Source organism: Panthera onca, chromosome A1 (assembly GCF_046562875.1).
Source record: "Panthera onca isolate mPanOnc1 chromosome A1, mPanOnc1 haplotype 2, whole genome shotgun sequence".
Classification (NCBI taxonomy): Eukaryota; Metazoa; Chordata; class Mammalia; order Carnivora; family Felidae; genus Panthera; species Panthera onca.
The window spans coordinates 239,670,973-239,740,526 of record NC_138339.1 but is presented as its reverse complement, the minus strand read 5'-3'; the positions used below and the strand labels follow the sequence as shown (position 1 = coordinate 239,740,526).

Genomic DNA, 69,554 nt, shown 5'->3' with positions numbered 1-69,554 from the left:
AGGGTAGGTTAAGGGACTTCTATGACAACATCAAGGATACTAACATTTGCATTACAGGGGTCCAAGAAAGAGAAGAGAGAGAAAGAGACAGAAAACTTATTTGAAGAAATAATAGCTGAAAACTTCCCTAACTTGGAGAAGGAAACAGACATCCAGATTCAGAAGCCATCAAGAACCCCAAACAAAATGAACACCAAAAGATCCATGCCAAGATACATAATAATTAAAGTCACAAAAATTAAAGAGAGAATCCTAAGAGCAGCAAGAGAAAAGCAACTAGTTACATAGAAGGATCACCCATAAAACTGTCAGCTGATTTTTCAGCAGAAAATTTGCAGGCCAGAAGGGAGTGACATGATATATTCAAAATGCCAAACAGAAAAAAAATCCCTACAGTCAAAAATATTTTACCCAGCAAGATCATCATTCAGAATTGAAGAAATAAAGGGTTTCCCAGACAAATACAAGTTAAAGGAGTTCATCACTGCTAAACTGGTCTTAGAAGAAATATTAAACGATTGTTTTAAGTCAAAAAGAAAAGGCCATACCACCAGAAGAAAATTATGAAAGAAAAAATTTCACTGGTAAAAGCAAACACATAGTGAATGTAGTAATCTTTTATAAAGCTAGTATGAAGGCTAAGAGACAAATGTAGTAAAAACAACTATATCTGCAATAATTAGTTAAGGGATGCACAAAACTGTAAGATGTGAAACTTGATGTCAAATACAGAAAATGTGTTGTGAGGGAAGTAAAATTGTGCTTTTAGAATGTGTTTGACCTTAAATGACCATTAACAAAACAGATTGCTATAAACAAAGGATGTTGGGGCGCCTGGTGGCTCAGTCAGTTAAGCATCTTGACTCTTGTTTTTGGCTCAAGTCATGACCTTATGGTTTGTGTGTTCGAGCCCCACATCAGGCTCTGTGCTGTCAGTGCAGGGCCTGCTTGAGCGTCTCTCTCCTCTGCCCTCTCCCCCTGTTCACACATTCTCACTCTATCTCTCAAAAATAAATAAACATTAAAAAAAAATTTTTATGTTTATTAATTTTTGACAGAGAGAGAGAGAGAGAGAGAGACAGAACATGAGCAGGGGAGGGGCAGAGACAGAGGGAGACACAGAATCCGAAGCAGGCTCCAGGCTCTGAGCTGTCAGCACAAAGCCCAACGCGGGGCTCAAACTCACAGACCGCGAGATCATGACCTGAGCCGAAATCAGACGCTCAACCGACTGAGCCACCCAGGTGCCCCAACAAACATTTTTTTAAAGGGTGCTATTTGCAAACATCATGGTAACCACAAATCAAAAACCTATAATAGAAACACAAAAAATAAAGAGAATCCAAGTATAATAATAAAAAAGTCATCACATCACTAAGACAGCAAGAAAAGAAAAGAATAGAGAAGAACTACAAAAACAACCAGAAAACAAAAAAACAACTATCAGTAATTACTTTCAATATAAATGTACTAAATCCTCCAATGAAAACACATAGGGTGATTACATGAATAAAAAAAAAAAAAAAAAAGGAAAAAAGAAAAAAAACCACTCGTGTATGCTACCTAAAAGAGATTTACTTCAGGCACACACATAAGAGACTGAAAGTAAAGACATAGAAAAAGATATTCCAGGCAAGCAGAAATGAAAAAATAAAGCTGGGAACCCCTACTTACACAAAATAGACTTTAAAAAAATAATATGACAATGGGGTTCCTGGGTGGCTCAGTCTGTATGGCGGTTGACTTCAGCTCAGGTCATGATCTCACGTTTTGTGAGTTCAAGCCCAGTGTTGGGCTCTGTGCTGACTACCTGGAACCTGAGGCCTGCTTCGAATTCTGTGTCTCCCCTTCTCTCTGCCCCTCCCATGCTCATGCTCTGTCTCTCTCTGTTTCTCAATAATAAATGTTAAAAAAAAATTTTTAATAAAAAAATACTATAACAAGAGACAAAGAAGGGCAATGCATAATGATAAAGCAATTAAGCCACTAAGAGAATATAACAATTGTAAATATCTATAAACCCAACATAAATGCAGGGGCGCCTGGGTGGCTCAGTCAGCTGAGCGTCCGACTTCGGCTCAGGTCATGATCTCACAGTCCGTGAGTTCGAGCCCCGCATTGGGCTCTGTGCTGACAGCTCAGAGCCTGGAGCCTGCTTTGGATTCTGTGTCTCCCTCTCTCTGACCCTCCCCCATTCATGCTCTTTCTCTGTCTCAAAAATAAATAAATATTAAAAAAAAAAAACAAACCAACATAAATGCACCTAAATATATAAAACAAACATTAACAGACATAAAAGTAGAAATCAACAGTAATAATAGTAGGGAACTTTAACAGGCCACCTACATCAATGGATCAGCCAGACAGAAAAATCAGTATGGAAACAATGTCTTTGAACATTAGGCCATATGGACTTAATATATATAGAACATTCCACCCCAAACCAGCAATATACACATTCTTTTGAAGTAGACAAGCAACATTCCACAGGATAGACCTACATGTTAGCCACAAAACCAATCTCAATAAATTTACGGAGACTGAAGGGCACTTAGGTGGGTCAGTTGGTTGGACTTAGTTGGGCGAACTCTTGATTTCAGCTCAGGTCATGATCCCAGGTTTGTGGTATCAAGCCCCACATGAGGCTCCACACTGAGTATGGGAGCCTGCTTGAGATTCTCTCTCTCTCTCCCTCTCCCCTGCTTGTGCTCCCTCTGTCTCAAAAAAATTTTTTGTAAGAAGATTGAAATCATATCAAGCATCTTCACTGACTAAAGTAATAAGAAGGTAGGAAAAAAAATGGAAAAAAACCACAAACATTTAGAGGCTAAAGAACATGCTACTAAACAACCAATGGGGCAACAAATAAATCAAAGAGGAAATCAAAAAATATATGGAGGCATACAAAAATTGAAACACATTCCAAAATCTTTGGGATACAGCAAACAAACAAAAATCTCTGGGATGCAGCAAAAGCAGTTCTAAGAGGAAAGTTTATTGCAATACAGGTCTACCTCAGGAAACAAGAGAAACTCAAATAAACAATGTACCCTTACACCTATAGTAACTACAAAAAGAACAACAAAGCCCAAAGTAGGAGGAAGTATATAATGAAGATCACAGCAGAAATAAGTGATACAGAGACTGAAAATAAAAAAAGAAAAGATCAAGGAAATTAAGAACTGATTCTTTAAAAAAAAAAAAAAAAAAACTGATTCTTTGAAGAGATAAACGAAATTGATAAACTTTTAGCCAAACTCATCAAGAGAAAAAGATAAAGGGCCCAAATAAATATAATGAAAATATAATGAAATATAAATATAACGAAAGAGGAGCAGTTACAACCAAGACCATGAAAATACAAAAGATTGTAAGAGGGGCGCCTGGGTGGCTCAGTCGGTTAAGTGTCCGACTTCAGCTCAGGTCACGATCTCATGGTTCATGGGTTCCAGCCCCGTGTCGGGCTCTGTGCTGACAGCTCAGAGTCTGGAACCTGCTTCGGATTCTGTGTCTCCCTCTCTCTCTGCCCCTCCCCTGCTTAGGCTCTGTCTCTCTCTCTCTCAAAAATAAATATCAATAAACAAAATTAAAAAAAAAAAAAAAAGATTGTAAGAGGCCACTACAAAAAATTATATGCCAACAAATTGGGCAGTATAGAAAAAATGGACAAACTTCCACAAACATACATTCTTCTAAGACAGAATCAGGAAGAAATACAAAATTTGAACAGACTGATTACTAGTAGTGAAATTGAATCAGTAATCAAAAAACTCCATAAACAAAAGCCCAGGACCAAATGGCTTCATAGGTTAATTCTACCAATTTTTTTTTTTTTGAGAGAGAGTGTGCAAACAGGGGAGGGACAGAGAGAGCAAGGGGGACAGAGGTTCCAACGTGGGCTCCACTGTAACAGCAGCAAGTCCGACTTGGGGCTCAAATCCACAAATCATGAGATCACCACCCAAGTGAAAGTCGGACGCTCAACCAACTGAGCACCCAAGTGCCCCAATATTTATTATTTTTTAATTTTTTCAAAGTTTTTATCTATTTATTTTGAGAGAGCAGGGGAGTGGCAGAGAGAGAAGGAGAGAGAGAATCCCGAGCAGTGGCAGTGCAGAGCCTGACATGGGGCTCAAGCCCACTAACTACACGATCATGAGCTATGCTGAAACCAAGAGTCAGATGCTTAACCGACTGAGCGTCCCCTAACAAACATTTAAAAAATAGTTGATATCTATCCTTCTCAAACTATTCCAAAAAACTGAAGAGGAAGGAATGCCTCCAAATTCATTCTACAAGTCTAGCCTTACCCTAATACCAAAAGAAGACAAAGACACTACAAAAAAGAAAATTACAGGCCAATATACCTGATGAATACAAATGCAAAAATCCTCAACTAAATATCGGCAAACCAAATTCAACAATACATGAAAAGAAACCATTCAACATATCAAGTGGAATTTATTCAAGGGATGAAAGGATGTTTCAATATCAGAAAATCAATCAATATGGGGTGCCTGGCTGGCACACTTATAAGAGCATGTGACTCTTGATCTTGGGGTTGTGGGTTCAAGCCCCATGTTGGATGTAGAGGTTCCTTAAAAAATAAAATCTTTAGGGACACCTGGATGGCTCAGTTGGTTATGCGTCTGTCTCTTGATTTGGGCTTAGGTCATGATCTCACAGTTTGTGAGTTCGAGCCTTGCACTGGGCTCTTTGCTGACAGTGCAGAGCCTGCTTAGGAATCTCGCTCTCCCTCTCTCTCTGCTCTCACCTCCTAGTGCTTGCTCTCTCTCTTTCTCAAAATAAATAAACTTAAAAACAAATTTTTAAAAGGCAATCCCAGCATCAAAAATTATAAAATACATAGGAGTAAACTTAATGAGACAAAAGATTTGTACATTGAAAACTACAAAACACTGTTGCTTTGAAACAACTACACTGGTTGGTTTGGTTACAAGATAAATTAGGAAAAAATATGTCCCACTTCATATTCAGAAGGTAAACGGAAATAGGGATGTATTGTGTTGTTATATACATATAATTAAAAATCCATTTCCAAATTAAATTTAAGGCCTATAGAGAATGGAAGGTGATGAAACACAGTATATGAATCAGGTACGTGTGAAACATGGCTATGGCATCTGTAGAACACAAAAATTCAGCAGTGGCAGGTAGGATTTTGTTGTCACCAGCAGCAGCAAAAACAGAAGCACACATATGCTGAATTCAGTTGGAAGGAATCCATTTCCCAGGCGCAGTGTTTCTCAAAGTGTGATCTGGCAACAGCCTGCACCAACCAGAATCCCCTAAAATACGGTAAAAGTGAAGGTTCCAGAGCCACATGTCAGACATTTGCAGTTTAAATAAGCTCCCAAGGTCTTAGGTTCTCTAAAATTTAAGAACACTTCTCCAAATCTCTGAAAACAATTGTTTTTTTCTGAGAAAGCCATGGGAAATATTTGTCTGTATCAGCAAACTAAGGATGGTAACTTATTTAATGTTCTGAGATTATATCGTCTAAAAACATTATGTTTTTCACTTTAATATTTTAGGCTTTGATGAAAAAATATCAAAGATATAAACTCACTTATTGTTTAGTAAAGAAAAGGTGTTTTCTTGGAATGAAACAGTTCTTCCTACCAAAAAAAAAACAAAAACAAAAACCAAAAACCAAAAAAAAAAAGACCAGGATATAACAAATGTATCCCTTGTCCTAGTATTCCTTTCCTAAATCAACTCAATTTCACTAAAGGCCTGGTTTTTGTTTTGTTTTGTTTTCTGACAAACAAAATGTAGAATGAAGGTAGGAATAATGAACACCTGTACAAACTGTTGCTTCCTAACTTCTGTGTTTTCCATGTCTTGGCTCTCTGAATATGCACTAAGTTAGGGTCTCACAGGTCCTCCCACTCTGCACTAAGTCAGCTGATCACCCCTTCTAAGGCACCTTGGCCATTCTTTGCATCAGATGACATAGTATTTGTCTTTAAACTTTTCATATACCTCCCTAGGCTAATTCCTTTTACAGTAATGACTGCTTTTTTTAAAGTTTATTATTTTTTATTTTATGAATTAAAAAATATTTTTTAACATTTATTCATTTTTGAGAGACAGAGACAGAGCAGAGGGTGAGGGTGAGGGGCAGAGAGAGAGAGGGAGACACAGAATCTGAAGCAGGCTCCAGGCTCTTCAGCACAGAGCCCAATGCGGGGCTAGAACCCACGAACCATGAGATCGTGACCTGAAGTTGGACACTCAACCGAGTCACCCAGGTACACCATACCTTCTTATGTTTTAAATGTCCATGGGATCTCAAGGATTCTTTTTTTTTTTTTTTTTTTTTTAAGTAATCTCCAGACCCAACATGGGGCTCAAACTCATGACCCCAAGATCAAGGATTCCACACTCCACTGAGCCAGCTAGTTGTCTTTCCACTGATTCTTGATATTGGTTATTTTTACTTTTTAAAAATTATTTATTTTGAAAAAGAAAGAGTGTTTGCACACACATGAGCAGAGGATGGGCAGAGAGAGAGAGGGAATCCCAGGAATGCTCCATGTTGTCAGCTCAGAGCTCGTCTCGATCTCACAAAACATGAGATCATGACCTCAGCCAAAACCAAGTCGGATGCCTAATCAAGTGAACCACCCAGGTGCCCCTATTAATTTGGTTTTTATTAATTTGTAGGCACATGAATTATTAAAGTCTTTTTTTTAAGTAAGCTTAAAATGTGGGGCTTGAACTCATGACCCTGAGATCAAGAGTCACATGCTCTAGCAACTGAGCCAGTGAGGTGTCCCATGAAAGTCTTTTAGTATCTACATGTGTGAGATGAGTCTGATTTCCCAGGTTTTAGGTCTCCCTTGCTTTATTTATCTGTAGAAGCAAACCGGATTATCTGCTCTTCATTCTAGATGTGACTTCCAGAACGCTCTAGATTTAAAATCACTGTTGCTTTAAAAAAAAAAAAAATCATTTACAAGCTTTTGAAAACCTTTTATTGTCCTCAATATTACACCACTATTTTCCTAACCTAATTTTCTAAACACAAAGACTTGGGTACTTGGCTTAGATTCTTCTTTCAGCCATAGTTATATTCTCAAATTCTTAATCTCATCCTAGCACGGGCATACTTTATAATTCAAAATTATAGAACACTATTCCATTTCTACAATTTTGTACTTCATGTTGTTTTTGTCTACAACTTTTCCCTATTATCTGCCACTCATGATTGCAGCTACCAATACATGATGTGCCAAGGAGTTGCAGTTTTAAAATAAAAGCAATGGGGAACTTCAAAGCTTTGAAACAGAAGAGTGACATGACCTGAAATTATAAAGCATTACTCTTTATTGACGTCTTTACTTCAATCACTTATCCACTTTTCCATCCTATGTAGCAAATTTTACCTTGTATATATAAAATAGCTATTAGCGGCTCTTACTGGCTTTCAGCACTGAGATGGGGCAGGGGTGGGTCTAGGAATCACAGGAAGAAAATGGCAAAATGTAAGAATCTTAAAGACAAAATCTGAAAAAATTTACAAAAATATTTTCACTTGCCTTCTGTGAAATGAGAAAACCAATAGATTGCCATTTCTTTTCTTTTCTTTTTTAAGTTTACTTATTTTGAGAGAGACAGAGACAGCACAAGTAGGGAAGGGCAGATAGAGAGGGGGAGGAGGAAATCCTAAGCAAACTCATGAACTGGGAGTTCATAACCTGAGCTGAAACCAAGAGTCAGACGCTTCACCAACTGAGCCACCCAAGTGCCCCTGCCACTTCTTATGGACTGTTATTCTGACTTGTCTTTACTAATTTTTGATATTAAATTAGTGGCAGGAGATAATATTTCCTAATGCCTGTTCTCAATGAAATTAAAAAGATGAAAACAAATGCTGGGTATAGTCCAGATCACTGCTGACAAATTCTACTGTAGGGAAAGTAGGAGATGGTAACAAGACTTGAACTGTTCTCTTCCTTCCTTTTATAGTGAGAACATACTCATCTTATAAAAAAACAAAACAAAACAAAACAAAACTTGGGGCACATGGATGGCTCAGTTGGTTAAGCATCTGGCTTCGGCTCAGGTCATGATCTCATGGTTCTTGAGATCAAGCCCTGTGTCCAGCTCTGCACTGATGGTGCGTAACCTGTTTGGGATTCTCTCTCTCCCCCTGTCTCTCCCTCCCCACCCCCTCTCTCTCAAAATAAATAAATAAACTTAAAAAAACAAAAACTTGATAAGGCAGAAAAAAATCATTCCCCTGCCTGGAGATGTTTGTTTTTATTATGTTCTGAATTTAGTTGATTTTTTCCCTCAACATTTTATGAATATTATGAAAATTTTACACAGCAAAAAGTTGAATGAGAAATTTACAGTAAATATGGAAAAACCCAGCCCCTAATTTTTTTTTTTTTTTTTTTTTTTTTTTTTTAAGATTTTGGAAGAGAGAGAGAGAGAGAGAGCTGAAGGGGCAGAGAGGGAGAGAGCAGGAATCCCAAGCAGACTCCACACCATCAGTGTGAGTCCCATACAGGGCTCAAACTCACGAACCATGAGATCATGACCTGAACCGAAATCAAGAGTTGGACGCTTAACTGACTGAGCCATGCAGGCACCCAAGCATCTACGTCTTTTGAATTTTTTTAATGTTTATTATTATTTTTTTGAGAGAGAGAGAACACATATGCACACATGTGAGCAGAGGAAGGGCAGGGAGAGAGGGAGAAAGACAATCCCAAGCAGGTTCTGTGCTATTGGCACAGCCTGATGCAGGGCTCCAACTCATGATCACAAAATTATGACTTGAGCCAAAATCAAGAGTCAGACACTCACCAATTAAGCCATCCAGGCTCCCCTGAATTTTTCACATTTAATTCATTACTACATCAAGAGCTTATGGTGCCTCATAGTATGGTGAAAAAATAAATAAGAATAAATAAACAAACAAATAAATAAATAAAATAAGAATTTAAAGGACAGGATTTAATTTTGTTTTCTCAATGGATAAATTTGATGTTTTTGCAAATTATCCTAAGTAGCCACTGGTTGATTTAATTAGTTTGCTCAGATACCACTGATACCAAGCGTCTATCGAATATAACCATATAATGTCATTCAATTAGCGGTAAGTTTTAGTGAAATAATGGGCACATTAAACATTTGGAAAGGAACTTCAAATCCTGTGTTATATTCTCTAGAGTATTCTCTTAGGCCTTTAAGAGTAAATTGGATTTTTGGTAACGTCCCAAAGCCTCATTCAGATCCAACTCTGAAAGACTGAAATGGTCAAGCTGTCAAAAAACAAAATGGTTATAATACATTAATGATAATGATTTTTGTGGGTCCTCTAATAATAGTTTTAAGCACTGGCATCAGTGACAGTCTCCAAGTACTCCTAGTGTCACCCACCAAAAAGAATACACCTAGTTCTGCTCTAGTCATTGTTCATTTGTCATTCTGTTTCAAAGCTTTGAGACAAAGCCCAGTATATGTAAGAATTTAATATATGATAAAGTCGGTATCCGAAATCAGATATAAAGGGAGAATTACTAAATATATAGTAATGGGAGCACTGATCATTTGAAAAAGTGGACAGCCTTAATTTTCATTAGTGTGTTTCTCAAATTTCAAGCATGTAGTCTGAAGAAAAAAAAAAATTGCCACAAAACCTAAAGGTTAACTTAATATATTTTTAATATTTCTTATATTTGTACTAACATAAAAATAGGTATACACTCTTTATTCTTATACTTCTCACACAAGAATAAAATCTAAAATATTTATAAATTAAATTAAAGTAAATAAAATGCAAAGTAATCACCTTAATATGAAGTAACAAATAATGCCATTTTGCCCAAATAATAAAACAATGTTTTGCCCAAAAGAAAGAAATCGCAGGTATTTGGTTTAATAGCAAAAAGCTGCAGTTTCGGATTCCATTCTACTCTCAAACTGTTTCTAAATGTTTTTACTTTAATAATAATGAGAATGTTCACATAGTATCTTGTTCAAACTACTACTGTTAAATCTAAGCCTTTCTCTCCTTTTTTCAAAGTAATCAGAACAGAAAATTAACCAAACCTGTCAAATGTTAGCCCTCAAATGCCAATTTTAAAAAGTGTGAATTGATAGAATGAAAAAGTAACAATTGCCTTTATTGAAACCCGCATTACTATTGAATCCAATTAGCTTTAGAATTTGAAACAGAAACATTCTTTACTATTTGCTATTATACTTATTGCTAATGAACTGTTGAAAGTTATAGGAGCTTCACAACAACAAATGGTACTGTTAGGGTTACAGATCTTTTCTGAATAAATGTATGACCTTGTTATGTCAAAACCACATCAGGTATATTATGTGTACAACAAGAGCACACCATCATTTTTCTCATTCTTATGTAATCCATGTACTGCAGCTTCCACAGTTTTATTTTTTTTCAAATCAGATTTTAATTTTGAATACTTAACACTATTATTAATGTGCATTTCACTTTCCTCGTGTTTGCTAAGAATATGTGACAAATGCTGCCAATCTTTGCACCCATTCTCATTCTTCAATTGATTTTTTCCTTCCCCAAAGAGTTTGCAATACAAACAAAACACAGAATCTTTTGAGGTTGAATAAAGTAACCAGGATCTAGCGGTTTTGTCACCATTTGGAAGAATTCGTGTATAATAAGTTTCTGAAAACTTCCTCCCTGTATTGTCTTTTGGAAAGTTAAAATTTCTTACTTGAGGTGGATCGTTTTCAACAAGAATGTCCCGTTGTTTAATATTTAAAACACGGGGCCATGTACCTGGGTCTGCAGAAAGTACAACCGATATAATGGAGTCTTCTGATTTTTTCTCTTCCAGTTGCTCTTGAAATTTATCAGCTATGGTTATAGAAGGTAAATTCACATCCTGTTTGATCAGTGATGTATCATCTGTCCTACATTCTGCCAATACCTGTAGCTCTGAAGTCTTTTCCTTTTTTTCTGGTATTCCCTCTTTTTTTTCTAAAAGAGTATTCAATGATCCATATAATTTCCTTTCATTTTCTTCTCTAATAGCATTCCTTTTTCTGTTTTCTGATGCTGATAAATTTTTTGATTTTGTTTCCATCATCTGGGAGAAACAGATTACAATTTTATGTTAGAATTGTTAAGATTAATGCATATGCCAATGCTCAATAAGCACATGAAAAGTTGCTCATTTGTCATCAAAGAAATATAAATCAAAACCACCACATCCCACTTCACATCCACTAGGGTGACTATAATAAAAGATATGTGATATAATGGCAAGTGTTGGCAAAGATGTGGAAAAATTGAAACCTTCCTAAGGTGATAGTGCAAATGTAAAATGGTACAGGTACCTTGGAAAACAGCCTGGCAATTTTTGAAAAGTTGAAGAGTTACCATATGACCCACCAACGCCAGAGTGAAAATGCAGGTCTACACTATTTGTACAAAGTGTTCACAGCAATGTTATTATTCATAACAGACAAAACGTAGAAATAATTCAAATGTCCATTACTGATGGATAAACAAGAAATGTGGGAAAGGGTTTCTGGGTGGCTCAAGAGTTAAGCATCCGACTTTGGCTCAGGTCATGATCTTGAGGTTTGAGTTTGAGCCCTGCGTTGGGCTATGTACTGACAGCTAAGAGCCTGGAGCCTGCTTCGGATTCTGTGTCTCCCCGCTTCTGTCCCTCCCATGCTCATGCTCATGCTCATGCTCTGTCTCTCAATAATAAACGTTAAAAAAAAATTTTTTTTATATGTGGGTATTATCCATACAATTAAATAGTATTTGGCAATAAAAACAAGTGAAGTTATACGCTACAACCTGGATGAAACTTGGACACAGTACGATACGTGAAAGCCAGCCACAAAGTATCATATTGTATGATTCCATTTAATAAAGACATAGAACTGATTTTAGAGTCCATAAAATAAAATTTTAAAAAATCAAAAATAACAAAGATGTATATAATGTGAATGCATCCTATTGGCTATACTATTTTTTGAACACTATACTATTAATTGAACACTGAGTTCAAGTTTAAAAAACTTATAAGAATTTTGTTTTGATTTAATCCTGAAAGCAATATTGGCGGCACTGAAGTAAAAAAAGCAGGAGCAACATAACCAAGTTTGTACTTAGACTGCTCTGATGGTATTATCATTTCTAACTGTAAGGAAGATGAAATGGTACAGAGACAGCCAGGAAACTGTGGTAGTCATTCTGGAAAAGATGATGGTGGCTTCGTGTAAGATTATAGGAATAGAGATAGGATAGAGTTGAGAGATATTTAGGAAGTAGAATCTGGATTATTGGTAACTGAGTGACTCTGGAGGTTAAGGAAGGAGGAGTAAAGAATAGCCCTAAGTTTCTGCCTAGGCACTGACTGAATGGTGAGATAAGGATATGGGAAACAGAATGAAAGCAGGTTTGGAGTTTCAGCTTTAGACATGGAATATGAGGTATCTGTGGAACATTAAAATGGAGATTACAGATGGATAGAATAGTCTGAAATTGAAAGAAATATCTACACACAAAACAACCTTCAAATAAAAAAAGAGGAAAAAATATCATCTACAGATATATTTTAGAAATCATCAAAATATATTAATTAAAACTATGGGATCAAAGGGGCATCTGAGTGGCTAAGTTGGTTAAGTGTCTCACACTTGGTAAGATCAAGCCCCACTTCTCTCAAAAAAAACATAAAAACAAGAAAGATCTTACATTTCCCATAAAAATGATTTGGTACCAATTGATGGAGGATCTTGACTTCACCTCGTTCCATGGACACAACAAGAGAACAACTACATCTACACAACGAACTCTGAAAATGACCTAAAGACCGCAGCTAATCACAGAGATAAGTCCACACTGACGAGATGTGCTTGGGAACCAAATAAATACCTGGTGTAACTAACCACAAACAAGAGGGACAACACAAGCATGGAGAAAAGAGAGGCTCAGACCCCACACTGTGCACTCTTGACACCGAGGATCTGAGTCACTATAACGTGTGGCCTTGAAAACCAGCAGGGCTTAACTCCAAAACCTTTAGAAATCAATGGAGCTTAGCTGAACCACTGTAAGACTAGGCTCCTTTACTTGCACCCCATTTTCTCTCCCTCCTGTCAGCTGGGAAAGGCTCCTCCCAGAGGAGGGGGCTGTGGTGGTCCTTGTGATAGGGCTTGCCAACCCCCTCTCCACTCACTGCACCCTCTTGGGGTGACTGGGTGAGGGTGTGCTTCCATGTCCTGACCCCCTGTATTCCTGCCATGTTGTGTCTGGCTCATCCCTGCCTGAATAAAGTAATGCCTCTGCCTAAAAAAAAAAAGAAAGAAAAAAGAAAGAAAAATTCAGTAGGGCTTAAGCCTTGGGAGCTTCAAAAACCAGTGGGTTTAATGCTGGGATAGCAAGAAGATGATAGGAAATGAAGTCCACCCCCTTAAAGGAGTCTATATACTAAAAAACTTGACCTGAGACACACCAGAGAAGCAGCGGTTTGAAAAGCATCTGAGGAATACATGAAGATTTACTGACTCCTCTTGGAAAGTGTGCCAGAATAATCTGCAGATTACTCTCGGAAAAGTGCTGATGGGTAGCATTCCCCACCGCCCCCAGCCTAGATAACTGGTTGCTTGCAAAAGTTAACGCTAACACTCTCCCTCTAACTTGCTAGCACCGTCTGCCCTGCCCCAGCCAGGACTGGCACCACTCTAAAGTGATTCCTGCCCTAGGGAAGCGGGAGAAATAACACGCCTACAGTTTCTGCAACTGGGATCCTTACCTGGCTGCACAGGGAGCAAGCCCTGCCCTGCAGTTGTGACAGAAAGGCTAACTGCAAATTGCTAGGCTGAATGCCACCCCACCCACAAATGAGCCCATAACAACTATGACAGGCTTCTCAATGGCATCAGAAGCAAACCCTCCCCATTGGGCCCATAGGAAACAAAGTAGGTCATTACAGATGGTTGGGCCAAAGGCAATCGCAGCTCTGTCACAACAGGAGGGCACACACAGCCCACACAAGGGACACCTGGAGCACCTGGTTCTGGTGGCCAGAAAAGACTGTGCTACAGGGCACCACAGGACCTCTTCTATATAAGGCCACTACTTTCAAGACGAGATGTAGCTGACCTTTGTAATACATAGAAACAAACACAGAAAATTAGACAAAATAAGGAGATAGAAGAACATGGCCCAAGTGAAAGAATAGGACAAAATCACAATTAAAAAGCTAAATAAAATGTAGATAACCAATACGCCTGATGAAGAATTCATGAATGGTCATAAAGATACTCACTAGACTTGAGATAAGAGTGGATGAACTCAGTAAGCACTTCAACAAAGAGAGAATATAAAAAAGAATGGACTCAGAGCTGAAGAATTTAGTAATTGCAATAGAGGGAATCAATAGGAGATGAGAGGAAGTAGAGCAGATCAGTGATCTGGAAGACAAAGTAATGGAAATCATTCAAGCTAAACAGCAAAAAGAGAAAGGAAAAATAAAAAATGAAAAAAAAATTTAAGGGAATTCTGCAACATTATTAAGGGTAATGACATTTGCAATATAGGGATGCCAGAAAGGGGAGTGGGTGAGCGAAAACTTATTTCAAGAAATAATAGCTGAAAACATCCCTAATCTGGGGGAAGGAAGCACCGAGAGCCCTCAGGTCTAGGAAGCACCAAGAGCCCCTTACAAGATGAATTCAAAAAGGGGCAGATATTGGGGCGCCTGGGTGGCTTGGTCGGTTAAGCGTCTGACTTCGGCTCAGGTCATGATCTCACGGTCCGTGAGTTCGAGCCCCGCGTCGGGCTCTGTGCTGACAGCTCAGAGCCTGCAGCCTGTTTCAGATTCTGTGTCTCCCTCTCTCTCTGCCCCTCCCCTGTTCATGCTCTGTCTCTCTCTGTCTCAAAAATAAATAAACGTTAAAAAAAAAAAAAATTCAAAAAGGGCCACACCAAGACACATCATAATCGAAATGGCAAAAAGTAATGATAAATACGGAACTTTTAAAACAACAAAACAGTTACATACAAGGGAAACCCCATAATGCTACCAGCTGATTTTTCAGCAGAAACATTGCAGACCAAAAGAGTGACAAGATATATTCAAAGTGCTGAAAGAAGAAATCTATAACCAAGAAGACTTTATGCAGCAAGACTATCATTCAGAATATAAGAAACAGTTCCAGACAAACAAAAGTTAGAGTTCATCACCACTAAACCAGCCTTGTAAGAAATGTTAAAGGGAATTCTTTAACTGGAAAAAAAAGGCCATAAATGGAAGAAAATTATGAAAAGAAAAATTTCACATGTAAAAGCAAACATACAGTAAAGGCAGTAGGATTAATCACTATGAAGCCAGTATGGAGGTTAAAACACAAAAGTAGGAAATCTATTAGATCTACAAAAATTTATCTAGGAATACACAAAATAAAAGGATATAAAATATGACACAGACATAAAACGTGAAGAAGGTAGTAAAAATGTAGTGCATTCGGAATGTGTTTGAAATAAAGCAACCATCAACTTAACAGACTGCTATACACATAAGATGTCATATATGAACCCAATGGCAACCACAACTCAAAACCATCCATACACAATAAAAAAGAAAGGAATCCAAGCATAACATGAAAGAAATCCATCAAACCACAAGGAAAGAGAGCAAGAGAGGATGTAACAATTGTAAATATCTATGCACCAAACATAGGAGCACCTAAATATTTAAAGCAAATGTTAACAGACATAAAGGAGAAATTGCCAGTAACACAGTAATAGAGGGGACATTAACACCCCACTTGCATCAATGGATATATCATCCAGACTGCAAATCAACATGAAACTGTGGCTTTGAATGACACATTAGACCAGATGGATCAAACAGGTATATATAGAACATTTTATCCCAAACCAGCAGAATACACATTCAAGTGCACATGGAACATTCTCCAGGACAGATCATATGTTAGGCCACAAAATAAGTCTCAGTAAATTTAAGAAGAATCAAATCGTATGAAGCATCTTTCCTGACAACAACAGTATGAAACTACAAGTCAATTATAAGAAAAAAATGGGAAAAAACAGAAACACATGAAGGCTAAACAACATGCTACTAAACAATCAATGGATCAATGAAGAAATCAGAGGAAATTAAAAAAAATACATGGAGACAAAATGCCAGTAGTCCAATATCTTTGAGATACAGCAAAAACAGTTCTAAGAGGGAAGTTTACAGCAATACAGGTCTATTTCAAGAAACAAGCCAAATCTAAAACAATTTAACCATATACATAAAAGAGCTAGAGAAAGAACAGTGAGCTGAAAGCTAATAAAATAATAAAGATGAGAGTACAAATAAATTTAAATAAGGATTGGAAAAACGATAGGAAAAAAAAAAAAAAACAATGGGTGGCTCAGTCAGTTGAGCATCTGACTCTTGATTTTGGCTCAGATCATGATGCCAGGGTCATGGAATAAAGCCCTGTGCTGGGCTCCACTCTGAGCATGGAGCCTGCTTGAGATTCATTCTCTCCCTCTCTCTCTCTCTCTCACCCCCCTGGCCCCTCTACCCCCTTGTACGTGCTCTCTCCAAAAAAACAAAACAAACAAACAAAAAAAGAATAATGAAACCAGGAGCTGGTTCTATGAAAGATAAACAGAATTGATAAAGCATTAGCTACTCATTAAAAAAAAAATACTCAAAATCAGAAATGGGAAGAAATAATGACACTACAGTAATACAAAAGATTATAAGGAGATACAATAATAAAAAATTAAATGCTGACAAACGGACAACATAAAAGATACAGGTAAATTCCAGAAACATATATAATCTTCCAAAACTGAATCAGGAAGAAATAGAAAATTTGAACAGACTGATAATAACCAGTACTGAAATTGAATAAACAATCAAAAAACTCTCAACAAAAGTCTCGGACTTACTTCACAGGTGAATTCCACCAAGCATTTATGTTAATACCTATTCTTTTCAAGCTATTCTAAACCACAGAAGAGGAAGGAAGACTAGCTTGGAACAATCAATTGATTTCAATACTCATTTGAGATGCGACAGCTCAGTGACTGACAAAAACGGAACTAAATGAGATTCTAAGATAAATCTGGTTAATGTAAGCTAACAGGGAAAAGCTATTGTATACTTAATCATTTAAAATGCATTGAAAATAATTACCTGTTTATATTCATTAACACAACTTTGGCAGCAAAATCTTGTCTGCTGACCTTCAATCATCAGGACATGGTTTCCAGCACTTTTACTAGGCAAGTACTCTCCACACTGTTCACAGCAATTCATTATTAGCCCATTGGCTAACCTGTACTTATTAAAGCACTGGTTACTGCACAGTTTATGTACTACATTATTAACGCTGACTTCATGACGAATCTAAAAGAAAAGCCAGAAGTTATTAAATAAATGAGCCAGATTAGCACAGTAAGCAAGGAGATAACTAGTTTCTTCAAAAGAAACAATCTCTAATAATTTCTCAGTGGAAGAAATATTCAGGGAAAAGAGTAAAAATTACATTTTGTTATTCTTTCATTTTTATCTTTGATCTTACACTAAAGTAAGATTCATGGAACAAAAAGCTATAAGGTCAGTAATAACTTCCCCAGAGACACTTAAAAACTAGAGGAAACAAACTGTTTAGAAGATTTTGATACGACCTAATTAAAAGAAATGGATTGGTAATTTTTGTTATTATAAACTTCACTGCCCTAGAAAATTCATGGAAGGTGCTAAAAGAATCAGTATTACTATATTCAGGATGGTGTCTGTATATGCATAAATAAGATGGTTCTCGCTTTGCTCAGCTCCGCGGTAACTGAGATAAAATCATGCCCTCAATTTGCATGGCTCCAAGGAACACCAAATTCAGTTGCCAAGGCGTTTGTTACGTAAAGACTGCCTGTATGCATGTTTCTTCTTTAGGCAACTGGAAAGATGACAATACCACTTAAGAAACGAGAAGTTTTCAACACACTTACACTCCACTCGGTCTACATATTCTTGTACCAGGACTGGTTGCTTCCTTCATGTCCTGAAACTACACTTTATTATTTAGAGTGGCTAGTAAGAACAAAATTCACCATTACTTTGTTTAGGAGTATATCCACTTCCATGGAAATAGCTGTGTACTTTCCATAGCATGCAAATGGGATATTCGTTCACAAAACAGTTCTAACATATCCTCATCCTTTCCTTTAACTTCATCGTGTAGATCCAGGACGTGCGTATTATGTAGATGGCAGAACATATAATAACACTTAAAATTATCCTTGTTAACCTACATAGTAGCTTAAATATGATATAAAAATCCAGACCTCTGTTAGTTTACTACAGATTATACATCTTGATTTATTAACTCTTTTTCTAAGATTCTGGTTGTCTTCACAGGGAGGCAAAGATGTACGACAAAATTCTTGGGAGGATTCTTTTGACTCAACTTGAACAGTAGTAGCTTTTTTTGTAGGTGCATCTCTGAAACACAAGGGACAGATGAAACTTAAGAATATTACATTTTAATAAAAGTCAAATATATGAACAAGAAATGACATTTTTCATTTTCTCATGATTTAATCCTAGGAATCAACTCTAATTTTTGGATCTAGCAAAACCCACCTTTGGTTTCACTGTCAAGAGTTCCTAAATAGTACAGCAAGAGATGATTTGGAGGTAAAAACATTTTGTAGCACAAGAACCTTCTCACAGGTTATTATGATTTTTGAAGGACTCAAAAAAGGTGGTAGCAACTTGGTAGAACGAAGGTAAAAGATGGGAAGGAGCAAGGCAAAGTCAGTGGCAGAGAGAGGGTCAATTTTTACATTTTCCTTTCCTGCCAAGAGTAAGGACAGCACAGATGAACTCACAGCTCTGACACACTCTAGGATAACTCAAGCTCAATAAACTTGAAGATATCTCTGCAACAACTGTATCCATGAATCTATACAGCTCTCAATTACATTCAACACACATCTATACTGCCAGTTTTCAATTATATGGAGCCAGGTTGAAAAGTACAGCTTACTTTTTACATATTACATTGCGTTTCTTTGGAGTGCGCTTATGAGAGAAGGAAGAAAGGCAGGTGGTAGAACAAAAGAGGTGAGCTGATCCTTTTCGTTGATAAGCTGTCTGTCCCTTCTGTAAAGGTTTTTTGCAGTGTGCACAAGTGATTTTAGCTGGTTTAGTAAGTTGCTGTTGGACTGAAGACTGGAAAATCTGCTTAGGAAGGGAGGCCACTGGTGATAAAGAATCCACCCCTGGCTGTTTCTGATTACGGGGAAATGATGCTGACTGGGAGATCCAAGAATCTTAAAAATAAAACATACAAGAAAAAGTCATGGAACAATTCAAAATTCACATCAGAAAAATATTTTAAAATTTTCATTTTGCAAGCTTAACAGAATAGTGAGGCAGCCCTATAAGCAAATGGTCAGAGCCAGGCAACCCTGTGGCACAATCCCAGGGGAACTATCCACTTTGAATTCTTTTTTCATTTCATTTTATTTATTTAATTTACATTCAAGTTAGTTAGCATATAGTGCAATAATGACTTCAGGAGTAGATACCAGTGATTCATCACCTATGTATAACACCCAGTGCTCATATCAACAAGTGCCTTCCTTAATGCCCCTTACCCATTTAGCCTGTCCCCCGTCCCGGAGGCAACCCCTCCAGCAGCCCTCAGTTTGTTCTCTGTAGTTAAAAGTCTCTTATGTTTTGTTCCCTTCCTTGTTTTTATATTATTTTTGCTTCCCTTACCTTATGTTAAGCTGTTTTGTATCTTAAATTCTTCATATGAGTGAAGTAATATGAGATTTGTCTTTCCCTAATTTCGCTTAGGATAATACCCTCTATTCCATCCACATAGTTGCAAATGGCAAGATTTCATTCTTTTTGATTGCTGGGTAATACTCCATTGTATATATACCACACCTTCTTTATCCATTCATCCATCGATGGACATTTGGGCTCTTTCCATACTGTGGCTATTGTCGATAGCGCTGCTATAAACATTGGGGTGCATGTGCCCCTTTGAAACAGCACACCTGTATCCCTTGGATAAATACCTAGTAGTATAATTGCTGGGTCATAGGGTAGTTCTGTTTTTAATTTTTTGAGGAACCTCCATACTGTTTTCCAGACAGGCTGCACCAGTTTGCATTCCCATCAGCAGTGCAAAAGAGGTCCTCTTTCTATGCATCCTCACCAACATCTGCTGTTGTCTGAGTTGTTACTGTTAGCCATTCTGACAGGTATGAGGTGGTATCTCATTGTGGTATTAATTTGTATTTCCCTGATGATGAGTGATGTTCAGCATCTTTTCATGTGTCTGTTAGCCATCTGAATGTCTTCTTTGGAGACGTGTCTATTCATGTTTTTGTCCATTTCTTCGTTGGATTATTTGCTTTTTGGGTGTTGAGTTTGGTAAGTTCTTTATAAATTTTGGATACTAACCCTTTATCTGATATGTCATTTGCAAATATCTTCTCCCATTCTGTTGGCTGCCTTTTAGTTTTGCTAATTGTTTCATTCGCTGTGCAGAAGCTTTTTATTTTGATTAGGTCCCAATAGTTCATGTTTGCTTTTGTTTCCCTTGCCTCCGGAGACGTGTTGAGCAAGAAGTTACTGCAGCCAAGGTCAAAGAGGTTTTTGCCTGCTTTCTCCTCTAGGATTTTGATGGCTTCCTGTCTTATGTTTAGGTCTTTCATCCATTTTGAATATGTTTGTATATGGTGTAAGAAAGTGGTCTGGGCTCATTTTTCTGCATGTCGCTGTCCAGTTTTCTGAGCACCACTGGCTGAAGACACTGTCTTTAGTGGACATTCTTTCCTGCTTTGTCAAAGATTAGTTGCCCATACGTTTGTGGATCCATTTCTGGGTTCTCTATTCTGTTTCATTGATCTGAATATCTGTTTTTGTGCCATTTGTTTATTTTAGAGAGAGAGTAAGCAGGGGAGGGCCAGAGAGGGGGACACAGAATCCAAAGCAGGCTCTAGGCTCCGAGCTATCAGCACAGACCCTGATGCAGGGCTCGAACTCACAAGCTGTGAGATCATGACCTGAGCCGAAGTCAGAAGCTTAACCAACTGAGCCATCCAGATGCCCCTATCCACTTTGTATTTGAATGATACTCTATTGTGCCCAAACTGTAAATGGTGGCCCTTGAATCGTGCAATGCGGTAGTTATCAATTCTTAAGGACCCTAGGTTCAAAATGCATTTCCTGACTTACTAGATGGTGCAAGTACATTAAATTGTGTTTTGCTTTTCTCAACTACAAACTGGAAATGATATCTAACTCATCAGAGTGTTATGAAGACTAAATGAGATAATGCATATAGTAAAGCAGTATGTTTGGTACACAGGGCATTTGCAAAAAAAATATTTAGCCACTTTTTTGTCTCAAAGAGGAAAGTATTAATATATTACAAAATAAAGCAAATATGCAAATCAAAGATAAGTACAGAATCTGGTATGTGATGTACATTTTCATAACCACTTCCTCCCTAATACGAAAAATATAAAGCATAGAAAAGAAAAAATTTTACAGTGACCACTCATATGCCCACCAAGTCTATTCTCTCCTCTTTTACTATTTTTGCTTTATCAACATCTATTCATCCCTCTAAACAATATGTTTTGTGTATTTCAAGCAAATGCAGAACATCATTATACTCCCCTCTAAAATACTTCTTATTCATTTTATTTTAGAGAGCGAGAGCAAAAGCAGAAGAGAGGGACAGAGGGTGGGGAGCAGGGAGAGAGAGAGACAGAATCTTAAGCAGGCTTCATGCTCAGCACAGAGCCCAATGTGGGGCTCGATTCCACGACCATGAGACCACTGACATAAGCCAAAATTAAGTCGGATGCTCAGCTGACTGGGCCACCCAGGCACCACTATTTATTTAAAATTTCATTTATTCATTTTAAGTAAGCTCTACACCCAATGTGGGGCTTGAACTCATGATCTCAATATCAACAGCTGCATGCTCTACCAACTACACCAGCCAGGCACCCTTCCAAAATACTTTTTAAAGCAACTCTTTCTACAGTTTCTTCTCAGCCTTCTAAATATTATTTCATAACATTAATATAGGTGATGGATTATTCTGCAAAGTCTCAGTTTTCCTAACTTCACACACGGACTCCTCCATCATATATTATTGCTAGCTTCAAAATGGTACAATATTATGTACAGGTAGTAATGTTTCTCAAACTTTAACATTCACGAGATCACCTAAGAATCTTGTTTAAACAGAGACTCTAAGGGTGCCTGGCTGGCTAAGTCAGTAAAGCATACAACTCTTGACCTCGAGGCTGGGAGTTTGGGCCCCACAATAGGTGTAGAGATTACTTAAAAGTCAAATATTTAAAAATATATACATACATACATGCATATAGATTCTAAATCAACAGGTTTAGGGAAGGGCCTGAGGTTCTGCATTTCTTTCTTTTTTTTAATGTTTATTTTTGAGAGAGAGAGAGAGAGAGAGCGCGTGCACACACGCAAGCTCAGGGGAGGAGCAGAGAGAGAGAGACAGAAGATCTGAAGTAGGCTCTGTGCGGACAGCAGAGAGCCTGATGCAAGGCTTGAACTCACAAACCGTGAGATTATGACCTGAGTTGAAGTCGGATGCCTAAACGACTGAGCCACCCAGGTGCCCCAAGGTTCTGCCTTTCTAACTAACTCTTGCATGATGATGAAGCTTTGAGGCCCTAGAGTACTGAATTATTCTGTCACCTCTCTTCAAAAATAGCTTTGGTCATTAACAAGAGGTCTATGGCCCCGCTCCACCTATCACATCCTCAAAGGCCTTTCAAAGTACTACTAACATTAACAACTATACTTTCAGTTTTAAATTACCCACCTACTGCTTCTAATTTTCTTTGTCCTATTTCAAGATACCTTTATCTTACAAGCAAAAGTAGAATGGAACAAGTAACAAAAGCAACTCTCTCAGACCATAGGATGACATGCTGGCAAATACAGAATGTAGTACAATGAACTTTTTTTTTTATCACCTAGTACTCAGAAGTTTCATTACTACTCAATTTTCCTACTCTGAACCATTCCAAAGAAAACAAAAATTACATATTCATCTATATAACAAATATAGGTTGTGTATCATCTTCTTCTGGGATCAAACTTCCCTGCGTATCATCTAGATACCAAACTAGATTTAATAAATGACAGAAACAAAGGATAGGAACCATTACAAGATTTGTTATTACCATTAATATGGGAGAAATAAGAACCCCAAAGAAAAAATACTGGTTTTTGTAATTTTGGGGAGTTATCCATACTTAAGGGAAGCATATTTATATACAACTATGGAATGTGAGACATCAATGTACGCTCAGGACAATAATTAGATTCTGAAATTTCTTTTTCACTTTAGCTTTGGTGCATAAAGCAAATGCTTCCTTTGTTAATACCACAACTATTTGTTTTCTGGAAATTTCAGAGTTTCTTATTTCATCAAATTTTTATTTTATTTCATTTTATTTTTGGTATTCGTGTCTACAGGTTAAACTTAACCTCTCAATCAAATTCTTCCATATCCTACCCTAAGTATGTTTTAAGAAAAGGGGCCAAGTAGATTATTTGGTACAAATCCCTCATTATATGTAAGGAAAATTAAGACCTAGAAGTTACATTACTTATCCAAAAATCTAATAAATATTAGACATACTATTGACTTTCAGGTGTTCTTCATTTCTTCCTGCATCTAAACTCTTCTGCCTAAAAAATATTTTAGTATTTCTTTAGTGTTGGTCTGCTAGTGAAAAGTTCTTTTGGTGTCTCAGTGGGGTTTGTTTGTTTTTGCATGTTAAAGAATAACATATATGCATAAAGTTTATAAATCTTAAGTGTGGAGCTCAATTAAATTTTTTATAATGAATATACTTGCATGACTACCATCCAGAAGCCTGGTCTTTTCTCACTGAATAATTTCCTGCCTTTCCCACAAGCCATCCATATTATGACCTCAAAGATTAGTTTTCTCTTTTTTTTTTTTTGAAATTCACATACATAAAATCATACAGTATGTACTCTTTTGTGCCTGATTACCTTAACTCAACATCTTGTCTGTAAATTTCATTCACACTGAATATATAGTTCATTATTTTGCACTGCTGTTGAAAATTCCATTATGTGGCTAGTACTATTTATCTGCCCTATTTTTTTTAAGTTGTATTTATTTAAGTAATCTCTACACCCGTTGTGGGGTTCAAACTCACGACCCCAAGATCCCAAGCTGCTTGCTCTTCCAACTGATCCAGACAGGCACCCCATCCATCCGATTGTTGATGGACATTTGGATTGCTTCCAATTTTGACTATGATTTCTACATATGTCTTCTAATAGTTTCTTAATGTATTTATCCTGCTTGGGATTTGGATTTGTAAATGTTCTTTAATTTGTAAGTTAATGCTTTCTCTCCATTTTAGAAAATTCTCAGTTGTACCTCTTCTGTCTTGTTTCTTTCCAGAACATTAAATACATGTCCTCTTCATCAAGTGTCATACATCTTTTACATTCTTTTCTGGATTTCCACCCTTTTGACTTCTCTGATTCAATCTGGATGATTTTCTCTGAGATTTCTTCCAGTTCACTTACAACTCTTCAGCTTTGCCCAGCCTGCAGTTAAAATGATTAGTTCCTTAGAATCTTTGTCTGATAATCCTATTATCTGGATCCCCAAACCTTGCTTCTATTGTCTGTTTTCCTCTTGATTTCTGGCGTATGGCCTTGGATCTTCATGCTGCTGATTGCTTTTCATTGTTTGTATGAAAAACTGAAGGGCACCTAGTTGGCTCAGCTGGTTGAGCATCTGACTTTGGCTCTGGTCATGATCTCACAGTTTCTGAGTTTGAGCCCCACATCAGGCTCACTGCTGTCAGCGCAGAGCCCACTTCAGATCTTCTGTCCCTCACTGACTTGTACTCTCTCAAAAATAAACAAACAAATAAAAAACTGAAAAAAATTTGAAGCTCTGGATTAGGTCAGCATCCCAAACTAAAGGTTGGAAAGGTTGTGTTTGTTGGTTTGGGGTTTTTTTGTTTGTTTTTAAAAAATGTTTTAAAGTTTATTTTGAGATAGACAGAGACCATGCGAGTTGGGGAGAAGTGGCGGGGGGGGGGGTGGGGAGACAGAGACAGAGACAGAGAGAGAGAAAGAGAGAGGGAACCCCAGCCAGGCTCTGTGCTGCTAGCACCAAGCCTAATATAGGGCTCGAATTCACAAAACAGAGAAATCATGATCTGAGCCCAAACCAAGAGTCAGATGCTTAAGCAATTGAGCCACCCAGGTGCCCCATGTTTGTTTTTTACCAGTATCCCTCTTTGCGGGCCTCTGTGAATCTACTGAAAGTTCCACTTAGATTTTCAGCCTTTCTCTGCAGTTTTTTCTGGAACTGAACACACACCCACAAGAGAAAAGCAGCCACAAGTAACAGATTACTTCTCAGAGGCTCCTTCTCTTAGATCTTAGAGCCCTCATTTTCCCACTATATGAGCAGAAATATAATGCCCTAAAATCAGAATAATGGCCAGAAATGTTTATAATGCAATAAAAAATAAAACAGATGCAAGAGCAATTTCTACATTATAGGTATTTTCTGTGATGAGATTTTTGCTGTTTATATAAAGATAGGTGATGAATATATAACTTTCACTGAAATAGAGTCAACACTAAAAGTTAATGTAAGGATTAAATGATTCAAAGGTCCAGTCAATGGACAATAATCTTATTTTTATAAGATGAAATGCAAAATTTTATGTTTACTTTATGCAAAGCCATAATTTTGTATGATGAAATTTGAACCTATAAGCCCTGGATTTTTATGTAACTCAACTCCAAAAATCTTCATCTTGCTCTTATTTTTTTTTCTTTTTCCTTTTTTGGAAATCCTTCAATTTTTAGACATAGAACGCACAGCTAAACTAAAATAAGACACTCTGGAGAAGCTCTAAGTAACAAAAATTATAATAATAATGTAATTGGTGCCATCTTCTTCTAGAAGTCCGGTAGAAATTAGTTTTACTAATGCTAATAGCAAGCAAAAGCAAAAACAAAACCTAGGGCCAATACTAAAATTAGACAACTATTACTATGCTTGCTATATTCAAGTTAAAGAGGAAAAATAGCAACAATGACAAAAAGACTGTCCTTTTCACAGTTGACTTAACACTTAAGAAAGCTTCAAACATTTACAAATTTTTTTAATTTATTATTTTTTTAAAGTAATCTCTACGCCCAATGTGGTGTTTGAACTCACAACCCCTAGGTCAAGAGTTGTACACTCCAACAACTGAGCCATCCAGAAACCCCAGCTTCAAACATCACTCTTCACTTGACAACTTGGTAAACATTCTTTTTAGAATTCTACACTGTTATTATTTAAAGGATATAGTTCTGTCACTTTTGTCCCCAAAAACAGAATTTTAGAGAGCTCAGGAACACTGTAAATTCATCCACCCTTCATAAACAATAGAAATTTGTTGTCATATATCATAAACAGTTTAAACATATGTAGTTAAGAACATCTCCATTTAGATGAATGAGTGTCAATTGAGCCATGTAATGTTTTCTTTGTTGTATTTTAAAATCACTGATACTTTAAATGATAAGAAAATATAAAAATGTAAAATACACTTTGAATTAGTGAGATAAAGGGATGACAAGCCAAGAGTAATCAAAACCACTTCCAAATAACATTTGCAAGTCTCAATTATAGCCATGATTTCAGTGGAATGATGGTATAGCATCTAACTACAGGATGCTTTTTATATTATCAGTCTATGCTATGCTTTTAAGTTGAAAAGCATCTTACTTATCCACATTTACCAATAAATACACAACTTAAACTTATTCAGAAGGTGAAAAATGGCCAAGGTTGAAACATAAAAAAATACATGGCAAGGTTTCTGGTTTTAACTGCACTTAAGAGCTTATATATACATAAGATGGAATTCATGCTTACACAAATAGCTATTTAAAATTTAATAAATAATTCTAAAACAAAATGTAAGTAAAAGAAATACACAGATCCAAAAGGATGATTTTCAATGGACATGAATATTTCAAGTCTTCAACATCTTCAATTGTTTCATCAAAGAGATCACAAGTTTTCATGATATGATTTCTCAGGTTTAATTCTTATTCAATAAACAAAAGATGTACATAATAATAAATAGATGCAAACATAAATTCATAAAAAGTATGCAAATATATTTTTTAAAATTCAATGATGTGTAAATTAAGATGACACCACCTTTTAATGATCAGTTCAGCAAACATTAACACTCCTACCCCCGAGCTTACAATATGGAGAAAAAATGTATGCTGTAAGGAAAGTAATACCATTTTTTGGTGGGGGCAATTTTACATTAACCATCAAAACCTTTAAAAATACATTGATGAGGAGGCACCTGGGTGGCTCAGTCAGTTAATCGTCTGACACTTGACTTCAGCTCAGGTGATAATCTGAGGTTGTGGGCTCCACGCTGGGAAAGGAGCCTGCTTAAGATTCTCTCTCCCACTTTGGCCCCTCCCCCATACATGTGCTCTCTTTCGCTCTCAAAAAACCCAACTAAAATTATTAAACTAAATGAAAAATAAAAATATGTTGACACTTTGACTTAACAATTCTACCTACAGAAACTTTTCTAAAGAAGTGTGTCAACTTACAGAGATATTCATGAAAAACCTGTTTACAATTGCAAAGACTAGAAACAACTTCAAATAACAAATGATTATATAAACATAAAAAAGATAATTATATCTGACAAGAACTAATAATGATGAAATGTCAAATGCCCCCCTACCCTAACCCCAGGTCAAGAACAAAGCAAGGCTCTATACTCTCACCATTTCTATTCAACACTGTATTAGAAAAAGAAATAATAGGGGATCTGTGAGGCCAAACTATTTCCATAATAATACTAAGATTATTTGCATTTTTCACTGTTGGCATTTACAATAATGGTAACAAAAGCAGCGATGGGTATAACTGCTGGCAGTGGAACTGAACTGTATTTCTTCACTACCACATATCTGAGAAAAGAAAAAGTATCACCTTCACTTATTTATGGTTGTTATTCCAACACCAAATGGTCAATACAATTCTAATACTAACCAGGAGTTAGCATCAGACCCCAAAGGTTTAAATGGCATAGCCCCCAACAAGATTGCCAGTCATTTCAGATGCCACCCATACTTCTGCCCAACTGGCTATAAATCAAGGAGGTTCCTGATTTATTTATCCTCTCGGGTTTGATAATTTGCTAGAATGACTCATAGAACTCAGAGGAGCTCTATACTTAAAATCACAGTTTTTTTTCCCCCAAGTTTTATTTATTTTTGAGAAGGGGGGGGGGAGGGAGGGAGGGAGAGAGAGAGAGAGAGAGAGAGAGAGAGAGAGAGAGAGAGAATCCCAGGCAGGCTCTGTGCTGTCAGCGTAGAGCCCAATGCAGGGCTCGAACCCACAAACAGTGAGATCATGACCTAGGCTGAAATCCAGAGTCAGAGGCTTAACGGATTAAGCCACCCAGGTGCCCCACAATCACAGTTTTAATATAAAGGATACAAATTAGGAGCAATCAAATGAGATAAAGAAGGGTAAAGTTTGGAAGGTCCCAAATGCAGAGCTTCTGTGCCTACTCTCTCTGGAATCAGGTGTGTTACCTACCTGGCACATTGATAAGCTCAACCAGGAAGCTGCATTGAGTTTCAGTGTCTAGCTTTTATTGGTGTTTCATTGCATAGGTATGACTGACAGACTTATTCACTGCATGTGACTGAACTCAATCTCTAGCCTTCCTCTCCTCCCTCAAGGCTGGACTGGCTAAAACCTCCAACACTCTAATCACATGATGGGTCTTTCTGATGACCCTCTCTCAGCCTTTCTCTGGTCAAAGTCTTAGCCCAAACAAATTCAGATGTGATCCAAAGGGCTCGTAAATAGAAAAGACAATCCCAATCCTTGGGAAATTCCAAGGACTTAGTCTCTGTCCTAAGACCTAAGGACAAAGGCCAGTGTTATTATTTATTAAACAGATGTCCACGATGAAATAATAAAAATTGGTATCGATTTTACTAGATTTCAGCCTTTGACTACATCTTAATATTCTGTGTGATGAACAGGGAAGCATGCCTAAAGTTTCATACCAAAATACAATGGTTGTCTGAAGGCAAAGTGGAAAAGCACTTATAAAATAGTTACACTGCAAGCTAAACTAGGCTTTTTTCACGAAATACCATTTTTACTTAAAAGAATAACTAACAAACTGATTACTGACATTTTCTTGAAAACAAATCAAGAAAAATTCACTTCAAGAAAAATGACAGTATTTGTTGCTAAGAGAAAATTTGAGCTTTCAAGTGAAAATCAACATCTTTGAAAACCTGTATCCACCACTGTCACCTTGACAGCTTTCTAAAGTGTCAACATTTAAAATAACACATCAACATCTAGAAGTTCAATGAATGGATATTTTCAAAATATATATATTTTTTATTTGACCAAAGCACAATGTAACCGAATCATACAAAGGTAAAAGATCCATCCACAGATCAATGAATCTTAATGTAATAAGTATGAAAACTTCGTTATATGATTTCAGATTCCACATTGTTAAGAACCTGTAAGAAACTGCCACTTATCAAGTTTTGGGACTGTTATCAAAAAACCCGTAACTAGGGGCGCCTGGGTGGCGCAGTCGGTTAAGCGTCCGACTTCAGCCAGGTCACGATCTCGCGGTCCGTGAGTTCGAGCCCCGCGTCAGGCTCTGGGCTGATGGCTCGGAGCCTGGAGCCTGTTTCCGATTCTGTGTCTCCCTCTCTCTCTGCCCCTCCCCCGTTCATGCTCGGTCTCTCTCTGTCCCAAAAATAAATAAAAAACGTTGAAAAAAAATTAAAAAAAAAAAAAAACCCGTAACTATCCATAATTCTCTAAAAAGATCACCAAAACAGTACTCCCTCCTACAACCAAATACCTATGTGAGGCCAGATTTTTTTATACTTCAAACAAAACAAGATATTGCAACAGATTCAATGTAGAAATAGATGCGAGGAGATACCATACACTTCACTATCTTCTATTAAGCCAGACTTTAAAGAGATTTGCAGAAATGTGAAAAAATGGCACTGTTCACTAAATTTTGAAATAGTTTTCATTAAAAATTATATTTTGTCATATAATATGTAATTATTGTTAAATACTTAAGAAAATTTCTTACACATTAATTTCTAATAACATAATTGATATAAATTAAAAAATCTTGGGGGTCCCCGATTATTTTTGAGAGTGAAACTGAGCCCAAAATGTTTGAGAAATGTCCTGTAGAAATAATAAACAATGTAGACAAAGAAATTTAGTGGACAGTTTCAACAGTAAAAAATGGGATACTATACAAATGCTAATAAAAAGGTAGAGGAATGTGTTATCTCAGACAAAAATCTTATACACATGGAAAATTCTATTTTTAAAATGATGTGAAAATTTAGATTAAGTAAACCAACAGAAACACAAAATTATATATAATGTGCTCTAAATTATATATATATATATATATATATTTTTAATGTTTATTTATTTTTGAGACAGAGAGAGACAGAACATGAACAGGGGAGGGGCAGAGAGAGAGGGAGACACAGAATCTGAAACGGGCTCCAGGCTCTGAGCTGTCAGCACAGAGCCCGACGCGGGGCTCGAACTCACGCACCATGAGGTCATGACCTGAGCTTAAGTTGGACGCTTAACCGACTGAGCCACCCAGGCGCCCCTAAATTATATTTTTTAAAACCATGGAGGCAAAAGACTGAAAACAAAATTTTAGCAGTAGTCCTTGCTAGTTGGTAGGATAAGGTGAAAGATACTTTATTTCTAGCCATAATTTCTTACAAATATTCTATAATAATCATGTAGTATTCTCATAACCAGAGAAAAAGATTAATTTAAAAAAAGAAAAAAAATTCTGGCATTCCATTAAAAGCAGTAAATGAGGCTCTTAAATCTAGTTCCTTTTCAGTCCTTTCCTAAACTTCTAAGTTGGTCAATAGCTTAAAGCACTAAAATGACCAAAAACCAATACCAAAACAAAAATTTTAACTCTCAAACAAACACCACACTAAATCATGACAAAGCTGCCAAAAAGATCTGCTAAGTTTTAAATAATTTTCATTATATTTTAACTTTATCAGAAAAAGACTGCCCATATAAGCTTTAAAAATGTAGGCCTCTATGCATGCCTCGGTGGCTCTGTGGGTTGAGTGTCCAACTCCTGATTTCAACTCAGGTCATGATCTCAGGGTCATGGGTATGAGCCCTGCACTGGGCTTTGTGCTGATTGTCGAGCCTGCTTAAGATTCTCTCCACCCGCCCCCCGCCCCACCCTTCTCCCACATGCTGACCTGCTCCCTCTCAAAAATAAATAAATAAATAAATAAATAAATAGACAAAAAAATTAAAAAACTATATAGGGTTTTTAAAATAACTTTTAAAATAAAGGCATAATATGCTGATTTAAAAACAAAAATAAAGAGACAAGCAGTCCAAAAGTAAACATTTGAAATGCAAAAATTGAAATTTCAAGTTATGTTATTACAAGTTAAATAAAATTAAATTATTACATATTACTTTATTTCTTCAATTCACTATCCATTTTTTAATTCTATGATTTGAAACTAGGGGCACGTGGATGGCTCAGTCAGTTAAGCGGCTGACTTCGGCTCAGGTCATGATCTCGCGGTTCATGGGTTCAGGCCCCACATCAGGCTCTCTGCTGACAGCTCAGAGCCTGGAGCCAGCTTTGGATTCTGTGTCTCCCTCTCTCTCTGCCCCTCCCCCGCTCATGCTCAGTCTGTCTCTCTCAAAAATGAATGTTAAAAAAAAAATTAAAAAAAAAAAAAGAAACTAGGTAGGTGGTTGTAGTAATTATGGAGGTTTTCAATTAAAACACTTCAGATATAAATCGCAGTGGGTAAAACAGATTTAATTTCTGAAAAATCAGGGACCAAGTAGATTGCAAGTAAAATATTCTATCTTAATATGAAAGTCAAGAAAAAAAAGTATTTCATGTATAGAAAATCAATAAAATCACTTACTGCTTACCAGGACTATGATGAGTTGTAAATCCTCCATTCTGAAATTCACCTCCTGCCACATTCATTCTACCAGGATTAAAAGGTCCTACTGCAGTCTTGGTCTGTGAAGTCAAAGATGGGGCGTATGTTTGTATATTAACACCAAAATTACTTGACTGAAGTCCTTTAGCGACATCTCCCAAGTTGGTATTCTACAGTGATGTTATACGTGTAATCATTAAGTTCATATCTCGCCCAGCATTCAGAGCTTATACCTGTTTCTAAGGTTGTAACATTAGCAATAGGAATTTCAGAGTCGATTCTGTAGTGATAATATTATTACCCATTCCTGCATTTACCTTACTTCTTGAAAGACTGGAAGTGGAGAAATTCAAATCTTTGGTTCTATTTTTAGTTCCAGGAAGTCCCCATTCAATATAATTGGAAGAATTTTTCTTGTCTTCTCCATTTGTTTCTATGTACTCTTCATCATCGATAATAATCGTCTCACTTATATTTCCCTTCTGAGAAGCTGAATCTCTTGAGGAAGGAAGAATTATGGAATAATTTCCTTGTAGACTTTCATTTCTTGATGAAGCAAATATAAAATTTCTTTGATCAGTTACTGCTGGAGCAGAAGTTGAAGGAGGTTGTATAGATTCAATAAATACAACATCATCATCATCATCATCATCATCATCATCATCATCTTCCACTGATGAGTTTCTAGATCTATTGACTAAAGAACTAGTTGGGCCACCAAATGAATTTCCAACATCCATGAGGCTAGCTGCCATGGCTTTACTCTTTAATAAAACAGGAGTCTGTTCAGCCAAGTCTAATCCTCTCACTGAACGTTTATCCATGCCAAAGAACCTGTAACAGAGGAAAGTAAATAACAAAAGTTCTAGTATATTATGATCATTGTGTTTTATTGCAATGAAATTTTAAATTCTGGTGAGTTTTATCCAACCCTCAAGGAAAATACTGTTACTCATTTTGTTTTTCCTCTCTCATTAACCATTTAATGCCTACCTCAGTTTGATGGAAATTAATCATCCAATTTGTAGTAGTCCTTAAAAAAATGCACTCATAGTACTCAATTTAACTTACCCTTTACAATGAAAAAAAAAAATCTAAGTCTTCTTTTGAAATAGGAAATAGTAACAAAATCATTCTATCAAATACCAATCACCCAGGATCCAAATACAATCACTATACTATACTTTTGTCTACTAAAGTGACTATCATCTAATCCTTATTGCTCTAGCGTCTTTGTCACTGTTTTTCAAATTCTCCACTTCTAACATAACTTTGATTAAATCTTCCTTATCCTTGTCCAGAAATTGCCAGACATTATGCTACAGGTTTTTCATGTAAAATTCTGAAAAGAGCTCCATAATATAGGTATAACTTAATCTACTTTACAAATCAGGAAAGGAAAACCAACTAAATTGTTCTAGGTAAGACTGAGTAGAACTTAAACCCCAGGCCCTAACTCTAGGCCTCAAATTCTTAGCATTCATTTATATTCAACAAATACTTCTGTGAACCTGCTCTGCACTAGGGTATGACAAAGGAAAGGATCCAGCAGACAGACATAATTGAAGACTCTGGAAAAGTAAATAACCGATGAAGCAAGGATCTTAAAAGTAGACAGGAGGTATGTGCACAGGTGGTAATGAAACTGATTATGAGTAAAAAAATCACCTCTATCTGAAAGACAAGGAAAAGCTAAGTATAACTGGAATATTTGTAAGTACATAGAAATGATAAATGAAAAGCTGAGGTAAGTTTATATATGACAGCCTCAATGTTCTTAGAATTTCAAGAATAAAGAACATGGGAACTGTATGGGTATTAAATTATTAAGAAAACTCATTTCATATGGCAGTCTTCATTCCATTTTAAACAACTCATACTGAAATATGCTGCATAACATTTCTATTCAAAAATTTTCCCAACTAATTTTAATTGATAATAAAGTCATGCAATAAGTAAAGTTTATTCTTAGTATGTGTTATATCTTTAAATATTAACTCAGTTAATGCTTATAAAAGTGAAGTGAAACTATTCTTTTTCCCATTTTACCCATTAGGAAATGAAGACTCAGAAGATACGTAATCAGCATAGCCTGTTCAAATGTCCAAAGGATAGAGTTAGGATTGAAATCTAAGAAATCTGACTCTAGAATTGATTTCATAGCCAGTATATTATATGCAATTAATGTATAAAACAATTTTTAGAAATTACTTATCTTTTATTAAGATGAAAATCAACATTCAGAAAGTCTATTTTAAAGAAAAGATAACAAATCTAAGAGACCACTTTAAAAGGGTTATAAAAACCACAAAAGTTGGGATCATGATTAACATTCATCCAGTAAACTGGTTACATGGTTGATTTTCAAAGGAAAGAGGCAATAATTTAGCCTAAACTGAATTATGACATATAAGAGCTGTTATACATGAATTCTCTTAGTCCTTTCTATCTATATTTGAATAAACCTACAACAGAGAAGAACAACTTCTGGAAAAGGGCTATTGCTGACACCACAGTATCCTCTGGTGACATGTCTTAATCTTTTCAAAGAAAATAAAAGAAAGACCATTCTTCATGCTTTGCTCACTGCAGTCCTCCATCTCTGAAAAAAGATTTAAGTATTCATCTACTCTCAAATCACAGATTATAAAAAAGTTAAACTACTGCTAAAACTCACTGTGCATATAATTTGACCAAATACTTTAATTTCAGAAACAGAAGACTACAGAAAAGTTTTGACTACTTCTATAATATCCAAAAACAGAAAAAGTTACACTTTAGCAATTAGTTGTGTGGCACTGAGCAAATTACTTCACCTCATTGAGTTTTCTAAACTATAAACTGTAAATGGGGATAATATACAATTCCAAGGTTTTTATTCAGAAAACTGGACATGTAAGTCCCTGGCGTCTGCTTGGATCATATTAAAGAAAGTAAAAAAAGTTAAATCCCTCTCCTATGAGAAGGTATTCAGGCAAATACTTTGCTTACATCCTGGGATTTCAACAAGTGTCTAATCTTAAACATTTAGCTAGTCTCCTTTGGTATCTTAATCATCTACAACTGATAACCAATGTTTAACATATTTTCATTTTGATACAATGAAAATTAATGTAATCTCAAGTAATGGAAAAGGAAAGGAAAATCTGCACAGAGAAATTTGATAAAAGATTATAACACCACCATGCAAAAAAGTTAGGCTGCAGACCAAATAAGAATGTTAAATGCAGACTATCTCTAGATAATTGGTAACAACTTTGTAAAATTAACAGGGTATTTAATTAGGGGTAAAGATAAGACTTATTAAAACAAAGACAAGAGTGTTTTGCCCTTTTGTATTTACCTTTAGTGACATCTCAGTTGTTTTTATTTCCTGAAGGAAATTAAAAATTTGTGGCAAAATATATATAACATAAAACTTGCCATTTTAACCATTTTTAAGCATACATGGTCAGTTTTTAAAATATGCTTTTTAAAAGTTGCAAAAGTTTTTGTTATATTCTTATAAGTGAGTGATTTAATAGCCATTCAATTTTCAATGTTTACATACAATTACACAAAATTTACATTATTACAAAGAATCTGTCAGTGGTTTAAAGCTAAAATAGAAACGTTGAGATGTTAATATGACAAGATTAGCACATGTAAGAAAGGTAAACTAACTTGCTCTATGAATCTACAAAAATTAAAATCAACAGTAAAGTATTTAAAAATAATTATTGGGGTGCTTAGCTAGCTGTCACTAGAGCATGAGACTCTTGATCTCAAGGTTGTGAGTGTGAGCCCCATGGTGGGTATAGAAATTACTTAAAAATAAAATCTTAGGGAAAAAAAAAAATCACACCATAAAAAAAATTATGGTTTCAAAGGTTCATTTTTTTGGCCATCTATATTCTGTAGGCTCTATAAAAGATAATTAGGACGTAGGTTACAAAAACGGTTAAGAATTTTTTTTTTAATGTTTATTTATTTTTGAGAGAGAGAGAGAGAGACAGAGCATGAGAATAGGAGGGGCAAAGAGAGAGGGAGACAGAATCTGAAGCAGGATCCAGGCTCTGAGCTGCCATACAGAGCCTGACGTGGGGCTCGAACTTGTGAACCACAAGATCATGACCTGAGTCAAAGTTGGATGCTCAACTGACCAAGCCACCCAGGCACCCCACAAAAACCGTTGTTAATCATTAATTAGTCCTAGAACATGTCCTACTGCATCTTTGTGGACTTATATTGTCACAGAACAGGTCTTACTATACAAATATTTATATATTTACATAAAAAGAATCTCAACTCGAAAGCCAACTCATGTTTAGTGAGTATCTGCTATAAGCATTCCCATTTGAGATCAGAAACAAAATAAAGGTGTGCTATGATTCTGGAGGTATAAAAATGTAATCAGATAGGATAAAGAAGACTCAAATGAACAACTACAACAAATAGCAAGAGAATTAGTAAAGTGTCCAAGTACAAAATTACTATCTAGAAATCAATAGCCTGGTAGGGATTCAGTCGGTAGATTAATCACACACAACTAACTTCACTCCTTTCTAAAACCCCCATAAACAATGGTAAGGTTCCTACACACAAGGAAAGGAAGAACAAGAAAAAAAGCAACAAGATTTTGTAAGCTGAAGAGCAAATGGATGAGTAACTACCTCAGTGGATCTGAGACAGCCAAACTAAAATAGTGATGGAACAAGCTAAGAGAAACTTCCTGATTATGCCATAGAATCTTCAAAAGGCTCAGAAACCAGGAGGTGCAGATATCTCTGGAACAGGGGATAGGGGAGCTAAAATGAGGTTGGGAGATCCTAGAACTATTGTCTCCCTCCATGTTGACGATGACAGGTTCTTCCCTACCCTGGCACAAGGTTCTAGACTTTTACTCTTTGGATAGAACAGAAGATTTTTGTCTGGGGTTCACCAAGCATGGATGAATGGTTCAGTATCATGCATACGAAATGTTTCCTCCCACTTGATTCCCACAGAGGTGGCATCCAGACCTTTATCTTTCAGGACCTGACTCTTGCCTGGAAGACTTCTTTCTCAGGAACACTCACCTATGTTTTAAAAACAAAAATTGTTTTAAGTTTATTTCTTTTGAGAGAAGAGCACAAGCAGGGGAAGGGCAGAGAGAGAGGAGAACAGAGGATCCGAAGCAGGCTATGTGCTGACAGCAGAGCCTGATGCGGGGCTCAAACTCATGACGACCTCAGCTGAAGTCAGACGCTAAACCGACTGACCCACACAGGTGCGTCAGAAACACTCTTCTCTATGAAATTAGGAACCAACAAAAACAGGAAAAGACCTAAAGATAATGACTCTAGAGATTCTCCATCAATTGGCCAAAAGAACCATTCTACAGTGAAGTTCCCAAATTGAAAGCCCAACCACACTTTTCTGATTTGCTTTCTAGTTCCGAATTCTTAATCACAAGTAGACCAGTCAAGAATTATGAAATATCTGAGGAAAGCTTCTAATAGGAATAGTTAAAAGAGAAAAAAAAAGAACGATAGATAAATGCAGGAAAAACAAACGTAAAATGAAAAACTACAAAATTATCAGTACTCTATCTGGGTGATGAGTAAAGATCATAGAAAATTAACTTTTTTTTGTGGTTTCTATGTCTAACGTGGGGCTTGAACTTACAACCTCTAGATCAACAGTTGCATACTCTACCAACTAAGCCAACAGGTACCCCCCAAATTAACATTTCTAACATAATAAAGAGCCTGCAGATATTAAAAGCTTAGCAGAAAGGAAAAACTTACGGGAAGCTTGGGTGGCTCAGTCAGTTAAACATCTGACTTCAGCTCAGGTCATGATCTTGTGGTTCATGAGTTCAAGCCCCACGTGGAGCTCTGCACCATTAGCATGTGTGCACGTGCACTCTCTCTCAAAAATAAATAAATATTTTAAAAATAAAACAAAAGTAAGGGGAAACTTAGTTTTAAGTTGAAAGATAATCCTGAGGAAATCTCACGTAATAAAAAAAACAAAAACACAAAAACCTAGAGGATAAGAATTACAGTTACCATTAACAGTATGTATGTGTATATGTGTGTGTCCCAAAACTTATGGACCAGGCACTTTACCTATTTGTATAGTCAATTAAATCTTAACAGCAATCTTGGGAAGATATACATAATTTACTCATTTATAAAATGCCCATAATAAATGTTCATTTATTTACCCTTATTTAGTTTGCACTTTCCAAATATATAAGATAGCAGAAATTTGTTGTTAATGCTTTTAAATTTTATTTACTTTTTAAGTATTCTCTTTAAAAAATTTTTTTTTCATGTTTATTTATTTTTGAGACAGAGCATGAGCATAGGAGGGGCAGAGAGAGAGGGAGACACAGAATCAAAAGCAGGATCCAGGCTCTGAGCTGTCAGCACAGAGGCCGACATGGGACTCAAACTCATGAACCGTGAGATCACGACCTGAGCTGAAGTCAGACGCTCAACTGACTGAGCCACTCAGGCACCCCACTTTTTTTTTTTTTTTAATATATGAAATTTATTGTCAAATTGGTTTCCATACAACACCCAGTGCTCATCCCAAAAGATGCCCTCTTCAATACCCATCACCTCCCCTCCCCTCCCTCCCACCCCCCATCAACCCTCAGTTTGTTCTCAGTTTTTAAGAGTCTCTTATGCTTTGGCTCTCTCCCACTCTAACCTCTTTTTTTTTTTTCCTTCCCCTCCCCCATGGGTTTCTGTTAAGTTTCTCAGGATCCACGTAAGAGTGAAAACATATGGTATCTGTCTTTCTCTGTATGACTTATTTCACTTAGCATCACACTCTCCAGTTATATCCATGTTGCTACAAAGGGCCATATTTCATTCTTTCTCATCGCCACGTAGTACTCCATTGTGTATATAAACCACAATTTCTTTATCCATTCATCAGTTGATGGACATTTAGGCTCTTTCCACAATTTGGCTATTGTTGAGAGTGCTGCTATAAACATTGGGGTACAAGTGCCAGGCACCCCACTTTTTAAGTAATTTCTATGACCAACATGGGGCTTGAACTCATGACCCTGAGATCAAGAGTCAAATATGCCTCACTGACTGAGCCTGCCAGGCACCCCAAGATAGCAGCAATTTTAACTCCAATCTGGCTGGCACTAAAGCCTAGTTCTTTATACTACATCATGCTGCAAATACCTAGGAATACTCTGAGAAAAATGGCTTTTCTAAGTGATAATAACTGAGTCAGTGACTTGTTACCCTGCCAAACTCACCCCTCACTGGTTCCCTTTTTCTATGAATACCCAGCAGAGCTCTAGAACCGTGCCTACATCCCATCACCTCACAAAACTCCAGGGAATGTGAAATATCACCACGCAGGGATTATAGAAAAATTACTGAATTAAAACAATATCCATTCCTAAAAGCTAGACAGCAGTCTACATCCTGACACAGTGTCCTCGATCTAACTAACTAAAAAGGTGTACTGTGAAGAATAATAGCATTAAGTGCAAAGACAAGACTGGTAAGGAGAACAAGGCCAAAGAGAAGGCAGGAGTACTACCATGTGAGTTATTCTAATCACAAGTTTCATTTCAATCGCCAACTGTAAGGTGTTGGAACAGCTTTAAAGAACAAAATAGGCAGGACCTAAAACTGTACTGAATCCCAGATAATAGATGTGGAATCAGTGATTCTTTTTTTATAGTCATCATCTTTAGGGGCGACTGGGTGGCTCAGGTCATGATCTTGGGGTTCGCCAATTCGAGCCTCATGTCAAGCTCTCTGCTGTCAGCACAGAGCCCACTTGGGATCCTGTCTCCCCTTTTCTGTCCCTCTACCATTTGCGCACGCGTGCACGCACACACTCTCTCTCTCTCAAAACTAAACATTAAAAAATCATCATCTTCAGACTCCTAATAAAATTACTGATTCAGGAAAGGATTGGTGTTAAAAAACAATTAACTGACAGAGAATTGGGCATTTTATTGCACCAAAATGAAACATTACATAGATTACTTCCTGATACAAAGAAAAATACATTAACATCATAATGGAGAGATCCAGCTGTCACTACCAATTCGTGGTCAATCTCAGAACTAAAAGTAGTGTGACAACTAGATTATGTACCTCCTGATGTGATGCTGGCTGGAGGACTATCAGGGCACTTAAATAGAAAGCTTTCTCAGATGTAAGACAAACATACAAAAAATACTCTCTTCATCAACCGTAAAAGAACAGAAAATTCAGAGTATTTTTCTTTCTTTTTTTAATTTTTTTTTTTTTAATTTTTTTTTTCAACGTTTTTTATTTATTTTTGGGACAGAGAGAGACAGAGCATGAACGGGGGAGGGGCAGAGAGAGAGGGAGACACAGAATCGGAAACAGGCTCCAGGCTCCGAGCCATCAGCCCAGAGCCTGACGCGGGGCTCGAACTCACGGACCGGACCGCGAGATCGTGACCTGGCTGAAGTCGGACGCTTAGCCGACTGCGCCACCCAGGCGCCCCTTTAATGTTTATTTTTGAGAGAGAGAGCACCAATGGGGGAGGGACAGAGAGAGTGAGGGGGACAGAGGATCCCAAGCAGGCTGTGTGCTGACAGGCTGACAAGCAGCAACCCCGATGGAGGGCTTGAACACACAAACCACCAGATCATGACCTGAGCCAAAGTCGGAGGCTCAATTACTGAGCCACCCAGGTGCCCCTACGCTCTTTCTTAATCCAACAGCAAAGAAAAAAAATATTTTTATCCACTGAGAAGGTGGGGAAAAAAAGTTACACCCAAAGCATTTAAAGTGAAACCTACTTTAAATCCTATCCAGTGGTGTAAGTATCAGCATACATTCCCAGTGCTTTCCCAGGGATTACCCTGACTTGGCTCTGGGGACAGGGTCCATCTAAGCAACTAGCTCTCTGCCATCAAGATAACAGAAAGATAAATCGACTATTGCACTAAGTGCATTTAAATTAAAAAAGCAGGGTAAAATTACTCACAAATGGTATGTCTTCTTCCTTAATTTCTGCCAAAGCCGAACCAGACTGGCCTGAAGGTGATTCCTGATCCTAGAATGACAGGAGAGAGAGCTGCGAAACTATTTAATTACAGCCCATCTGGACGTAGCACCAACTCCTAACCACCAGAGGGAGGAAGCAAAGGGTAAGAAGTCAAGGAGTTTCCGTGCTCTTCTTCCCTCCCCCAACCCAGAGCGGTGGAGAAGCGAGGTTTAAAAAAAACGCACAACAACTACTATAGGGATCTAAACGACGAGATGTAGCTAAATCTCGTTCTTCAAATTACAGAACGGGAGGTGGAGAACAAGCCTGCTCGAAGGGAAGGGGAGGGCGGGGTTGGTGGAAGGCAAAAGGTTCCCTCGACGCCAGCAAGAGAAGTGTATTCCCTCCTAAATTTGCCCACCCAGCGCTATCCCGGTCAATCGGGACACCAGTTCGGAGGTAAGGAGCGGCTCACGTCACCGCCGGGTGAAATCTCCTACATTTGCCCCAAGCAGTTGCTCTGACTCGGAGCCTTTGCAGTCCCTGTCCGCCATTAGAACTCGCCCAAATTAGACAAGACGAGAAACTCCAGGGAACAGAAGAGGGACGGAGGGGACCCGGTGGGGGAAGAGGCAGCACCCTCGCCCCGAAAAACTTGGGGACCTCGGGCTGCCGCGGAGACAGTGGGAGCGCAGCCCCGAGAGCGGGAGAACGAACTGAGGTGCCCCTCCCCCCACCTTTCTACCTCCTCCGCCCCCCGCCCCCCGCAATAAAGAAAAGGAAAAATACCCCGCGACCTCCCACCGCCCCGGCCCGGAAAACCCCCGCCTCCCGAGCGACCCCCGCCTCTGGCGTCCTCCTCACCCAGCCCTCCCGGCCTCGCCCTCACTCTCGCAGCCCTTCGGGCCGCACGCGAAGACGCCTGTGACAAGAGCAGAGCCCGGAGCAGACCCCGAGGCCCCGACGCGGCCGCGCCGCGGTGTATTAATCCCGGGTCGGGGGGAGGCTCACGCATCTCCTCCTCCCGAGGCTGCGCTGCACCCAGCCACCCCTACTACCGGCGAATCTGGACTGCAAAGACAGCGGGGATAAGCCTCACCCGGTTCTGGCTGCGGCTCCGCGGAACGAACCCCCACTCCCCTGACCCACTCCCAGTCCCACCCCGCCATCGGCCACACGCACAACTCCGCTCGGTCCAGTCCCGGGTTTAGCGCTGGTGAGGAGGAGGAGGCGGAGGAGACGGAGGAGGCGGCGGTGCGGCCGAGCCCGGAGAGGCCCCGCCCTCCGCACCCTCATTGGCCGGCCGGAAAGGCGGGCCGCGGCGCCTCGGGCACGTCCATTGGCCACATCTGCCTTCCTTCAGGACCCCCCTCGGGGGGGTGGTCCGAAGGGCTGTCCGTCAGGCGCAGGCCACACCCCCCGGCGTCGCCGTTCCACTCCCCCCCCTCCGCCCGCTCCCGGCCCTCGGCCGCGTCCCCTCCCCTCCTTACCCCCGCCTCCCACCCCGCCCCCACCCCCGGGTCCGTCAGGGTCAGGCAGCCCGAGTTTCGCCGCCCGCTGCACCGGCCGCGGGCTCCGGCCCTGGGCGCCCGGGGTGCCCTCCAGGGCCCGGGACAGCCCGCGAGTCTGAGGCCGTGGCCGCCTGCCCTGGCTCGGGCCTGGGCGCCCAGGCTGCTGCAGCCGCTCCCAACGACCCTGCCCGAGGAGAGACGCGGCCTCGATGTCCCCAACGCCCTCCCTGTCCAGTTCCTGAAGCCCCCCGAGAGGGGCGAGCCCGGGCACGGGCTGGAGCGATTGAAAGTGGGAGGTCGGGGCAGCGGGTGAAGTGGGTTCCCGAACGTGCCGCGGGGGAGTGGGAGCGCCTCCACCCTCGCCTCACCCCCGTGGGGAATAGTCCCCCCACCTCCCGTCATGGCTGCAGGAGGAGACGACGTCCTCCATTTTGTCGGGACTGCTGTGGGAACTTGGGACCAGTTCAAAACCAGACCCCGTGGGGCTGGGAAACTTGTTCCCGCGAAGCCCCAACTGGGCTCCGCCATTCGGCCGGGGGGACGGCCCCTGATGCCGGCGTCTGCGTCTGAGGGGCCCTGGGGGACGGGCGCCACGGTGGAGGGACCCAGACGCCGCTCCCCGCCTCCATCAACCAAGATGGAGGAAGCTGCGGGCTCCCCTGGAGCTGGGCTCCCGCCTGTTGGAAGGGCCGGAGCCTCCCCTCGGTGCGTCCCTCGCCGCTGCCGTCGTCCTCCTCCGCGGCCCCTTTCGGTCGCCCTCCCCCAGCCTCTACCCGGCCTCCCCACTGCCTTCCACCATCTGCTGGTCCTCAACGGTCGATGGGGTCTCCACTCCACCGCCTGCTCCATCGCTTCGCCCGACCGGGGCCGGCCTGGCTGCGGGGAGCCGGGCGACGGTGCGCAGCGTGGCGGCGCGCCCCGGGGCGGGTGTGCCCGGAGAAGCCACATCGACGCTGGGGCTTCTCTTTTGTTCATCGTCTACACCTACGTCTTCGGCGCACGTCAGGGTGCCGTGCGACATCCAAGATTCCATGTAAAGATGAAAGCGGGGCCTCTTTCGTCTCACCCTAGCGGTTGTTCGTGGGATTACCACTGACGGTGTTTACAAGTTGGTAAAAAACCATTACAGATGACACAAACGGATTTTATTTTTTTTTTTTATTTTTATTTTTTTATTTTTTTTTTCAACGTTTTTTATTTATTTTTGGGACAGAGAGAGACAGAGCATGAACGGGGGAGGGGCAGAGAGAGAGGGAGACACAGAATCGGAAACAGGCTCCAGGCTCCGAGCCATCAGCCCAGAGCCCGACGCGGGGCTCGAACTCACGGACCGCGAGATCGTGACCTGGCTGAAGTCGGACGCTTAACCGACTGCGCCACCCAGGCGCCCCCACAAACGGATTTTAAAAACCGATTGAACCCCCTCAGTACTTTTTCTGGGATATGGTAAAGACACAGGCCTATTGAGTGACAGACACAAATCATCTAAGGCAAAAGCACGGTCATAGATGGACGAGAGTCTTTATATGTAGTGCTAGATTGCATGGACATCCCTAATGTCACCGAGATTTTTATGTTTTAACTCCTCAAGTATTGTTTGGAAATAAATGAAGCAACAAAATGTATTACCAACATTTCAATAACTGTGCAAATTATAACCATCCCTATCCTGTTTAAGCACGTGGTAAAGGCAAGCCAGAGAGGTACGTTGGATTAACAGGGTAGAGTTGTATAGACAATTTAAAGTAAGGTCTGTGTCAGAGACGTTAGATACTAGATTCAGTAGTCACACGTCACGTACTTCTGGAGGCATTATCTTGCTCACAATTCTCTGGCACTGATACTGTTCAAAGATGAAAAGATGATAATATTTGTTTCTCTATAATGACAAGAGTAAGAGGTCCATAGATTCTTTCCTTGATATGCTGCCGTGATTTCAAGGAATGTTGAATTAGAACAACAGAAGTCGACATTGGTGATAATATTTACTTCAATACATTTAAAGTATTTTCTGAATAACTTTTCATTATTAAAGGTGGACACAATGATTCCTATACAGACCACAAGAGCAAACCAAAGAGCCTCTATGATAAATTACATCGAGCTTCCGAGGACAGAAGAGTTGCATTCAAATTCTTATTTGTCTGCTACTAATTACAAACCCATGACTATCCTCACTTCCACCTCACTTGCTATTTTGTAATTAAATAATGCAGGATGTTGTAAGGTCCAAATAAAAAAAAATTGTGACACTGATAAATAACTACAAGGCAATGCTGTTTATTATGGATCTTTTGATAATTAAAGACTGACTGCCCATGGAAAGGCGGAGAGACATTGTGATTAAGAGTACACTTTCTGCAGCCAGATCACCTGCCTTTGACTATCATCAGCTAGCTAGGTACTTAAACTCTCTCATTCTTAGTAGCTGCTATATTGGACAGCATAGATAAGAAATATTTCCACCATTACATAAAGTTCTATAGTAAATCACTGCATATGTTTTGCATATAATCACTGCATATATAAAGTTCTATAGTAAATCACTGCAATATTAAATATTGGGAGAGTGGGGGAAAAGACAGAAAAATCAATCGGCCATCTTAAGCTTCCAATCTTTGTTCCTTCTTTCCTAGTCTTCCTTATTTTATTGCCTAAAATATATTTTTGTTTTGTTGGTGGTGGCTTAGCAGGATAAGCATTTATTCCCTCAGTCACTTTTCTCATCTATCCTTCATCCCACAAGTGTTTTGATCCAATATTCTATGAAATACTTGGATCATGATTTTTTGTTGTTGTTGATCATGATTTTAGAATTATATACTAAGCCACTTTCCAGGAGTAAATTTTGGTTTCAAGTCTATTTTCTCAAAGCTTCTTCGTTTTATGTACTGATTCCAAGCATTAAATCTCTTCTTCTTCTTTTTTCAAATGTTTATCTATTTTTGAGAGAGAGAGCTAGTGGGGACAGGGGATAGGGAGGGACAGAGAAAGAGAGGGAAACAGGATTCCAAAGCGGACTCTGTGTGGACAGCAGACAGCCTGATGAGGGACCTGAACTCACGAACAATGAGATCATGACCTGAGCCAAAGTCAAAAGCTTAACCGACTGAGTCACCCAGGCACCCCAAATCTTTTCTTTTATATTACAATAATATACATTAATTTTACATTAAAGATATTTTTGTTTCATCAAAGTATTGTTATGAAGAATTTTTTTTCTTTTTTCTAATGTTTATTTATTTTGAGAGAGAGCCAACCATCAGGTGGGAGTGGGGGAGGGGCAGAGAGAGAAGAGAGAGAAAATCCCAAGCAGGGATGCAGGGCTCAATCTCACCAACCATGAGATCATGACCTGAGTTGAAATCAAGAGTTAGTCTCTTAATCAACTGAGCCACCCAGGCACCCCAGAGAATTTTTTTCTTGATGTACCACTGAGCCACTTGGGAATTAATAATAATAAAAGCTAAAATTTATCAATTTCTTACAATGTTATAGGTGTAATTCTAACTGCAATATGTGTGATAATTCATTAAATCACAAGGAAATGCTCTAAAGTATTTTTATTAATCCATATTTTAATATTACCCACATTTAAAAGATGATGAAACTGAGACTGAGAGAGTTTAAGTAACTTGCCCATGATCGTACAGCTACCTGGTGACAAAGTTAAGATCAAACAGGCAATCTGGCTCTAGGGAATATATTCTCAGTCACAATGTTTGCCTTTCCATGAGCAGTATGTCAAAAGATCAATATTTAGTAACATTGCTTTGTTGTTCTTATTAAGCAGTTATTAAACAGAGACAAAAGACCCAAGTGGTCACATATGATAACAGAATTAAGGTTACGCAAATTCTGTTTATTTTTTTACAATGACTGTGTTATTATCACTTATTTATAACCTGTTGTTTAAATGAAGTAATATGTAGTTCCCCAAAGGGTTGCAGACCTGAACGGCACATGAAGCAAGCTTTAAAGGTTTAGAATTATTATAAACTCACTCTTAAAACAAAGATGTATAAATAAGTTGATGTGTATTATAGGGTAATAGTGGTATTGGGAGTTTTCTGAATTAACCTGTATGTAAAATAACCTGTATGTAAAACCTGAAATAACCTGTTTGTAAAATGTTTGTTAAATGAAAAGCAATAAAAACATGTTAATTTGAATTTACATGTTTATTATTAATACTCAACAGTACCTGCAGTAATTATTTTGTACCGAGGCCAACAAAAGAGATCATTTTAAGAATATTTTACCACTGATATTATTTAAAATTGCCTGACCATAGTGATAATAAAATGCAGACTAATTCTTAGATTTTATCATTGTCTTTAAATTCCCTACAGACACTGCAACTCCCAGTTGAAAACTCCCACTGCTGGGTACCTGGGTGGCTCAGTCAGCTAAGTGTCCAACTCTTGATTTCAGCTCAGGCCATGATCTAATGGTTCATGAGTTTGAGCCCTGAGTTGGGCTCCATGCTGACTGTGGAGCCTGCTTGGGATTCTCTCTCACTCCCTCTCTTTCTGCCCTTCCCCTTCTTGCACATGCTCTCTGTCTCTCAAAATAAATAAGCTTTAAAAATTTTCTAACAAGGGGAGCCTGGGTGGCTCAGTCGGTTGGGCGTCCGACTTCAGCTCAGGTCATGATCTCATGGTCCGTGAGTTCAAGCCCCGCGTCGGGCTCTGTGCTGACAGCTCAGAGCCTGGAGTCTGCTTCGGATTCTATGTCTCCCTCTCTCTCTGACCCTCCCCTGTTCATGCTCTGTCTCTCTGTCTCAAAAATAAATAAACATTAAAAAAAAAAATTTCTAACAAAAAATTCCCACTGCTGCCTACCCCTCCATGGCATGATATAAGACGTATATAATTGTATACATTTGTGTATATGCATTTTATATAGTTATGTATATACATATAAGTAAAATAATGGGCATATTATATACAGTCAAGTAAGAAGGTACAACTGTCATATACATACATGTACCTTCACTATAGCACTTTCAGTTGTTTGAAGGCTGCCCTCCCCAAAAGATATGTTCATCCAGAACCTGCAAAAGTAATCTTATTTGGAAAAAAAGGTCTCTGTACATATACTTAAGGATCTTAAAACAGAACGCACAAAGGAAAAGTCCATGTGAAGACAGAAGCAAAGATTGGAGCTATGCTGCCACAATATAAGGAATGCCTGAGAAACCAGAAGCCGGAAGAGGCAAGAAATAATTCTTGAATTTTGGAGGGAACTCCAAAACTAGAGTTTTGGAGAGAGCATGGCCCTGCTGACAGCTTGATTTCAGAATTCTGGCTTCTAGAACTGTGAAAGAATAAAAGTATGTAGTTTTAAGCCACTAAGTTTGTAGCAATTTGTTATGGTAGCTCTTAAAAACTAATACATAGCTACAATATAGCTATAAAGCAAAACAAGGAAATGAAGTAAGACTTAGATAAATCAATGAACAGTTATTATTTGAGGATTTTAACATACCCACTCTCAAAACCTGATACATCGAGGAAATTAAAAAATATGATGAGATAAAAAAAAAAGGATCTGACTAACCCAGTTAATGTGTATATGAAGAATTAGCAAAGAGAAAATAGATATTTTTTACATTAAAAATATTTACAACAATAGATCAGATTTGGCCCTAAAGTATCCCTAATGAATTCTAAAAATCAATATCATAGATACCATATTCTCCAACCGTAATCTAATAATATTTAGGATTAATAACAAAATTAATAAGCCCTAGATATTTGAATACTAAATAAATGATTATTAAATACTATTGGGGTAAAAGGAAATTATCAAGAAAATGAAGAAATACTTAAGAATGAAATGGTTGTAAGAATACAAAATGTTAGGGGCGCCTGGGTGTTTTAGTCGGTTGAGCATCCGACTTCAGCTCGGGTCATGATCTCGCAATCTGTGAGTTTGAGCCCCATGTTGGGCTCTGTGCTGACAGCTCAGAGCCTGGAGCCTGCTTTGGATTCTGTGTCTCCCTCTCTCTCTGCCCCTCCCCTGCTCATGCTCTGTCTCTCTCTCTGTCAAAAATAAATAAACATTAAAAAAAAATTTTTTTTTTTAGAATACAAAATGTTAAAATATATGAGAAAACCCGAAGCAAATATAAAGGGAAGTTGTAACTTAAAATGTATTTATCGGGAAATTTTTCCTCTTCAAAATCTTCCAGCCTTCACACAGTCAAATTCCAAAGCCATTTGCACATTTTTAGGAATTTATAACAGCATCACCCCCCTTCCAGGCGCCAAAATCTTGTTTCGTTTATCTTTTCTTTAGTTTGCTAATTTATGAACTATCCTTATTAATATCTTCCTTTTTATTTATTTGCATTTTCTCTGTTGACCTTTTCTACTTACTTATTTAAATGTTTCACCGATTACTCCTAGTAGAAATTTGGACTTTGAGGACACTATTGGTAAGGGATGAGAAAAAAGTTAGAAACATGTTAATGCAATCACTACAGGGAAAAACGTATTTTATATATATTTCTACTGGCAGAAATATATATTTCTCTGATACAACATAAGAGAAGAATTGGCAAAACAGGCAAAATCACATACAATTTATATTTTATTTTATTTTTTTCCTTTTAATTATTTTTTAAATTTAAATCCAAGTTAGTAAACATATAGCACTAATAATGATTTCAGGAATAGAATTTAGTGATTCATCACTTACAGATAACACTCAGTGCTCATTCCAACAAGTGCCCTCTTTAATGCCCATAGACCATTTAGCCCATCTACCCGACACCCTGCCAGCAGCCCTCCTTTTTTTCTCCATATTTAAAGGTCTCTTATAGTTTGTCTCTCTCTCTCTCTGTTTTTATCTTACTTTTGTTTCCCTTCCCCTATGTTCATCTGTTTTGTTTCTAAAAATTCACATATGAGTGAAATCATATGATATTTGTCTTCCTCTGACTTATTTTGCTTACCATAATACATCTAGTTCCATCCACATTGTTGCAAATGAAATAGTTCTATTTTTAATTTTTTGAGGACCCTCTTTACTGTTTTCCAGAGGGACTGCACCAGTTCCCATTCCCCCCAGTAGTGCAAAAGGATTCCTCTTTCTCTGCATCCTCGCCAACATCTGTTGTTGACTGAGTTGTTAATTTTAGCCATTCTGAGAGGGGTGAGGTGGTATCTCGTGGTTTTGATTTGTATTTCCCTGATGATGAGTGATGTTGAGGCTCTTCTCATGTGTCGGTTGGCCATCTGGATGTCATCTTTGGAGAAGTGTCTATTCATGTCTTTTGCCCATTTCTTCACTGGATTCTTTCATTTTTGGGTGTTGAGTTTGATAAGTTCTTTATACATTTTGGATACTAACCCTTATCTAATATGAAATTTGCAAATATCTTCTCCAATTCTGTTGATTGCCTTTTAGTTTTGCTGATTGTTTCCTTCACTGTGCAGAAACTTTTTGTCTTGAGGAGGTCCTAATAGTTCATTTTTGCTTTTGTTTCCCTTGCCTCTGGAGATGTGTTGAATAAGAAGTTACTGTGGCTTGGCAAAAAAATAAATAAATAAACAGACACTCAGATCAATGGAACAGAACAGAGAACCCAGAAATGGACCCACTAACATATGGCCAACTAATCTTTGACAAAGCAGGCAAGAATATCCAATGGAATAAAGACAGTCTCTTCAGCAAGTGGTGCTGGGAAAACTGGACAGCGACATGCAGAAGAATGAACCTGGACCACTTTCTTACACCATACACAAAAATCATCTCAAAGTGGATGAAAGACCTAAATGTAAGACAGGAAGCCATCAAAATCCTAGAGGAGAAAGCAGGCAAAGACCTCTTTGATCTTGGCCGCAGCAACTTCTTATTCACCACGTCTCCAAAGGTAAGGGAAACAAAAGCAAAAATGAACTACTAGGACCTCATCAAAATAAAAAGATTTTTCACAGCAAAGGAAATAATCAGCAAAACTAAAAGGCAACCGACGGAATGGGAGAAGATATTTGCAAATAACATATCAGATAAAGGATTAGTATCCAAAATCTATAAAGAACTTATCAAACTCAACACCCAGGGAAATACAAATCAAAACCACAATGAGATACAACCTCACCCCTCTCAGAATGGCTAACATTAACAACTCAGGCAACAACAGATGTTGGCAAGGATGAAGAGAAAGAGGATCTCTTTTTGCACTGCTGGTGGGAATGCAAACTGGTGCAGCCACTCTAGGGAACAGTATGGAGGTTCTTCAAAAAATTAAAAATAGAACTACTCTATGACCCAGCAATCGCACTACTAGGTATTTATCCAAGGGATACAGGTATGCTGTTTAGAAGGAACACATACACCCCAATGTTTATAGCAGCACTACCAACAATAGCCAAAGTATGAAAAGAACCCAAATGTCCATCGATGAATGAATGGATAAAGAAGATGTGGTGTATATATACAATGGAGTATTACTCGGGAATCAAAAAGAATGAAATCTTGTCATTTGCAACTACATGATGGAACTGGAGGGTATTATGCTAAGCAAAATTAGTCAGAGAAAGACAAATATTATATGACCTCACTCATATGAGGACTTTAAGACACAGAACAGATGAACATAAGGGAAGGGAAGCAAGAATAATATAAAAACAGGGAGGGGACAAAACATAAGAGACTCTTAAATATGGAGAACAAACAGAGGGTTATTGGAGAGGTTGTGGGAGGGGGAACGGGCTAAATGGGTAAGGGGCCTTAAGGAATCTACTCCTGAAATCATTGTTGCACTATATGCTAACTAATTTGGATGTAGAATAAAATAAAACAAAATAAAATAAAATAAAATAAAATAAAATAAAATAAAATAAAATAAAATAAAATAAAATAAAATGTTACCGTACTAGTATAACAATGGTTGAAAAATTCCCATCTTATTTATATTTTTTGGCAATGCAAAACTTATTTGGGGAGGTTTCAAAGAGAAAAACAATGTCTAGCATCAGTTTCATTCACTGAATTTGATTGCATTTTGGATATGAAATTTCCTTTCACACTTTTTTCCATCTCAAGAGATTGTGACTCAGTTTTTCTCCCAGTTTATATAGCTGGAGAACTCTGGAGAACCAGGCATGACTGTGGTCTGAAACACTTTGGTGCAGCACAGTTAAGAAAGCTGTGCTGAAATGAGAAATAGATGCAAAACAAAGATGTCATATCAGTGTTCAAATATGCCTAATAAAACATGGTACAATATTAAAAAAAAGAAAGAAGAAGTTGCCACAGCCAAGGTCAGAGAGGTTGTTGCCTGTTTTCACCTCTAGGATTTTGATGGCTTCCTCTCTTATGTTTAGGTATTTCATCCATTTTGAGATTATTTTTGTATGTTGTGTAAGAAAGTGGTCCAGGTTCATTTTTCTGCATGTCACTGTCAGGTTTTCCCAGTACCACTTGCTGAAGAGACTGTCTTTTTTCCATTGGATATTCTTGCCTGCTTTGTCAAAGATTAGTTGGCCATAGGTTTGTGGGTCCATTTCTGGGTTCCATTGATCTAGTGTCTGTTTTTGTGCTAGTCCAATACTGTCTCAATGATTATAGCTTTGTTATACAGCTTGAAGTCTGGAATTGTGATGCCTCCAGCTTTGGTTTTCGTTTCAGGATTGCTTTAGTTATTTGGGGTCTTTTCTGATTCCATACAAATTTTAGGATTGTTGTTCTAGCTCTGTGAAGAATGCTGGTGTTATTTTGATAGGGATTGCATTGAATATGTAGATTGCTTTGGGTAGTATTGACATTTTAATAATATTTGTTCTTCCAATCCTTGAGGATGTAAGGTTTTTCCATTTTGTTGTGTCTTCTTCAATTTCTTTCATAACCTTTGTCTAGTTTTCAGTGTATAAGTTTTTCACCTCTTTGGTTAGGTTTATTCTTAGGTATTTTATGGTTTTTGGTGCAATTGTAAATGGGATTGGTTCCTTGATATTTCTTTCTGCTGCTTCATTATTGGTGTATAGAAATGCAACCGATTTTTGTGTGTTGATTTTATGTCCTGCAACTTTGCTGAATTCATGTATCCATTCCAGCAGTTTTTGGGTGGAATCTTTTGGGTTTTCCACATAGAATATCATCTTGTTTGCAAAGAGTGAAAGTTTGACTTCCTCCTTGCCAATTTGTGCCTTTTATTTCTTGCTGTTGTCTGATTCCTGAGGCTAGGACTGCCAACACTATATTGAATAACAGTGGTGAAGAGTGGACATCCCTCTTGTGTTCCTAACTTAGGGGGAAAGCTCTCAGTTTTTTTTTTTTTTGAGGATGATGTTAGCTGTGGGTCTTTCATATATAGCCTTTATGATCTTGAGGTATGTTCCTCTATCCCTACTTTCTTGAGGATTTTTACCAAGAAAGGATGCTGTATTTTGTCAGATGCTTTTTCTGCATCTATTGAGAGGATCATGTGATTCTTATCCTTTCTTTCATTAATGTGATGTATCACGTTGATTGACTTGCAGATATTGAACCAGCCCTGCATACCAGGAATAAATCCCACTTTATCATGGTGAATAATTCTTTTCATGTATTGTTGGATCCGGTTTGTGAGCATCTTGTTGAGAATTTTTGCATCCATGTTTGTCAGGGAAGTTGGTATGTTGTTCTCCTTTTTAGTGGGATCTTTGTCTGGTTTTAGAATCAATGTAACGCTAGCCTCATAGAATGAGTTTAGAAGTTTTCCTTCCGTTTCTATTTTTTGGAACAGCTTCAAAAGAATAGGTCTTAACTCTTCCTTAAATGTTTGGTAGAATTCCCCCTGGAAAGCCATCTGCCCTGGACATTACTTTGTTGGGAGATTTTTGATTACTGATTCAATATCTTTCCTGATTAGGGGTCTGATCAAGTTTTCTGTTTCTTCCTGTTTAAGTCTGTTTAAGTCTGGTAGTTTACATGTTTTTAGGAATTTTTCCATTTCTTCCAGATTGCCCAATTTATTGGCATATAATTCCTCATAATATTCTTTTATTATTTGTATTTCTGCATTGTTGTTATGTCTCCTCTTTCTTTTATTTTTTATTTATTTTTAATTTTTTATTTAGTTTTACATTTATTTATTTTTGAGAGACAGAGAGAGACAGAACACAAGAAGGGGAGGGGCAGAGAGAGACGGACACAGAATCTGACGCAGGCTCCAGGCTCTGAGCTGACAGCACAGAGCCCAACGCGGGGCTCGAACTCACAAACTGTGAGATCATGACCTGAACCGAAGTCAGACGCTCAACCAGCTGAACCACCCAGGCGCCCCTGTCTCCTCTTTCATTCGTGATTTTTATTTATTTCTGTCCTTTCCTTTTTCTTTTTGATCAATCTGGCTATGGGTTTATAAATTTTGTTAATTCTTTCAAAGAATTAGCTCCTGGTTTTATTGATTGGTTCTACTGTTGTTTTTTTTTTATTTCGATATCATTGATTTCTGCTCTAATCTTTATTACTTCCCTTCTTCTGCTGGTTTTTGGTTTTATTTGTCGTAAGGTTAGTTTGTGTAATTGTGTATTGTGTATTTGTGTATCTTTAGGAAGGCCTGAATTGCTATATACTTCCCTCTTATGACTACCTTTGTTGCATCCCTGAGGTATTGGACTGTCGTGTTTTCATTTTCATTGGCTTCCATGTACTTTTTAATTTCGTCTTTAATTTCTTGGTTAAGCCATTCATTCTTCAGTAGGATGTTCTTTAATCTCCAAGTATCCATGGTCTTTCCAAATTTTTTCTCATGGTAGATTTGAGTTTCATAGTGTTGTGTTTTGAAAAGATGCAAGGTATGATCTTGATCTTTTTGTACTTGTTGAGGGCTGATTTGTGACCCAGTTTGTGATATATTCTGGAGAATTTTCCATGTGCACCGAAGAAGAATGTGCATCCTGCTGCTTTAGGGGGAAATGTTCTGAATACATCTGTTAAGCCCATCCAGTCCAGTGTATTATTCAAAGCCACCGTTTCCTTGTTGATTTTCTGCTTAGATGATCTGTCCATTCCTGTCAGTGGGGTTTTGAAGTCCCCTACTATTATTATGGCATTATTATCAATGAGTTTCTTTATGTTTGTGATTAATTGATTTATGTATTTGTGTGCTCAATGTTGGGGACAGAAATATTTACAGTTGTTAGAAATTCTTGGGAGATAGACCCCTTAATTATGATATAATGCCCTATTTCATCTCTTGTCACAGTCTTTATTTTAAAGTCTAGTTTGTCTGATATAAGTATGGCTACTCCAGCTTTCTTTTGATGACCGTTAGCATGATAGATGGTTCTCTATCCCCTTACTTTCAATATGCAGGTGTCTTTAGATCTAAAATGAGTCTCTTGTAAGCAACATATAGATGGGTCTTCTTTTCTTATCCATTCTGATACCCTGTGTCTTTTGATTGGAGCATTTAGTCCATTTACATTTAGAGTGAGTGCTGAAAGATATGAATTTATTGCCATTGTGTTGCCTGTAGAGACGGAGTTTCTGGTGGTATTCTCTGGTCTTTTCTAGTCTTTGTTTCTCTTGGTCTTTTTTGTTTTGTTTTGTCTTTTCTGCACTCAAAGTGTCCCCCTTAAAATTTCTTGCAGGGGTGGTTTAGTAGTCACATCTTTAGTTTTTGTTTATCTGGGAAACGCTTTATCTCTCCTTCTAGTTTGAATGACAGCTTTGCTGGATAAAGAATTCTTGGCTTCATATTTTTCCAGTTCAGCATGTTAAATATATCCTACCACACTTTCTGGCCTGTCAAGTTTCTGTGGACAGGTCTGCTGTGAACGTGATCTGTCTTCTCATATAGGTTAAGGACTTTTTTTTCTTTTGTTGCTTTAATAATTCTTTCCTTGTCTGTGTGTTTTGTGAATTTGACTATGATATGCCTTGGTAATGGTCGATTTTTGTTGTATCTAATGGGAGTTCTCTGTGCTTGTTAGATCTTGATGTCTGTGTTCTTCCCCAGATTAGGAAAGTTTTCTGCTATAATTTGTTCACATAAACCTTCTGCCCCCTTCTCACGTTCTTTGTCTTCTGGGACTTCTATGATTCAGATGTTATTCCTTTTTTTTTTTTTTTTTTTTTTTTTTTTTACTGTTTATTTATTTATTTTTGAGAGAGAAAGAGAGGACACAAATGGGGAAGGGCAGAGAGAGAGAGAGAGGGAGATACTGAATCTGAAGCAGGCTCCAGGCTTTGAGCCATCAGCACAGAGCTCAATGTGGGCCTCAAACCCATCACCTGTGAGGCTCATGACCTGATCTGAAGTTGGACGCTTAACTGAGCCACTTAGGCACCCCAGATGTTACTCCTTTTTAATAAGTCACTGAGTTCTCTAAGTCTTGTATTGTGATCTTTGGCCTTTGTTTCCTCTTCATAATTCTCCATAAATTTATCTTCTATATCGCTGATTCACTGCTCTACTTCATCCATCCTTGCCGTCATGACAACCATTCAAGATTACATCTCAGTTACAACATTTTTAATTTCAGCATGACTAGATTTTATTTCTTTTATCTCTGAAGAAAGGGATTCTCTGGTGTCTCCTATGCTTTTTTTTTTTTAACTCCAGCTAGTATTCTTATTATCATGGTTTGAAATTCTAGTTCAGACATCTTATTTATATCTGTGTTGATTAAGGCCCTGGCTGTCATTTCTTCCTGTTAATTCTTTTGGGGTGAATTCCTTCATTTTATCATTTTGGAGGAAGAGAAACATTAATAAAATAAAAAATTAAAATTAAAAAATTAAAAACAAAACAAAAAAATCAAATAAAGGAAATTAGATCCTAGGTGTGTTTCAGTCTGTTTGTTGAAAAAAGCTTGATAGAATAGATTAAAAAGGGAAATGAAAGAAAAAAAAGGTAAGAAAAAATTTTTAAATTAAAAAAATTTTATAGTAAAATAGAATTAAATAAAATAAAGAAAATGAAATAGAATAAAAATTTTTATGAAATAAAAAATAAAGTGAAAAAATATAAAATTTTCTCTTTCTGTATCAAAGAAAGAGAAAGAAAACAAAGAATAAAGAAAACAATTTAAGCAAAAACAGAAGCAAAGAAAACAAGGAAATAAATGAATCAACAAACACAATGAAGCCTGGATGAAGTTACATCCAGTTTCCCCTAGAACTGAAACTATGTAGCACTCTATAGTCTGTACACTAAGCAGGTAGAGTGAGTTGTGCTGGTCTTCTGGAGAATGTGCTTTGGAGAGTACAATTGGGCCGGGCTTAGTGTAATGGCTCTGCTCACCACTAGGTGGCACTGCTTAGCTTACTGGGCTGGATTAGTGTGCCTGCGTGTATGCACGTGCGTGCATGTGTGGCAGAGGTGGAAATGGCTTCACCCAGCACCCTAGTCTCTGACACAGGAACGACAGTCTCTCACTGACTGGTGATCAAGCACCCCTTTTTAGTTTCATGCCTCTGTCCACACCTGACCTCTACCCTGTCCATGTCCAAGCTGCCTGCCTATCAGGCAGCACCTCCTTCCAGAGTTTTATCTCAGATGGAGCTGTGTTTCAAACCCCACACTTCAGAAACCTCCACGACTTGGACCCATGCCGACTCTTGCGGGAGGGTCTCACTGAGCAATAGCCAGGTGCCAGCTTGCCCCAGAAAATATTCATGTGATCGTGCAGTGGCAGAGGTTCAGAGATTATGGCAAATCACAACACACAGTCCCCACCAGGTTTAGCCATGCTTTGGCATCTTTGTTTCAATACCAGCAAATATGGCTGCTCTCTGGGATCCACTGGGACCTTTCCCTGTGAGGAGCCCTTATGGTCTCTACCAAATGCACTCCATGCAGGGGAATCACTTCTCCCCATGTCGCACATGGAACCCTCAGACTCTGCTGCCTACTCCTGGGGATTCACCCTCCTTCCTTACCAGAGCACCTCCAGGCACTCAGCTTCAAACCTTCAGACTCTGTGCTCCATTGTTTATAGAATCCTGGTGGTATTGAAACTTTCTCCTTTCTCCTTGTCAGTGGTTTTGGGGAACAGATTTCTTATTCAGTCCCCTGAGAGTGTTTTCACTCTTACTCTCTCTTTCTCTCTAGCTACTTTCAGGGGGAATGTTTTTCTTGCAACATCCCTATGTGCCTCACTCTCCCCCTTTCTCCTTCTCTTTATGTTCTCTCTCTGCAAAAATGGCACCTTACCCTCTGTGGCTTTTCTCTCCCCCAGTTCACCTCTCCACACCATGTACCTGCCCAGTGCCCATGTGGCTCAAGTTATGCAGATTGTTGCATTAATCCTGAGATCAATTTCCTAGGTGTTCAAAATAGTTTGGTGTTGATCTAGGTGTGTTTCAAAATTTACATTTAAAAATAGAAATTCACTTCTAGGAATCTGTCTTGGAGATATACTAACAAAATACTGACACACTGATGCACAAGATTGTGGCTTTATTTCTAATAGCAAACAATAAAGGAAACCAAATATCAATAAATTGGGAACCAGTTCTTAGAATTATGTTATATCCATGCACACTGTCCTCCACCCCCTTCATTTTTCACATTTAACCTTTTGGAAGCCAGACATTAAAGACAGATATTGGGGCGCCTGGGTGGCTCAGTCGGTTAAGCATCTGACTTCGGCTCAGGTCATGATCTCGCGGTCTGTGAGTTCTAGCCCCGCGTTGGGCTCTGTGCTGACAGCTCAGAGCCTGGAGCCTGTTTCATATTCTGTGTCTCCCTCTCTCTCTGACCCTCCCCCATTCATGCTCTGTCTCTCTCTGTCTCAAAAATAAAAAATAAACAGTAAAAAAAAATTATAAAAAAAAAGACTGAGCTATTAAAAAACAACCACATATGTGAGAAAAATTAGACAGTGACCATGTATGCCCACGGGAAGGCTCAGAAAAAAATGTGAAAAGACCTTAAGCATTTTAACTGACCTCAAGTTGATTCTTGGCACACAGACTACAAAAATTATAAACAGGGGTATGTGGGTGGCTCAGTTGGTTAAGCGTCCAACTTCAGTTCAGATTGTGATCTCATGGTTTGCGAGTTCAAGCCCTGCCTCATCTCTTTGTTGTCAGCTCAGAGCCCACTTCAGATCCTGTGCCTCCCTCTCTCTGCCCCTTCTCTGCTCCCTCCCCTCTCAAAAATAAACAAAAACATTAAAAAAATTAAAAACTACAGTTGCAATAACAAAGCCCAGTAAACCCTGACAAAGGGGGAGAATCTGATCCCCAAAGTTATCACATAGTCAGATTGAAATGTCCAGCATACTACAAAACATCACAAAGCACACAAGAAAGAGGAAAATACAGACCAAAGGAAAAAAAATTAATCAATATTAACTGCTAATATAATGGCTGCTATAGTAGACAAAACTTTAAAACAATCATATTAAAGATGATCATGGGGCGCCTGGGTGGCTCAGTTGGTTAAGCATCCGACTTTGGCTCAGGTCATGACCTCACGGTTTGTGGTTTTGAGCCCCGCGTTGGGCTCTGTGCTGACAGCTCGGAGCCTGGAGCCTGCTTCAGATTCTGTGTCTCCTTCTCTCTCTGCCCCTCCCCTGCTCATACTCTGTCTCTCTCTCTCTGTCTCTCAAAAATTAATAAACATTTAAAAAATAATAATAATAATAAAATAAATTCCAGTTAGTTAAAATACAGTATAATATTAGTGTCAGGTGTAAAATATAATGAGTTAACAATTCCATCATCTGTTCCTCATCACAACTACACTCCTTAATCCGCATCACCAATTTTCCATTCTGGTAAACACAAGTTTGTTCTCTATAGTTAAGAGTCTCTTTCTTGGTTTGCCTGTCTGTTCTTTTCCCCTTTGTTCCTTTATTTTTTCTTTTGTTTCCCTTATATCAGGAGACATATCTAGAAAGAAGTTGTTACAGCCAATGTCAATGGGGTTACTGCCTATGTTCTCCTCTAGGATTTTGATGGTTTCAGGTCTCAGATTTTATTTTTGGGTGTGGTATAAGAAAGTGGTCCAGGGCCATTCTTTTGAATGTTGCTCTTGAGTGTCCCAACACATTTGTTGAAGAGACTATCTTTTTCCCATTGGATATTCTCTGTAGCTTCGAAGATTAGTTGACCAGGTGAGATCATGACCTGAGCTGAAGTCAGACATTTAGCCAACTGAGCCACCCAGGTACACCTTTAACTAACTAGAATTTAAGTAAAAATTTAAAAAGCATAATTTAGGAGACTAATGCATTTTACACGATTATTAGTTTACATTTGGAGCACACAATGTAAAAAGATGTAATTTTGTGACAACAACTGAAAGGGGTGGGGATGATGCTGTAGAGGAGTAGTTTTTGTGTTACTAAAGTTAAGCTAGTATAAATTCTACTTAGAGTATTATAACTTTAGAATTGATGTAAGCCTCATGATAACCCCAAAGAAAATAACTATGGAATACATACACATCAATGAGAAAGAAAGTTAAACATTAAACATTTTACTACATATATTAATTAAACAAAAAAGAAAGCACTAACACAGAAAATGAGGGACAAAAATGCTAAAGGGAAAATAGGAAACAAATAGTACAATTTAGTACTTTTTTAATCAGTATTATCAATATTTATCAGTATTATCAGAATTTAGTTCTTCTTTATCAGTTATTTTTTTTTCAATGGCGATTCTTTTTTTTTCAAATTTATTTATTATTTGAGAGAGAGAGAGCACACACAAGTGGGGGAGAGGCAAGGAGAGAAGTGACAGAGAGAATTCCAAGGAGGCTTCACACTGTCAGGGCGCCTGTATCAGTAATTACTTTAAATATAAATGTAAACTCTTCACTCAAAAGGCAGAGATTGGCAGAATGGAAAAGAACACATGATCCAAGTATATGCTTTCTACAACAGACTTACTTTAGGTTCAAAGACATAAATGGTTGAAGGTAAAAGGATGGAAAAATATATTCCATGAAGATGGTAACCCAAAGAGAGAAAGAGTGGCTAAACTAATTTTAGTCAAAATAGACTGTAAATCAAAAGTTTATAGGAGACAAAGAAGAATGTTATATATAAATATGAGGTTCAATACGGCACCAAGATTCAACAATTATCAACATTTATGCACTCAATGACAGTCCATCAAAATATATAAAGTAAAAACTGACAAAATTGAAAAAAGAAATAGTTCCACAATAATAGTGGAACCTGTTCACACTAATGTGTAGAACAACCAGACCAAAGATAAATATAGAAATGTGATATCTTGGAGACATTGTGGGTTCAGGTTCAGACCAGTAAAATAAAGCAAATATTGCAATAAAATGAGTCAAATTAAGTTTTTGGCTTACCAGTGCATACAAAAGTTGTATTTACATTATTCTGTAGACTATTAATTGTGCAATAGAATTATGCCCGCCAAAATTTGCATACTTAATTTCAAAACACTTTATTGCTAAGGGTGCCTGGGTGTCTTAGTCGGTTAAGTGTCCAACCTTAGCTCAGGTCATGGTCTCATGGTTTGTGAGTTTGAGCCCTGCATTGGGCTCTCTGCTGTCAGCATCCTTCGGATCCTTCGGATCCTCTTTTTCCCCCTTTCCCTGCCACTCCCCCACTCATATTCTCTCTGTCTCTCAAGAATAAATAAACATAAAAAATACTTTATTTCTAGGAAATGCTCACTTTTATCTGAGCTTTCAGCAGGTTGTAATCTTTTTGCCGGTGGAGGGTCCCACCTTGATGTTGACGGCTGCTGACTGATCAGGGTGGTGGATGCTGAAAGCTGGGTTGTCTGTGGCAATTTCTTAAAATAAGACAACATTGAAGTTTGTCACATCAGTAGACTCTTTCTTTCATGAACGATTTCTCCATAGCATGTGATGCTGTTTGATAGCATTTTCCCACAGTTTCTTTCAAAACTGGAGTCAATCCTCTCAAACTCTGTTGCTGCTTTATCAACTAAGCTTATGTAATACTCTAAATTCTTTGTTGTCATTTCAACAATTTTCATCAGGAGTAGATTCCATCTCAAGGAACACTTTCTTTGCTCATCCATAAGAAGCAACCACTCCATATGTTCAAGTTTTATCATGAAATTGCAGCAATGCATCTCCAGGGTCCACTTGTAATTCTAGTTCTCTGGCTGTTTCCACCACATCTGCCTTTACTTCCTCCACCGAAGTCTTGAAACCTTCAACTCAGAGTCATCCATAAGGGTTGAAACCAACTTCTCCCAGCTCCTTTTAATGTTGATAGTTTGACCTCTTCCCATGAATCACAAACGTTCTTAATGGCATTTAGAATGATGCATCTTTTCCCGGTTTTCAATTCACCTTACCAAGATCCACCAGAGGAATCCCTGTCTATGGCAGCTATGGCCTTACCATATATATTTTTGGAATAAGACTTGAAAGTCAAAACTACTCCTTGATCCACAGACTCCAGAATGGATGCTGAGAGTCAAAATTACTTCTTGATCCGTGGGCTGCAGTATGGATGTTTTGTCAGCAGGCATGAAGACACTCATCTTGTTGTGTGTCTCCGTCAGAGCTCTTAGGTGACCAAGTGCATTGTCAGTGAGCAGTGGTATTTTGAAAGGAATCTTTTTTTTGAGCGTTAAGTCTCAATAGTTGGCTTAAAATGTGTAGTAAACCACGTTGTAAACAGATGTGCTGTCATCCAAGCTTTGTTGTTCCATCTACAGAGCAGAGGCAGAGTAGATTTAGCGTAATTCTTAAGGGCCTTACAATTTTCAGGAGGGTCAAAGAGCATTGGCTTCAACTTAAAGGCGCCAGCTGCATTAACCCCCTGACAAGACAGTCAGCCTAAACTTTAAAGCTCTTAAGTCAGAAAATGCTACATGGCATCTTCTTCCAGTAGAGGTCTGTTTTGTCTAAAATGAAAATCTGTTGTTTAGCGTAACCACCTTCATCAATTATTTTAACTGGGCCTTCTGAATACATTGCTGCAGCTTCTGCATCAGCACTTACTGCTTTACCTTATACATTTATGTTACAGAGACGGCTTCTTTCCTTAAACCTGAGGAGCCAATCTCTGTTGGCTTCAACTTTTCATCTGCAGCTTCCTCACCTCTCTCAGCCTTCACAGAATTGGACACAGGGCTTCCTCTGAGTTAGGCTTTGGCTTAAGGGAATGTTGTGGCTGATTTGATCTTCTATTCAGACCACTGAAGGTTCTCCATATTAGCCTCATGGTTTAGCTTTCTTACCATTCACGTGTTCCTAGAGTAGTACTTTTAACTTCCTTCAACAACTTTTCCTTTGCATTCACAACCTGGCTAACCATTCGGCACAAGAGCCAGCTTTCAGCCTACTTTGGCTTTCGACATGCCTTCTTCAGTGAGCTTAATAATTTCTAGCTTTTGATTTAAAGTGAGAGACACGAGGGCACCTGGGTGGCTCGGTCGGTTGAGCGTCCGACTTCAGCTCACGTCACGATCTCGCGGTCCGCGAGTTCGAGCCCCGCGTCGGGCTCTGGGCTGACGGCTCGGAGCCTGGGGCCTGCTTCCGATTCTGTGTCTCCCTCTCTCTCTGCCCCTCCCCCGTTCATGCTCTGTCTCTCTCTGTCTCAAAAATAAATAAACGTTTAAAAAAAATAAAAAAAGAAATGAGAGCCAGGACACAGTGTTGCAAGACATCTTGCGTAGACATCTGCACCAAGTATGGCACCAACAAGGTGCTCCTGAGGTGTACCATGTTGTCTAAGGCAAGGGGGACCCAGTCCCCAAGTCCAAGGCTTGACATAGAACAGGTCAAACTCCCTGTGTTGGGTAGAGGTGGAACTTTGTCTATAATCAATGTGTGTGGTTTTGCCCAGCACATTCAATGAGACCTGATGTCTAAAATATTCAAAGAGAAAAGGGCGGGGGGGTGGGGGTGGGCAGTGGTTGCTGAGTGGCTCAGTTGGTTAAGCGTCTGACTCTTCATTTTGGCTCAGGTAATGATCTCATGGTTCGTGAATTCAAACCCCTCATTGTGGTTCATTGTGGAGTTTGAACCTCTGCACTGTCAATGTAGAGTCTGCTTAGGATTCTCTCTCTCCCTCTCTCTCAGCTTTCCCCTGTTTGCACTCTCTCTCTCTCACAAAATAAATAAATAAACTTAAGATGAAAGAAAAAAAGAAAGAGAAGCGGGAATCATATAAAATGCTCGATTAAAACCACACAGAACAGAAAAGGAGTTGGAACAAACAAGGGCAACAAATAGAAAACAATAACAAATAGAGTAGATATCAACCCAAATACGTCAATAATCACTTTGAATGTCAATGGTCTAATTTGTACCAATTAAAAGAGAGACCGTCAAAGTGGATTAGAAAACAAAACTGTACTGCATGTTGTGTGCAAAAAACTCACTTTAAATGTAAAAGTAAATATAGATTAAAAGGATATGGGGTGCCTGCTGGCTCAGTCAGTAGAGCATGAGACTCTTGATCTTGGGGTCTTGAGTTCAAGCCCTGCGTTGGGCACAGAGCTTACTTTAAAAACAGTTATGCTGTACTTTTTCACTTGTGATGAGCACCAGGTGTTGTGTGGAAGTGTTGACTCATTATACTGTACAACTGAAACTAATGTTACACTGTATGTTAACTAACCGGAATTTAAATAAAGATTTAAAAAAAGTAAATGGATAGAGAAAAATATATCATTCTAACACCAATCAAAATAAAGTGAGAATAGCTGTATTAATTTCAGACAGGGCAGACTTCAATGCAAAAAGTTATCAGAGATAAAGAAGAGGATTACATATTCATAAAGGAGTCAATTCTTTTTTTTTTTAATGTTTGTTTATTTTTGAGAGAGAGAGTGAGGGGGGAGGTGAAGAGAGAGGGGGGACAGAGGATCCAAAGTGGGCTTTGCGCTGACAGCACAGAGCCTGATGTGGGGCTCAAATGCAAGGACTGTGAGATCATAACCTGAGCTGAAGTCAGATCCTTAACTGACTGAGCCATCCAGGTGACCTAAGGAGTCAATTCTGTGAGACGACTTAACGGTCCTCTGCATGTATGTGCCTGAGAGCAGAGCACCAAACCATGAGGCAAAAACTGATAGAACTGCAAAAAGAAATAGATAAATCCAGTATCATGGTTGGAGATTTCAACACCCCTCTGTCAGAAATGGATAGATCCAGCCGCAGAAAATCTCTAAGGACGTAGTTGAACTCAACAACACCATCACTCGATCAGAAATCAATAGTCTACTTCATCCCACCATAGCAGAATCCACATTCTTCTCAAGCTCACACGAATCACTCACCAGGATAGATCATGTTCTGCATCATAAAACATACCTTAACAAATTTAAAAGAATAGAAATTATACAATGTCTTGTCTCAGACCCCAGTAGAATAAGCTAAAATTAAATATTGGAAAGAGAACTGGAAAATTAAAAACTGCATGGAGAATAAACAACACATTTCTAAACACATGGGTCAACGAAGAAATCTCAAGAGAAACAAAATGTTTTGAAATAAAGGAAAGTACAACTTATGAAAATTAGTGGATATAGTGAAAATATACTTAGAAGGAAATTTATAGCACTGAATTCATATGTTAAAAAGAAATAAGACCTAAAATTATTTATCTAAGAGGTGCCTGAGGGGCTCAGTCAGTTAAGCATCTGACTCTTGATGTGGGCTCAAGTCATGATCTAGCGGTTTGTGGGATCGAGCCCCACATTAGGATCTGCACTGACAGCACAGAGCCTGCTTGGGGTTCTCTCTCTCCCTCTCTCTCTGCCCATCTCCTTCTCTCCCTCTCTCTGTCAAAATAAATTTAAAAACTTAAAAATAATAAAATAAAATTAATTATCCAAGTTTCCACCTTAGGAAACTAGGAAAAAAGGCAAATTAAATCCAGAGTAAGCAGGAAAAAAAAACAACAACAATCTGAGCAGAAATCATTTAAGTTGAAAACAAGAAATCAATGAAATTAAAAGCTGGTTAAGAGCTGGTTCTTTGCAAAGTTCCGTCAAATTGATAAGCCTCTAGCCAGGCAACCTAAGAAAACAATAGAGGACACAGATTAATAACATCGGAAATGAAACAGGGTGGAGCACATGGGTGGCCCAGTGGGTTAAGCATCTGACTCTTGGTTTCAGCTCAGGTCATGATCTCAGTTTCGTGAATCTGAGCCCCACATCTGGCCCTGTGCTAACAACGTGGAGCCTGCTTGGGATTCGCTCTCTCTCCTTCTCGCTCTGCTTCTCCTCTGCTTGCACTGTCTCTGTCTCTCTCAAAATAAATAAATAAACTTTAAAAAAGTAAATGAAACAGGGAACATCATTACAGTTCTTCTGGACATCAAAAGGATAACGAAGGAATACTATTAACAACTCCATGCCTACACTTTTGATAACCTAGCTGAAATGGATTAATTCCTTGAAAAGTACAGTCTGGGAAAACTCATGCAAGAATAGGCAATTTGAATACTGTGAAAAAAATAGTAAGTAAATGTATATTTATATATATATATATATGTACATATATATACCAACTTTAAATACTACTCACTAACTGTAGTAGACTGAACTATGTCTCCCAAAGATATCAGTCCCTGAAATATGAATGTTTCTTATACGGCAAAGAGTTGCAAATGTGATTAAATTAAGGATCTTGAGTTAGGGAAAGTATGGGACAATCAGTGTTGGCCCTAAACACATTCACACATATTCTTCTAAGAGGGATCCTTATAAGACTTGACACACAGAAGAGAAGAAAGCAATGTGACCACAGAAGTAAATATTGGAATGGTATCACTACAAGTTAACATATGTGGTAGCCATCAGAAGTTATAAGTGTGGTAAGGAATGTATTTTTTTCTAGAGCCTCCATAGGGAGAACAGCCCCACTAACACCTTGCTTTGGACCAGTTAACCTGATTTTGGACTTTTGTCCTTCAGCACAGTGAAAGAATACATTTCTTTCCTTGCTAATATTTTAATGTTTATTTATTGATTTTGAGAGAGACAGAGTGTGCGCATGCGGGTGGGGGAAGGGCAGAGAGAGAGCGAGACAGAGAATCCCAAACAGGCTCCATGTTGTTAGTGCACAGCCTGACTCGGGGCTTGATCTCAGGAACTGTGAGATCATGACCTGAACCAAAATCAAGAGTGGGATGCTTGGAGTGCCTGTGTGGCTTAGTAGGTTAAGCATCCAACTACAGCTCAGGTCATGATCTCAAGGCTCCTGAGTTTGAGCCCCACCTTGGGGTCTGTGCTGACAGCTCAGAACCTAGAGCCTGCTTTGGATTCTGTGTCTCCCTCTCTCTCTCTCTCTCTCTGTCACTGCCCCTCCCTTGCTTATGCTCTGTCTCTCTCTATCCTTCGAAATAAATAAACATTTAAAAACAATTTTTAAAAAAGTGAGATGCTTAATCAACTGAACCCCCCAGATGCCCCTTCTTGCTATTTTTAATGCAATTATTGTATTCCCTAGTTTCTGAAGGCTAGAAATGCAGGTATGGCTTAGCTGGGTCCTCTGTTTCAGAACCTCACAAGGCTACAATTAAGATATTGGCCAGGCTATATTCTCACCTGTAAGCTTGAATGGGGAAGAATCTGCTTCAAAAATCATTCAGGTGTTTACAGAATTCATTTCATTGAGGCTGTGTGACTGAGTGCCCCAGCTTTTTGATGGCGGTCAGCTTAGAAGCTGACTGAAAATCCTGGATGTTGTCCACAGTTTCTTGCCATGTAGGCATCTTCAAGATGGCCACTTACTTCACTGAGCCAGCAAAGAGTATCTCTCTCCAATCTGCTGAAAGGGATCCTTACATAATGTAACCTAATCGAGAGAATAACGTCCCATCTCCTTTGCCATATTCCATTGGTAAGAATTGAGTCAGAGGTTCCCCCACATAGATGATCCATAGGTATATGATAAAAGAATGAGTGACTGACTTTGAAGACCTGTGACTTCCAATCCAGCTCCTGGAGGGGAGGAAAAGGGTCCTGGGCCAAACCTTCTGAAGGTCAACAACCAAGCTTTAAATCTGCAAGAACCCTTGAAGAGCATGTAGTCCAACCTACCCTCAACCCCCACAATTAGGCTGGCAGAAGGGAAACATGATCTGGAGAGGTTAAGTCATTGCCCAAGTTAGTCACTGGTATAGGCGGGCCAGAAGCCCCGGTGTATACAGCTCCCAAGTCCAATTTTCATTAAGCCCCTACAGGATGCCAGGTACTGAGCCCAGTGTGAGTGACACAGATAAGTAGAATGTGGACCCAGCAGTACCTTTGTATCTCCTTGAGAACAGGATCCAGCACATCTCTGTGGCTGGGGAAGAATGGGCAGCTCAGGCAGAAAGAACTCTCTGAGTTAGTGATTCTTAAATTACAGAGGGCATCAGAATCACCAGGGTAACATCTTTAAAATTCATTCACTGCCAAATCACTGGCCTTGGCTCTTCAAGCTCTTGAAAACTGTCATGGTCATGAAAGACAAAAAAGGCTAAGGGGCTTTCACAAGTTGAAGGAGACAAGAGACATGGCAAATCAATACAATACTTGCTTCCAGACCAGATCCCCACTGGGGGCAGGGAAAGGGAGAATTGCCATAATGGAAAATATTAAGACAATTAATAAAATTTGGATTCTAGGAATCGTATTCTAACAGTGGAATTTGATACTTCATATATATATATATATATAAATTTATACATATATATGCATACATACATATGCATACACATATGCATACATATATGTGTATATATATGTGTATATTTATATGTATATTTACATATACATATAAATATATACATATTTATATATAAATATATACATATTTATATATAAATATATACATATTTATATATAAATATGTATATATTTAAATATTTATGCATATTTTAACAGACTGATTTATTAGCTGAATAAATCATGAAAATCATGATAGCACAAGATTGTACACTTTTTAGTGTATATTTGAATGTTGAGAAAATTTCTTTTTTGATCAATATTTTTTAATATATTTTTAAGTCTTTAATTCCAGTTAGTTAACATACAGTATTATATTAATTTCAGGTGTACAATATAGTGATTTGACAATTCCAAATATTACTCAGTGCTCGTCATGGTAAGTGTCCTCTTAATCCCCTTCACCTATTTCACCCATTCCCATCCCCTTCCCTTCAGATAACCATCAGTTTGTTCTCTATAGTTAAGAGTCTGTTTTTGCGGGGGGGCACCTGGATGGCTCAGTCGCTTGAGCAACTGACTCTTGGTTTCAAAATCAGGTTATGATCTCATGGTTTGTGAGCTTGAGCCCCACCTTGGGCTCTGCTCTGGCAGCATGGAGTCTGTTAGGGATTCTCTCTCCCTCTCTCTCTGCCTCTCCCTGCTCACTGTCTCTCACTCTCTCAAAATGAATAAATAAAACAAATCTGGTGTTCAGTTTGTCCCTTTTTGTCTTTTGTCGTTTGCTTCTTAAATTCCACAAATAAGTGAAATCATATGGTATGTCTTTCTCTGACGTATTTCACTTAGCATTATACCCCCTAGATCCATCCATGTTGTTGCAAATGGAAAGACATCATTCTTTTTTATGGCTGAGTAATATTCCATTGTATGCATATATTACATCTTCTTTATCCATTCATCTATCAATAGACACTTGGGTTGCTTTCATAATTTGGCTATTGTAAATAATGGTGTAATAACCATAGGGGTGCATATATCTTTTTGAATGAGTGTTTTGTATTCTTTGTGTAAATATCCAGTAGTGGAATTACTGGATCATTTGGTAATTCTATTTTAAATAATTTTATGTTTTATTTTAATTCCTCTTAGTTAATATTTAGTGTTATATTTTTCAGGTGTATGATATAGCAATTCGTTTCCATAACCACCTTGTGCTCATCATGACTATTCTCAATTTTTTGAAGAACCTCCCTAACATTTCCTACAGTGGCTGCACAAGTTTACCTTCCCACTAACAGTGCACAAGGGTTCC

General features: G+C 38.3%; 1 protein-coding gene across 3 annotated transcripts; it reads right to left on the bottom strand.

Annotated features, from left to right (window-relative positions):
- Nucleotides 1-9,678: 9,678 nt before the first annotated feature.
- On the bottom strand, nt 9,679-42,779 carry LOC132680609 (zinc finger MYM-type protein 5). Of its 3 annotated transcripts, XM_078449241.2 has the most exons (8): nt 42,244-42,625; nt 41,145-41,213; nt 32,492-33,008; nt 32,161-32,254; nt 19,066-19,351; nt 18,362-18,518; nt 17,211-17,423; nt 9,679-11,117 (listed from the first exon to the last, which is right to left on the bottom strand). In XM_078449241.2, the coding sequence occupies exons 1-8, from the start codon at nt 42,438-42,440 to the stop codon at nt 10,365-10,367; spliced, it is 2,286 nt and encodes a 761-aa protein (XP_078305367.1). In that variant the 5' UTR covers nt 42,441-42,625; the 3' UTR covers nt 9,679-10,364. The 3 variants fall into 3 exon arrangements, with proteins under 3 accessions (XP_078305367.1, XP_078305594.1, XP_078305610.1); XM_078449468.2 differs by lacking the exons at nt 9,679-11,117; nt 19,066-19,351 and having other exon boundaries at nt 17,311-17,423; nt 42,244-42,779; XM_078449484.2 differs by lacking the exons at nt 9,679-11,117; nt 17,211-17,423; nt 18,362-18,518 and having other exon boundaries at nt 19,201-19,351; nt 32,154-32,254; nt 42,244-42,779.
- Between the last annotated feature and the right edge of the window lie 26,775 nt (nt 42,780-69,554).

Coding starts and splice junctions, on each gene's coding strand:
- LOC132680609 (XM_078449241.2), bottom strand. CDS start 42,440: ATGAGGGTGCGGAGGGCGGGGCCTCTCCGGGCTCGGCCGCACCGCCGC. Junction 19,352..32,160: donor TACAACTCATCATAGTCCTG/GTAAGCAGTAAG, acceptor TTTATTTTTAAG/ATTCTTGGATCTCCCAGTCA. Junction 17,424..18,361: donor TCTGTAGTAAACTAACAGAG/GTCTGGATTTTT, acceptor CTTTTCTTTTAG/ATTCGTCATGAAGTCAGCGT.